General features: G+C 42.4%; 3 protein-coding genes across 3 annotated transcripts; all 3 read right to left on the bottom strand.

Annotated features, from left to right (window-relative positions):
• Window positions 1-606: 606 nt before the first annotated feature.
• Window positions 607-10,922, bottom strand: LOC145405038 (uncharacterized). Its single transcript, XM_080276537.1, has 15 exons — window positions 10,887-10,922; window positions 10,048-10,237; window positions 8,915-9,013; window positions 8,492-8,760; window positions 7,661-8,371; window positions 7,146-7,248; window positions 6,360-6,455; window positions 5,636-5,910; window positions 5,145-5,246; window positions 4,734-4,832; window positions 4,269-4,424; window positions 3,801-3,959; window positions 2,220-2,330; window positions 1,389-1,505; window positions 607-768 (listed from the first exon to the last, which is right to left on the bottom strand). The coding sequence occupies exons 1-15, from the start codon at window positions 10,920-10,922 to the stop codon at window positions 607-609; spliced, it is 2,685 nt and encodes an 894-aa protein (XP_080132663.1).
• A 28,179-nt stretch (window positions 10,923-39,101) lies between these two features.
• LOC145405037 (uncharacterized) lies at window positions 39,102-49,137 on the bottom strand. The gene is made up of 13 exons (XM_080276536.1): window positions 49,057-49,137; window positions 48,412-48,421; window positions 47,449-47,561; window positions 45,792-45,888; window positions 45,255-45,409; window positions 43,720-44,685; window positions 43,219-43,575; window positions 42,690-42,819; window positions 42,178-42,341; window positions 40,987-41,091; window positions 39,916-40,032; window positions 39,353-39,548; window positions 39,102-39,259 (listed from the first exon to the last, which is right to left on the bottom strand). Exons 1-13 carry the CDS (start codon window positions 49,135-49,137, stop codon window positions 39,102-39,104), a joined length of 2,649 nt encoding a protein of 882 aa, XP_080132662.1.
• A 10,355-nt stretch (window positions 49,138-59,492) lies between these two features.
• LOC145405035 (pantetheinase-like) lies at window positions 59,493-65,529 on the bottom strand. Its single transcript, XM_080276535.1, has 7 exons — window positions 65,415-65,529; window positions 64,782-64,939; window positions 63,307-63,462; window positions 62,540-62,745; window positions 61,442-61,547; window positions 61,030-61,141; window positions 59,493-60,289 (listed from the first exon to the last, which is right to left on the bottom strand). The coding sequence occupies exons 1-7, from the start codon at window positions 65,527-65,529 to the stop codon at window positions 59,493-59,495; spliced, it is 1,650 nt and encodes a 549-aa protein (XP_080132661.1).
• Between the last annotated feature and the right edge of the window lie 6,560 nt (window positions 65,530-72,089).

Genomic DNA, 72,089 nt, shown 5'->3' with positions numbered 1-72,089 from the left:
TATGAAGGTTGGTGAGGACTACAGATAACGTTTTAAATAATTCCTTTAATATTAACTGAGTGGAGAGAATTGTTGAATAAAATCGTCTGGTGGTAGCCAAAATAAAATGAAAAATACCTCCCTGGGATGAAATGGCTTAACTTACGATGGTCTTTCTCACCTATAATATTCCCGTACACAGCCACAGCCATCGCCATAACAATGAATCAGAATCAAAACCTTATGATCATTATTGACAAGGGTTATAAACAGAACCAGAATCAGAATCTTACGTCCCTTGCTCACAGTGGATCTTGTACTCTACCAGAAACCCAGATACAAGTCACAAAGAGAAGCAGAGATTTAAGAGTACAATATATTTACAATGGAAATTCTTGGTTCCAAAATTTACCCTCCACCACATCCACAGGTCCCACCACCACCACCACAACAACGACCCCCCCCCACCACCACCACAGTCATCCCCCCCTTCCCCACCACCACCAACATAGTCTCCCCCCCCCCCTTCACCACCACAGTCTTGTTCATCCCTCCAGCTTCCCTTCGCACCACCACCACCACCATCACCACAGACCTCCCTCCCTCTCCCCCCCAATCACCAACACATCACTTGGGCTTCACCTCCTGTGGCCCCGTCCCCCATCTGAGGGCCTTGAGTCGCTCCAGCTCCTTCGTGGCCTCCGTCAGCTCCTCAGACATCTCCTGCACCTCCCTACTCAGTGTCGCTACTTCCTGTTCCCGAAACTCTAGCTGGTTCCCGGCCACCTCCTGGATGAATTAAGGACAGTATGAATCTTTTCTCCCTACGTGTCAAGTGGGGTTGGTGGAGGATTAGTGCCCCTCCCTGTAAAACAATTAACTCTGAGCCCTTGGCCACCCCGTTTGGGATACATGGCGTCTGGCAATGAATGAATGAATCTTCTGACTGAGGTGAGTTTTTGTGGGATGAATAAAATCGTCCGTAGAGTGGGTTGGGTTAGGTTAGGTGAGAGCATGTTATGTTAGCTTAGGTTAGGTCATGTTTGGTCAGGCTGGGTTAGGTTAGGTTAGGTCAGATCAGGTCAGGTGAGGTGAAATAAATTACAAAGTGCTTTAGTCTCGTCCAAATGTTTTAAAACCCTTCAAACCCATTATACAATTTTAGTTCATTCTTTTCACTCTCAGACGATTTTATGCAACTGAGAGAGAGAGAGAGAGAGGTCAGGTTATGAAGTGGTAAATGGAGACTATATCCGAACCTGTCACTACAAATGGTCTCTTCAAAGCATACCAAAGTCATCAGGAGGCAAAAAAAAAAAAAGAAAAGCAAAAGTAAAGAAAACGGGAAATACGTCGTCAAAGTGAGAGGGGTAACTACTTCAATTTAAACACGATCCAAAAGTCCTCACCACTAGGAAGGGGAGACATAGGACTTCAGATGCTGTAGGACGCTTGGCATGGTTCCTCTCCAGCAGCGACACAACCAGGTTCTTGTACTCACGCCCGAAGTCCCCTGGCACCTTTACCTGTTGGACCAGCGCACCTTTAATTAGCGGTCTCACCTGTATATAAAAACATGCACACTTGTAGTTCAGTAATTATCTCTCTCTCTCTCTCTCTCTCTCACACACACACACACACACACACACACACAGACACACACACACACAGACACACACACACACACACACACACACACACACACACACACACACACACACACACACAAGGCTGGGAGTGAGATACCAAAATAACGAGCTGATTTACAGTACTACTGTCTGTGCTTGTTAGGCTAAGTAACGATACACATATTTTTCGTTAGTACTTCAGGTGTTACGTGAGACAGTCAGTGATGAAAATTAAGATGCCAGTATCACAAGGAACATTTTGATATTTCAGTGCTGCTCTTGGTGCTACGTGAGATATAAGGTGATAAAATGACATTAAAATCTATCTATCCATCTATCTATCTGTCTCTCTATCTATCAGTCTGTCTATCTTCCTACCTACCTACCTACCTATCTGTCTATATCTATCTATCCCTCTCTCTACATTGATATCACTAATACTTAAGTTATTATGTAAATCAGTGCTGGTCATGAGGAGTACCTGTCTATCTGTCTATCTACCTCTCTCTCTCTCTCTCTCTCTCTCTCTCTCTCTCTCTCTCTCCACTGATATCACTAGTACTTATGGTTTTATGTAAATCACTATTCGTCAAGAGGATGGCATGATCTGACCTGAGTGAAGGGGAAGCCACGTTCAAGGGCAGCCAGCTCGTAAAGACAGCATCCCAGTGACCACATGTCCGCCTTGGCATCGTAGGGCACGCCTTGAAGCACCTCGGGGCTCTAGGCAGGGTGAAAACAGCAAAGGAGGTAGAAAAGAGCTTGTTACAGATGATGATGATGATGATGATGATGATTAATGATTGGGGAGGAGCCACCAAAAGACTAAAATGGGTACCCGTTGCAGGTGATGATGATGATGATGATGATGTTGATGATGATGATGATGATTTAAACTCTGATACCCAACACCAAAAAGAAGAAAAATCAGTACCCATTAGATATGAGTAGGATTTATTTAGATACACTTATCAAGATGAAATTCAGAGGCCAACACAGATCTAAGTATGATGTATGAGTAATCGGGTAGAATAGCCAAAGGAAATCTACCGAGAGTTACAAAGCTAAGTACCAATTTGCCTTATCTAGAATCGGGCAACAACCAGCAAATGAAGAAGAAGAAAATAAGCAGCCATTACAGAGCCAAGTATGATTTATTAAAGAGTCACACATAAAGTCAAAATTCAGGCAACAATTCCCCCACAAAAATAAATAAAATAAGCGTCGATTACCGAGCTACGTTTGCTTCATGTACTGCTATCGAGGTGAGGATCGTAAACCAAGAGGTGGTTCTGTTCGTACATATAGTTTCTGAGAGGAACGACTCACTAATTAAGCTTAATCGTTACCATAACACCTGTGGACTGAAAGGTGTGCACCGCAACTCGTCAGTGTTCAAAGTTCACCACACCTATCTTATCTTTCCTTAATTCCCTGTCTTGATCTTTCTCAATTCTCTTTCTTAATTCTTCCCCCTATTCCTTTTCCTGATCCTTCATACTTCCCTTTCTTGATTCCTCTCTTAATCCTGCCCCAGTCTCCTTTTCCTGATCGTTTCTCAATTCTCTTTCTTTCTGCCGCACCCACAAGAACTGCCAAATCCAGTGCGTGTTCCTGTGTCCCTAATCCACTGAGTCACTGTACCTTTTTGAAGGATGGGGTCCAGGCCCTATGGGAGGGGGGAGTATTGGTGGTGTCTGGTGTGCGTCTTGGTTGTGGCTGGGTGTGCATCTTAGGTGTGTCATAAGAGTGTGCCCAAAGACAGAGGACATCTTTTGGGGTGTGCTGGGGTGGTGGATAAGGCTGGGGTCTGTGCCACTGTTGAAGGTGTCCCTTGTTTTGTTAACCTCATCACTACGATTTTAATGAATTTCTGAGACCCTGTAACAGCGAAGCGGTTAGAGAGATTCTCGTTTTAAAAATTTTTCAGGAGCTGTATAAAGGAGGAAGGTTATAGTAAAAAAAAAAAAAAAAGATGCAAGCTATTTCGATATTAAAAGGACCAGAATAACATAGAACTGAATGTTAAGCTGTAAAATACTCAAAACAAATCGCTATGGGAAAGATACTACGAAGCTTCCCATGCCACCCAGAATACCAGCACTAGAATATGAAGGTGAAAAGCATGCGGAATAAATCGCAAAGGCAAATGCGCTACGAAGCCTCCCATGTTACCTAGGGCACCAGACTCACCATGTAGGCCGGGGTGCCAAGGGTGGTGGCTGCCATGACACTTGTCTCGCCCAGGACCCGCACCAGGCCGAAGTCTCCCAGCTTGATGTGGCCCGCGTCGGTGAGGAATATGTTGTGAGGCTTGATGTCCCGGTGGAGCAATTTACGCCCGTGGAGGTACTGTGTGAAGGGGAAACATGGATCAGTAGCAGTTTCAGTAATATAGTGAAGCCGAGATACGGTACGTTCTCGCTTCAAGTAACTTTCTTTTTAATTCCTTCAATTCATTGATGATATAAGACACAGCAACAAGAGTTGTCTGTAGATTATTCACAGAACAATACTACTACTACTACTACTACTAACAAAAACAACATCAATAATAATAATAATAATAATAATAATAATAATAATAATAATAATAATAATAATAATAATGATAATAATAATAAACAATTCCATCATTAATAAAACTATAAGAGTGCTTACCCTAAGAGCAAGACAGAGCCTGAGGACCCAATTGTACACCTGTCTCTCTTGGAAGGCGCCTCCCCTCTCCTTCTGCTCCTTGATACGCCCCGCCAGGTCACCCCCGCTGCAGTATTCCATGTGGATGTGCAGGTAACGCCCCTGGAACCCTCCGCCCTAGACACACACAAGACGACCTTACTGGCGGGTTGGCAGGCTCACTTTTTGGCATGAATCTTATTTTCTCATGTCCCCTTTTTAGCACTAATTTTTTTCCCCATAGCTAAATAAAATCTTCTGTTATCGTTCCTGCAACAATCGATATAACTGGGCCGTGAAGATGCCTGGCCAGACAAACGTCCCTCAACGCCCTTCATATCCCCGCAAAACAAAGGAAGTGGTCTGCAGTCTACTGGGTTCGCATTTAGATGAGCCTGTGGTCGCAACTACTACTACTACTACTGAAGTTTCCTAGTTGAAATTTACCTTGTAGGCGACGATGTAGGGGTGGGCGAGGGTCTTAAGGATTTTGAACTCTCTATGGGCGTACTCCTGCTGCTTCCTCGTCAACTCCGTCAGGTTAATCTGTCGGAGGAGGTCACTTGAAACCAGTACACTAAGAAACAGGACACACACAGCACTGCTTAAGAGACGTGACATGAACCTAAAACTAACGCTTTCAATGGAAGTGTGAGAATATTAATGAGGAAAGAAGAAAACATGAGCTTCTTGCACTTACTGATCACTGAGAAAATTAAAGTATGTCCTCGTTATATGTTGCTTTTTTATTTCATTTTCACATCGTTTGGGGCACAGAGTGAGTGAGTGAGTGTGTGAGTGAGCAAGATTGTGAGTGAGCGAGTGAGTGAGTGGGTGAGTGGCTGTGCTGGGCCTCACCTTCTTAACCACTACCTGCTTGCTGCCGCTCCTCACCAGGTACACATCACCAAAACTTCCTTCACCCAGCTTCCTCTTCTCAGTCATATTTTCAAGTCGCATCTGGATCACAAAATACACTTTAATGTTGACTCCGATTCTGCCATACCAGTCTCAGTAATAACCAAGTCTCGTTGATGCCCATTTCAGTTTAAAAAATGGAGCTTCGATGTTAAAATATTCTGTGAACTTAAGCAGATATTATAAGAAGGGCAAATGGACTTGGACTTGAAATATTTATACGCCTCATGCGCTGCAGTCATACCCATATATTAAAAAATGTAAAGTATAAGGTATTTTCTTTAGTCCTCCAACTATATGACAATCATAAGTTATTTTGCACATGACTTGGCACTGAAATACCGTATGTTGTGCGCATGGGACAATTACAAACAAATACAAGTGGTAGCACCCTCCTAAAATGAAGAATTAACAACGAATCAAGACTGCACCTCGTCCTCCTTCTCCTTCAGGAAGTTAGCGATGGTCTTGTTGCCTGCCTGCCGGGCGAGGTCCCTGGGTGTGTTGCCTCTTTTATCCTTCGCCCCCAGGAAAGCGCCCTTCTCCACCAGCCACTGCACCGCCTCCATGTTGTCGTGGTCTGCCGCCAGGTGGAGAGGCGTAGCCCCATTTTCAGCCCGCGATTTAATGCTGAAGCCCTCATCCCACAGCACCTCCAGTACCCCGACGTGGCCACCCACTGCAGCCCAGTGCACCGGCGCCAGACCTGCACAGGGTCGGGTAATCCTTGACATTCAACCCAGTATCATCTCCCTTTGAGATTCAAAGACCTATTAAACTTGCAGGCCCAGTCTAGTTGGAGCGTCTTAACTAATTAGACTGTCAGGCGTCATTTGGTTATATGGTTGCTACCGGGATTAGTAAATGGTTTGTTGGAATACAGGAAACCATCTGGCTCGTCATTCAGTATGGTCACTTGAGGGTAGCACTATATCGTGAGTGGATGGTAGTTGCCTCCATCAGATAAATAAATTATGTAAAAAGTACAGCACATCAAGTTTAATGTGATGAGAATCAGTTTTTAGCTTATGAACTTACAGAACAACTAGCTCAGATAATACCAGTACAGGAACTCCCGACAGGATTGCCTACTTCGTACGTGTGTGTGTGTGTGTGTGTGTGTGTGCGTGTGTGTGTGTGTATTTATGTACTGACCGTGTGCCATGGCCTTCCTGTTGGGGTTGTGCTGCAACAGAAGCCTCACGACCTGGTCGTGGCCGCTCCAGGCAGCCAGGTGTAGCGGGCGAAGACCTGCACAACAGCAATTAACAGCGCGTCAGGAAAGGAGAGGGATGTGTCTCTTGGGCAAATATAATGACTTGTCTGTCGTCATGCTAAACTTATTGCTTGGCTTATTGTTCTCTGAAGTATATAGAACACAAATAAAGTAACGACTTTGTATGCATTCCTTGTCTTTTATATTCTCCACACTTTTATCAACACAAGGTCAGTTTTACAATGTACCTATGTACTCAATATGCACTGTTTAGAGTAAATATTATATATATATATATATATATATATATATATATATATATATATATATATATATATATATATATATATATATATATATATGTACAGTATAGTTGCTGCACTGTTTTTAAAATGACAATGCAATAAACTAATCATGAATATTCTACTGCGTTTATAAAACTGTGATCTGAAGTTCTTTCAGAAGTGTGTTTGATATTCAGCCGTAACATAATTAGTTGCGGTGATATTAGTGTTGTACGACAATTGTCCTTAGCTAACAGTCTGTAATCTCACGCTAAATCGATTCTGAAAAGCGATTGTTGTGGTCTACAGTTTTGGTTAATAATTAGTACTGTTCTGAGATAATGTGGCAAAATTCCAACGCATCTGAATTTTGATGAGTAGCTTTGCAAGATCTAATAAATGTCTGACAAAACTTTGAGAAGGCGAAAAGGAACTGAGTACCTCTCTCGCCCTCCCTGGTGCTGCGCGTCTCTGTGCTGACTCCCTCACTCAGCAGTCTGGCCACCTCTTCCATCTGTCCCGCACACACAGCCTCAATCAGCTCCTGCAAAGAGGGTGGGGAGACACCTGAACCACCCCCATGCATGATTGTTTGATGGAATAAATATCACAAGTAAAAGATTATGTCCGGAAGCACAAGCTTTTCCAACTTCATACTTTCGCCTACTGGTTAATATTCATAGACTGAGTGAGGCTCAGTACATAACTCTGTCCATGAATTATTCTTTTAATATGATGTACCAGAGAGAAAAGTGACGAACATGTCCAAAGTGGGAGGCATGCAGTGCAATGGTAGTCTAACATTTGTCCTCATCTATACTCATTGGACAATATGAAGAGGAGCCTCTCATACAATACACATCTCATTGGTCCTATGATCACCACTAATCTCCAAAATCGTCTCTCGTTAAGTACTTAAATATCGACAAGACAGAATTCTTCTCGGTGGTACGCACCTCCTCTGCTGGATCGTTGGTTGTCTGGTAATTGTCACTGCCGCCGCTGCTGCTGCTGCCCCCGCCCTCAAATCGGTCCGGAACAGCGAGCAGACGATGCAAGAGGCCAGCATCTTCATCTTCCTCCTTGTTGTCACCACCACTGTCACCACCTCCAGCTCTGCCACCGCCTCTATCATCGCCACGTCCCATAGCCATTCCTGCATCGCCTTCGACCTTCTTTGTCGTGACGTGTTTTGACTTCGCTCCGTCTGGTTCCTCTAACACTAACTTTTTAGATTTAGTTTCCCTTGGTGGTCCGCTCGGCTTTGTTTCTTTAGGTGGTCCTGGTGGAGTAATTTTATGTGCTTCTGTTGGGACTGGTGTTAGTTTTTGTTTGGGAGTTTCATGTCGAATATCCACTACGTCAGTTGGATCAGTTTCCCTATATACAGTTTGCCCAGTTGTGGGTCGCGTTGGTGATTTGTTGGCAGGTGATGGGACTCTCCTGGGAATGGGAGGCCTGTTTTCCACTTGCTCGACTTGCTTATTGGTAATCGGAGTGATATCTTTGTCTTCTGTGTGCGGTACGAGTCTCCTAGGGATGGGTGGCTTGAAATTGGGAACTGGAACTGGTCTTTTCTTTGTCTGTGGCTGGGACTGCCTGGGAAGAGGACGTGGAGGCTTTGTAGGTTCAGCTGCAGGAGCTGCTGCCTCTCTTCCTCCCCCCTCCTGCTAGATTACAAAATATATTAGTAACTGTTCCATTAAAGGTTTTAAAAGCAAATCATATCAGTCTAGCATATGTAGATGTAATTAGGACATTCTTAACCAACAGCACCTGTTTCATACCGCGTGTTGAACAAGCAGTTGCAATAGAGTCGTGTAGTTCTTCCTCCTGGCACAGTCCTCAGGCGTCAGGAGGTCATAGTTCTTGGCGGTGACGTCGGCACCCTGACCCAGCAGCCAGCGCACCGCCCCCACACAGTTGTGCTCGGCCGCCAGGTGCATTGGGGTGGCTCCATCCCTAGCCACGGCGTTCACATCACACCCGTGTCGACCCAGCACCTCCAGCACCACGACATGGTCCTGTGCTGCTGCCAAGTGAACCGCCTGAAGCCCTGCCGGTGGACTTTGACTTACACCTCCATACAGTACACAAGATAAAATATAAAATCAAGTCCTGAGCTTCAAAGGCTTTAAACATTCCTTCTGACTCTACAATGGCTGGCATTTTGAAGTCCCTGTATAGGAAACACCTGAACTCGACTGTACCTTTATTGTACGGCTCTCTGCAGTCAGCCCCTCTCTGGATCAGCTCCTCTACCACCTCAGCGTGTCCATTCTTGGCCGCCAGGTGAAGTGGCTGCATCCCTGTTGTAAATACACATCACCTCAGTGTTTGTTACTCCCTCTTTAATACTTTCAGTCCAAATACTGAAATACTCAAAGTGGTCTCCTTCAACCTTTAAATATACCTATACCCAGTGAGGCAAACAGAGCACCATATCTACGAGGATGGCTGCAAACTCCTTAATAACGTTGTTTTTTAGCTTATCGTGTGAACTAGGCTTGTTTTTCAATAACTGTCTCTTAACTTGGCCTCACAGAAAAAGGCTGATGAAGTTAAATCAAGATAATTAAGAATACGCAATCAGTTACTAAGAAAATTAACTGATTAGTGTAGTAGCTCCCTCAGGCACACTTGCTGGAATGGGACATTGCATTTCCCAGGGATGTCTGCTTAAAAGGAAATGATGGGAAGTGTCTAAGGTACAGCATCGGCATTACGTAACCTGAAGTGTGTAAGTATGGAGTTTCATCTAAATCCATTCAGTAGTAACAGAGATATTGGCATTATTCTGAAGCCTTACTCAAGGCGTCAGTTTACTACGATACTTTCTTGCTCTTTCCCCATGAAGGAGAGAAATTTACTAGTGTAACTGTGGAAACGTTTACAGTAGGCTATTAGTGATGTGGAAACGTTTACAGTAGGCTATTAGTGATGTGGAAACGTTTACAGTAGGCTATTAGTGATGTGGAAACGTTTACAGTAGGCTATTAGTGATGTGGAAACTTTTACAGTAGGCTATTAGTGACGTTGTGGGAACGTTTGTAGTAGGTTATTAGTGAAGCTGGGGAAACTTTTGCAGTAGGTAATTTGTGAGGCTGTGGAAACGTTTGAAACTAGTTATTAAAGCTGTAGAAACGTTTGCAACTTGTTATTAATGACGATGTGGACACGTTTGGGTTCGAGAAAGTGTGGAAGCATTTGCAGCAGGTAATTAGCCGTTTGGAAACCTTTGAAGCAGAATACTGGCTGGAAACGTTTGTGCCGATGAAGAGAGAGAGAGAGAGAGAGAGAGAGAGAGAGAGAGAGAGAGAGAGAGAGAGAGAGAGAGAGAGACCTTTATCCAGCAGGCTCCTGAGGGCGGTGTTGGCGTGGTGCTGACACAGAAGCCTGACCATCTCCAGGTTGCCATTGAGGGCGGCGGTGTGCAGGGGGGTTCTTAGGCCCTTGCTGGTGCCGTCCACCTTGGCCCCGGCAGCCAGAGCAGCACGTACGCCATTCACGTTGCCGATCACCAAGCAGTGGTTCTGATTAAATACGAAGCACTTATTGAGTGTACAAATAATGATACTACTACTACTACTCATGATAATAATAACAGTAGTAGTAGTAGCAGTAGTAGTAACATTCTTCAGGACACAAACTCTTGCTGTGTCACCCCTAAAACTGATAATGGCGGCGAGGTAGAGTCAGTGAAAGCAGCTTGGCACCGCTGATGTCACTGCTGCACTCATTTCTTACTACCTTGGCCCAAAATTGCCACCTCTCAATTATGAATGCCTAGTTATTGCTATCCATGAACACTAGAATATGATGCTAGTCACGAAGAAGTGCTATGGAAACGATGTAGAGCCACAGCATTGTTCTATTTTCCTGAGTTTCATGAAATTAGTTACGAAAGTACGAAAATTGGGCCAAGTTGAGGTGAAAGCACTATAGTTTAATTTGGGTAATAAGATTAAATGTAATAGTAGTAGCAGTAGTAGTAGTAGTAGTAGTAGTAGTAGAAGTAGTAGTAGTAGTATTGTTATTAGTAGTAATAGTAATAGAAGAAAAGACAAGGAAACAAATACAATTTTTTTTCAATATCTCTTGCTGTTATGGCAAAAACAACTCTGATTTTTTGATAGAGAATTATGTCTTAAATTTGACTGGTGAAGTTGGGAAGCCACTGACCAGCTTTTGGGCGGCAGAGGATTCTTGAAGTGGCATCTTGGTGCAATGGAACATCACTACACACACACACACACACACACACACACACACACACACACACACACACACACACACACACACACACACACACACACACACACACACACACACAAGCTGGTCCCCTTTGTACTCTTAAACGTCACACACACACTCACACACAAGCTGGTCTCCTTTGTACTCTTCGTCACACACACACACACGCACACGCTTGTCTCCTCTATACTGTGCAACTTCACCCCAGTACACAGACACACACACACAGACACACACGTTGGACTTCTGTGTAGCTCTGATCGTCACCACCCCTACACGCACCGCCACACACATTATACTGGTGAGGGTAACACAAACGACACACCAAGGACCCGAGAGTCTATCTTATCTCACGCCAATACTAACTCTACTTATCACGTGTCTCTCGGCTCTTTCTTCCCATTGCCTAGTTTGCAGGCGATTGACTTACTGATCGAATTATGCAGAGACTGACAGCTTCCTAATACACTGTACTGTCTTTTCTCTCAGCCTCGATTTTCGTCCTGTAGCAGCTTCTTTCCCGTAGTTGACTGACAGAAAGACAATGCCATGGCTCTGCATCCTTTCTCATAGAGCTTCCTCGTGGCATGACCTTATTCCAGTACTGATCTCTTCTTGCAGGTCAGGATTCAAGAAGGAGAGATGATTTTAGGCCAAGGTAGAGTACAAACAGTATAGTATATTCATTAACTATGACTAGCCATTTCAAAACAGTTACTAGCTAATGTAAAACAATAGCTATTTCATAAAACTCACAAGCTCTTTTTTTCACTTATCTTATTGTTTTTTACTAGAAAATTCATGAAACTTACTGTATCTGTTTATTATGTGCCTTTGGTCTTTCCTCGTATTGACTAATTTGTTTTGATGTACTAAAAACAAAACAACCCCTAAAACACGTGTCTCTGATAGTGCTGATTATCTGTATCAGTATCAGTTTGTGCTGAGTCGTCATCATCGCCGTCGTCAGCATTTCTTTTTAAAGGATAATTTTGGTATGAGCTAAAAGGCCTCCCATTATCTGTACTTCTTATATAGGCTACTCCTATAGAAGCTTCATACCTCTTAAGACCTTTATTTCTTCTTTTATTGTAATGTTAGGAAACTGTGTCCGTCATCCCTAGCCCTCCTGAACCCACACTTTGATCACAGTTATACTCTACACTTTGCATAATATTCTTCTAAATATTCTTCCATATTAATCGCCTTATTTATGTTGCTTGTTACATAATCTATGAGGGCCAAGCTTGTGGGTTCTTTACCAAACCTTCGCTTAGTTGGTTTCAAGGCTTCCTCCACTCCAAGTATCTTAGCCACTCCATTCCGATTACTTTTTATTTATTTAGGTCTTGCTACCTTCTTATTAATTTTTTCAGCTTAGGAGAGACTTTTCTGGTTGTAGAAGTTAGATAAAGCCTTCATTTACCTGTTCATTATGTCTCCTCAGATTAATAATATCATTTGGTGTTGCAATGAATAGATGAACAAAACATACCATTGCAACGAGGGGGTATTAGTCCAACTCATTTTAAACTCTCAAGGATCATTGTGTTGTAGAGGTTGACATTGTTTCTATATCCACTACAGGAGTTCCTCTTACGTCTAATAAGCCTTTTGGCAATAGGAAGAAGCAAAACACAAAAGGCGTCTCCACACTGAAGGGGCAAACAGTATCTGGTGCTCGAGAGACCCAGCTGTTGATAGGAGAGATAGCTTCAGTAGGGCCTTATCTTCAGGAAATATGTGAGGCGGATCAGGTGACTGGCCTTCCTGTTTGGGTGGGATGGTATGGCACGTTTCTCAGATCCCTGGCAATGGCGTCTTTTTATTTTAGGCTGGCTACCGTAAAAACAATGACTTTTATAAGCTTAAATACCGTCTTTTTTCATTTCTAGGCTAGCAACCGTCCAAACAGTGATTTTAATGAGCTTGAATGACGTCTTTTTTATTCTAAGCTAGCAATCTTTCAAACGATAAGTTCAATAAACTTAAATGACTTTTTTTTCTCCCTAGGCTAGCAATTGTCCAAACAATGATCTCAGTAAGCTTATATGGCAGCACTAGCACTAAAAAAGTTAAAACAATTTCTCACTAGCCACTTCTGGAGGCTAGTTTTCACTTTTAGAACAACTTCATAGAGTTTGAAGTTACTGAATACATACGAACACCAAGAAAAATCACATAATATAAACATTTTCAACTTAATTCAAGGTAAACTCAAAATGCAGACAGATTCAAATTACTAAATAAATTCAATAAATACACACAAGATCATGAGATAAAATTTTCAAGTAACAAAAGTCCAATGAAAGTAGTAAAGCAGAGGTTGCGAACTCTCCTTCAAAATGTAACACCAGCTTAGGAGACAAAATTAATAAATAAAAAATCGAACTTACAAGAAACGATACATTTAGTCGTCTGTCTATTTTCTTTTCCTTTTTTAATGGAGGATAGAAAGAATGAAAGTCTGGACACCAGTAAAACTGATCCTTGCAATAAATAAATAAATTAATATATCAGTAAATAATTAAGTAAATAAGGTAATAATAATTCTAGAGGTAATACAAAGTGATCTCTGTTATGACCTACTCGCCCCCTTCCCTCTCGTGGCAAAACAACGCACTTTCACTAAATATCATTTAATATTAATAAATTTAGCTATCTGTCCTTCAATTAATACTCAGCTTACAAGTCAACATAACAAAAAAATCCTCATAACCATCATTTATCATTTTTTTCTCACTTAAGGATGCAGTGATAGGATTTGAAAAAAACAAAAAAACAAAGATATGTATTAAAGCCTGTAATGTCCAGAGTAAGAAATGTGGTAGCCAAATACTAAAAAAAAAAAATAATAAAAAAAAATAAGAGAATGCCTGCACAGTAAAAAAAAGAGGAATCACATACCGAAAAGGAAACTAACAGCAAGACAAAAACAATGTAGCAATCTGAAAACGAGAGAGAAAAAAAAATGAAGATTAAAATCAAACTCATTAGCAAAACCAAGAATTTCTGATGAGATGATGAAATGATAAATACTTCTTGAATAAAACATTGCCTCACACACTTCACCTGTTGGAAATTGTGTTGCTAATGCTTGACGCGTCATAAAGGTGCGTTGTTTGAATGGCGTCACAACCTTCTCCATATCACCAGCCACGCAGCTCCACCAGCATCTCTACCTGAAGTCTTCTTTGTCCCCTGTACATCCGAGACAGCTTTTGTCCAACACTGGCTAGAGTAAATACAGGATGATTTCAGAAGACGGATCCTCTGAATTTCATTTGTTTCAGATAATACTTTCATTTTTGTACTGTAATGATTTCGTGAAGAATGAATAACTGAGGAGGTATATTTTGTTCAACACTAGATAGATAATGTAAGTGAAGAGTGATTTCAGAGCATGGAGGCTCTGAATTTTCATGATTATACAATATTTTCGTGAATAATTAATAACTGACGAGATAGCTTTTGTCCAACACTGGCAAGATAATGTAAATAAAGAATGATTTCAGAAGAGGGAAGTCATGAAATCCTTATCTGTTTCTGCAATATCTTCGTGAATAATGAGTGACTGATAATTGTAACTGTGAGGAACCTAATTGCCAATAATCACTTTCTGCAAGACAGTATTATAAATTCCATAATGATTGAAATACTTGCTCCAGTCAGTATTATTTAACTGTATTCCATTTTGTAACTATTTTTTGTATGTAAGCATTTCATAAAGTCAAAATTCCTCTTCTCCTTCCATGTCTCATATTAATTTGTTTCTGTGTCTGCAGTACATGAATCTTAAACAACTTGCTAGTAAGACGGTACTCCATATCATTAACTATAGCCTACTGTATATGTGCTTGGTGATGATGATGATGATGATGATGATGACGATGAAAGTGATGATTATGGCGACGAAGGTGATGATGATGATGACGATGATGATTATTTTTTAGTGCGCCATGGAGGGAAGGCCAGGGCAGATTGTAAATACTTTGCCCTTGTTATAGTTATCACACACACACACACACACACACACACACACACACACACACACACACACACACACACACACACACACACACACACACACAAGAGCTAACCACAGGTAAAGCCAGATCACTTACCAAGTATTAGGCTATCTTGGTAATAGTGGGAGTTTATATGAGAGAGAGAGAGAGAGAGAGAGAGAGAGAGAGAGAGAGAGAGAGAGAGAGAGAGAGAGAGAGAGAGAGAGAGAGAGAGAGAGAGAGAGAGAGAGAGAGAGAGAGAGAGCAGTTGTAGTCACAATATATTCCAATTACACCGTCTTGAAAGTCAAAATCGAAAATGACAGTGCTGAAGTAAACTCTGATATTGAAGGACGTTAGAAGAGAATCTTGCTTCATTAGTCTGGAACCCTAGATTTATAAATGGACTATTGATCGCAACTGTACACTCCATTATTAAAAAAAATCTCAGGCGATCGATTAGTTCACGATTATCACTCTTATCGTTGGATTTATTATTTTTTTTTTAAGATAGAGATTTTGATTTTTTTTTTGACCAGCAAGCATCAGCATGCATGATAAGCCACTGGTGGATATTTTCACGTTTCGTACACTGCTGATGACGAAAAAGTAGTGATTTACATTTTTTATTCGACTGTGTGGGTAATTTATTCAAGTAGCTGGGTGCTAAATGTAGTGAAATTGTGGAAAAATAACATACACACGTACAACATACGAGAAAACAAGGAGATGAACCTGGCTCCAGTTTAAGTCTTTTGTCTGCTTATAATTCTGCCGGAAAAACTTGTCTTATTAGCTGTATTTATGAAAGTGCAAGTAGGGAAGGGTTGTGGGTGTGTGCCTTTGTAGGAAAGGCCTGATAAGACGAACCGACTGATACGGTTATCAAGATAATGAGAACAATGAATCATTGTGGTGATTGGTTTTACACTCTCATACAGTATATGCACGAAAACAGGATAGCAGAGGAACATGCCTAGTACATGCAGAAGAGTTCAGTGAGCTTGTAACGTACTGTATTCACTGTTCGCTTGTTGTGATAAGATACAGGCGCCCACACTTGAATTATGTAATGTCTGAGTATGGTTTGCTGAAGTTGTTATATTACCTGAAAGAAAAAGAAGTATGCCATCGCAGCAGCCTGATATCAACGGACACTCTGAAATTATCTGTTTTATTATAGAATGTGTGTTTTAGCAGTTTGCATAACTGGATGTGGGCAGGTCACGTCCTTCATAGAGCAGGCAATAGATGGGCAGCCAGGTAACTGAGTGGCAACCCAGAGATGGAGTGAGAGGAAGAGAGGCAGACAGGACGAGATGACGAAGTGGAATTGAGAGATTCGTGTAGGCTGGGTGGAACAGACTAAAGGCCAGTACGTCAAATTGTTAAAAGATGGGAGAGGCCTGTCCTGCAGTGGATTATCTCTGGCTGATGATGATGATGATTCTGGAGATAACAAGAATTAATTAACAAAACACGTTACCGGAATGAAGAGACTAAGTTCTCGATAAGATAACGAACTACTGTTAATCTATGATAGTTTCTCCTGATGGTTGGTAAGGACTCACACAGTTAGCTTGTAGGAAAAGTGCACACTATAATTAGGCAAAAATGCAAGCAATAATTGAGTAAAATGCAAGCTATAAAAAAAAAAAATGCAAGGTATAAATAAGGAAAATGCAAGCTACAATTGCGGAAGATGCAAACTATAATTAGGGAATATGCAAGCTATTATCGGGGAAAATGCAAGCTATACTTTGACCAAACAAGCTTTGCGTATGATATCTTATTACTTTTGTTGGTCTCAATGCTCATCTTCAACGTGAACCAGGTACACTGCAGGCTGATGCTGTTCTCCTCCTGCAGTCCACCATCATTCCTTAGGGGGACAGGGTAACAGTTGAGCGATGTCTTTATAATCAGGCAGTTGAGCCGCCTGGTTATACTGATGCCATCACGTGAAGACGTCTCTCTCCAGCTCCAACTATGACTGTCTTGTAAGTAGCTTTAACACTTCGCCTCCAAGGACTTTTTCATTCGCATTATTCTTTCCTTCACTACACGATTCTGTTCAGCAGTGGGGAGATATCTTGGAGTGAAGAGGTTAATGAAGGCTGTATCTAACCCCTCCTGTAGGAAAAGTTATGCCTCAGAAGGTCTACAGAACGTCATTAACCCCAGCAATTACATAGGCCAGAACACTACAAAAAATGCATTCTTAGGCAATACCCCATGTTGCTAGGTATTGGGCATTTTGTTAAGAGGGACATTGCTCAAACCTGTCTATAGTTCATCCACTTCAATTTGGCTGATGTTTTCGTTTTTTGCAGATTATTTCCCGTAACTTAATGGCAGAATCAGGGAATACTACAGCTCTAAATCCTTTCCATAGCACCTCTTCCTGACTTGCATTATATTCCGGTATCAATTTTTTGTTACAGATCAGCACTAATAGAGCAGAGATTGCAACTGTACGCCTAAAGAGACTATTAGTATTAGTAGTAGTAATAACAACAGTTGTAGTAGTAGTAACAGTTGTAGTAGTAGTAACAATAGTAGTAGTGGCTGTTGTTTTTCTTGTTGTTGCCCCAGGATCATTTGAAATGTGACCTCGGTGAAGTGCAGGCTTAAGTTTCCATTCTCCTGCAGTTCACCATCCTCCTTTTGGGGGGGGGATAGGGAAGTAGTAGAGTGCAGCCACGTGAAGGCCTCCCCCTCAAGCAAAGAGAAGAGAATGTAGAATGGCTGTATCAGTACCCAAGATCGAAAGACTAACAGGGCCGAGACGCACGAACCCACTTACGACCAAATCCACCTCGTAGCTATGATTTTCCCTCCCAGTATGAACAAGGGCAGAAGAGTGCACAACCTTCCTACTAGTATATCCTTCGTTCTTCCTGCAGGTTAAAATGTAAGTTAGGTTAGAGGGATGTTTGTAAGTTTTGTTTGTGGACTCGGGACTAGACTAGGGAGTATAAGTTCACTAATCACTGGTATATATATTTTCTTCGCTACGGTGTGGCTATGTGTGTGTGTGTGTTGAAGAGGGGCACCATTACGCCGCTACCGATGTGGGTGGTGGCAATCGGTGTGAGCTTTTCAGTGTTATCGCGTGTGCTATCATGACACACTGATAGCGCCAGGCCTGAGCTTCATGTCCTATCTCAGTACCCGGCCGGTCCAGCCTGATCTCGCACCGGGTCCACCACACCAACTCCAGGGCTTCACCTTGACCACCAGGGCTTCACCTTGACCACCAGGGCCACACCTTGACCATCAGGGCTTCACCTTCACCACCAGGGCTTCACCTTCAACTTACCGGGAGGTCTTGATTCTTTAATTCACTTGTACACTACCACTGAAAGACCACAAAAAGAGTAAGCCATTTTAAAGACAGTGAATGAGTCTCTGCCATGCGCTGAAGACAGAACAACATTCAAGTGTACATTATGATCTAGCTTCACTGTGGAAGGCTGTCAAAGTTGCAGTCTTCCTGGAAATTAGTGGACAGTGCCAATTTATATGGTTATTGATGTTGTACTTTTCACATTAGCTGACAGTGACTGACGCTTGAAGTATGAATGTTTATTAAAGGTTACTATGCCTATCATCCTCCTCTGGTACATGAAGTACTCGATAACAAGTGTAAGAATACGGAAGGCATTTCATCAAGCATGCAGCTCATCCAGAAAGATACTGTAATTGATAGTTTTAGTGCATACAATGGACCCTAGCTTTCCGGGCGGAATACAGGGACAATGGCCGCTCAGCAATAAGTATCCCTGATAACCTGATAACAGTGAACCTCAGAAGGGCCTTAAAATATCTAGTTCTGTATGTGGCAACTGGCAATCAACGAGCAAACTGGCTGACTGTGAACACTAAAGAGCCTTGAATGATCTGTGCAACAAGTGGTACTCGAGTATTTGGCGACCAGGGAAGGAGGCTGGTAGGCGGTGACACACTGGCAGACAGAGGTTCCGAGTAACAAACACACACAAACTGGTATGAAGTTCTGAGTGTCCTTCAGAATGGTGGACGTTGGTGATGAGTGTTGCCCTAGTTGTGGCCGGGAATACCTGACGGCATCACGGGGCAAGACGCCCTTACCCTGTGGCCACAACGCCTGCCGCCAGTGTGCCATTAGGATCGGCCAGGGGTCAGAACATTGTCGGGAATGCCGAAAACTCCCAAGGACCTCCCCCGCGGACCACCACATCCCCCCCAACCCAGCCGTCACTACTACGGGGGCGGGGCTGCAGCAGGCACCGCGAAGCACCACCACCACCACGTCGCGCAAAGTAAGGCGTTCATTGGCCTTTCATACTCAGTCACTGCTTTGCCTGTAAATGAGGTGTATCTAGAGTTACTAACACCAATTTTTCTAATGTACTGAGTTATGAGTTTGCATATCATAACTAAGAAGAAAGATGTTTTGTAAGTTTACGTTTCTGCTATGGAATTGAGTACCATTTATCACGTATCTAGGGTTAATATTATTACCTGTATTAGTGTACTGATGGATAGGTTCGAATGATGTACAAAAACTTAATAGTATAATGTTCTGTGTGTGTGTTTTTTCCCTCAGAGTGGAGTGCCAGCTGCAACGGTGTCAGAGCAGCGGGGTGGACAGGGTGTGACACAGAGAGCAGCGTCTGGTGTAGTGACCCGACACCCTGATTCTGCAGCCCGGCGGACACTCACCAGGCCAAAGTCACACCAGGGCACACTACCCACCCCTGCAAAATATGACACCCTACCCAGCCCTACAAGATATGGCACCTCACCCACCTCAACACGATATGACGCCCTACCCAGCCCTACAAGATATGACACCCCACCCATTTCCAGGCAGCATGACACCCCTTCCACACATTACAACACCCTGCCCACCCGCACACACCACCACATACCCATACCGAGTGCTCTGGCGGGCGGTGACCACAGGCACAATGAATATCAGGTACCACGACCGCACTCAATTTCGAAACAAAATCAGAAGCTGGCTACCACACACAAGGCATACACGAAGGTAAGGCTTTTCTTCCTGTTTTGTTATTTCGGAAGACACCGTAAATTATCAGTTTAATTATATGTACGGTAATGCAGTGATTTTGCAGATAAATCTTGCAGTGACCAGACGATTTAATTTTAGCTCAGGGCAGACCCGTAGTGGAGGAGCTAATGAAGACTATCTGATCCCTTTAGTCGGAAAATAATATCCCAAGTCGAATAAAATCGTCAGTATTTTGACTCCATGTTGCTGAATCGATCTCTAATAGCCCACTTTAAGCGAAATCTCCCTTCTGGCGTAGTGGCATAAAGGAGAAAATATAAAAAGAGCATCGTATTGAAGGGGTTAAGTCCTATAAAAATATATGTACCCTTCTTTACTTTAATTTGGCCTAAAATTGCCATCAGTCTATGTTGAATTCATACTTGTAGCAACTGATTAACGCTTGAATAAGATGCTAGTCATGAAGGCGTCCTATAGAAAGAATGTGGAGTTGCCATAGTGTCTGTTTCTGCAGCTGGACTACATGAAATAAACTACAAAAAACACAAAAATCTGCATTATATAAAGATGAAACAACATCAGCAGGATGATGTGGGTGTGCAGCAGGAGGTGGCAGAGGGTCATTACAACGTAGTGGACCTGACGCGCCGCTACGAACACCTGTCTCGCCTCCCACAGCCATCCACACTCCCACACAGAAAGGTCAGTCAGAACAGAATATACTTTTATCTTTCATTCCTCTGTGTGCATTTTCCCCCCATAAATCTTATGCTTCAACGTTTTCGATCTGTAGGTAATTTCTAGGGGTAACAATGAGTAAAATATTATGCATTGCAAGTAAACAAGTTAATCGGCAAGTAACGCCTAAAATAAATAACTTGCAATGCATTATAATGATCTGTATGTTTTTACGCAGGAACTCCAGAGAAGCAGAGAAAATCTAAGCAAAATGAGGAGGATTCGCCTGTCCAAGAGCACGAGTGAAGTAGACAGTGTGGACGACGGGAAGAAACTCCCACACCTAGACGGCCACCAAAATCCATCCAACAAGAAGGCGACGCAGCTTCACTATGGCAGCTCCAAAAACCTTAACAAAATTGGCAACGCGAGAGAAATACCATCGCCCTCTACCAAACGGCCATCTCCAGGCTGGGGGACACTAGCAAGACCGGGATTCACTAAGCTCAAATCAGACAGCCCAGACCTAGCCCAGCAGACGTCACAGCGCACACAGACCCTGCCGAGAACGAGGGATAGGAGTCCAATGTCGCCTCGAGGCACGATGCAACACAGGACAGCCAATGAACCTAACAGAGAGGCTAAGAGAGTTCCAGCATCCCCATCACCTCTCCTGACGACAACACAAGCGAATCATCAGGTTAGTCAAGATGTATTTCTAATCATATGCCACGTACAACGCATGTAAGTTTTAATCACTCATCTTGGTTATCTGTATCACTTAATTATCAGTGCACAAGATCTGTTATTTGTTTCTGGGATGGCGAGCACGGACGCATCTTAACTTCGCGACTAAAGTGATGTCTTTTTCCACTGGTCTTGCTAAAACCAGATTATTTCATTCAACTAGAGACAGACTTAATGAAATGAATGGGATATAATGTGCCAGGCCTCAGCTCCCTCAGGCCCGAGAGTATTCCCATAGCTGAATGTAATTGTTTGGCTGTAAGTAGGACAGAATGGTAAGTCAGAATAAAATGATAATATTCCAGCGGACCTGATGGTATATAGGAACCGCGTACAGACAGACTAATTGAGTTCTCCGCAGACAGATGGCGGGCGGGAGCAGGAAGACAGAGGATTGCATGTGGCGCGTCCTGTGTACATCGTGGACAGCAGTGATGTCCTCCCCCACCACCTCACCAACGCCCACACCACTACTCACGTAAGAACCACACACCACAACACACGTGACAACCGGTAAGTACCACATACCACCAACCACACCAGACACGCAACAACTAACCTGGCCACGCATGAAAGAACCAGTCACCATCAACCACGAAAGTACGAAACACTTTCAAGTACATCACGCACGTAAGAACCAAACAGTACCTACCAGACCACGCACGTAAGAACCGAACATCACCAGGCACGTAGGCCCTAAACAACATCCATTCACACCAAGCACGTAAGAAACATACACTACCAACAACACTATTACGTCCTTCTTCGCTAACCACTCCATCAGACACAGACACTAGCAGGTGGATCACAGTACATGTATCAGTGTTCGGAAGCGGACAGTAATGGGTAGATCATGATGGTCATATAGAAAGAATGGAAAAATCATGTTGGTGTCATTCAAAGATATAAGTTAATTAGATGACAATGTTAATATTCAAACGCAAACAGCATAAAATAGTACTGTACTAATGTTCATATATAGAAAACAACAGGTAAAAAGATGGTGTCAATGTTGATATTCAGATAATAGTGGTTAGCTGAAAGAGTACGGATGCATGTTTAAAACGAGGGAATATAGGTCAGAATACAACTTGGTGTTCCTTGATTATCTTGATTTCTATTCATATATTTTCCGGATTACAGGGCAGGGAGATGGTACTTCCGGGCTACGAGGATGAAGTCTTTGTGCTGAAGCTGCGACACGAACTGGAGGAGCTCAAGCTGGCCAATCTCCAGCTGGAAAACGAGCTTTCGACTTGTCGGGTAAGTTCGGCGGGAAGTCAGACTCTGAAATTCAGCAGCTAATTCCTATAGTCGGTTTGTTTTCATGAGAGGGAACTTGGTCATTTGTAGAACCTGATTCTTCCCTCAACTGGTCTTTCCAGGAATGAAAAAAGTAAAATCTCGATGGTAACATGCAGATGGGAAATAGTGCTATCAAAAGCCAGACAAAAAAGGGAAGGGAGGGAGGTATAATAATGAAATTGTTAAAGTCCCTCTCGTTGATGTAATACTAAGGGCACTTAAATAGGCGACCCCAGTGTGTCTTTAAAATAAACTCATTATTTTCAGTCAGAATTGTGGCGTGAAGTGCAAACGAGGCAGAGGCAGGAGGAACGGCAGCGAGCGATGGAGGCGGAGGCGAGGGCGACGGAGCAAGAAGCCTGGCGACAGCGGGAGGAGGCAGGGAGGCTGCGGGAGGAGGTGGCACAACTCAGGGGCACACTGAGGGTGTTGGACTCGGAGGTAGGCAGACAGGTTAATTGTCTCACTTCATACACCTATAACCCTTTCAATGCAGAGGCTTTTCAATATAATTCTGTACAATAATTTTACACCCCGTCATTCAGAGGGGTTATTCTGGTACTGGCAAGGAAGAATTAGAGGTATGGTAAAGTAAGATGTTCAGTTATGGCAGAATAATTTCAAGGTTGTTGTGCTGATCTCGGAAACACAGGGTTATAACTTTATATTAATTTTAATGACGTCACCCACTGAACCTGGAACAAAGAAGCAGGAGGCACTAAGGGATCAGATTGATAAGCAGGAGGCAATGAAACGTGAGGTGCAGCAGCAGGAGGTGGAGATGCGCACACTACTGCTGCAGGAGGTGGAAATGCTGAGGGCGCGGCTGAGTTCCGAGAGGCAGCGGTGGGAGGTGGAGAGGCAGCACTTTCAGCAAGAGGCCAGCAGTGTCCGGAAGCAGCTGAGTGACGCCGCAAAGGAACTATCCCAGCTCAGGGCTCAGCAGGAAGCGGCCCCTGCTATGCCGTTCGGTAAGGTAAGCATGACAGAGCGGAATGGGACTTCATCTTTTGACTGAAAAAGCAGTAAAAACGAAACCTACCCTATTAATTTCGTGTCGGAAACCTTTGACGTTTATAAGGTTAATCCTCTGTTTATGAAGAATTTTTTTTTCCCAAAGTTTTTACTGATTTGCTTTTTAATATATTTTTTTTTAACTTACAGAGCAACCTACAGCCAACAATGTTCGGCTGTAGGTCGCCTGTGACGGAAGTTGTTTATCTTGTGAGTTTTAACCATACAAACATGTAAACCAATTACTGATGCAATAACGCAAATAAACCATCCCCGCAAAACACAAGAAATTCACAAAGCTGTGTGGCAAGGAGGAAGATATGTATTTGTAACCCTCCTAAGAATACAAGGACGGAGCTGCAGGTAACATGGTGGTGGTTGTGGTGGTGTTTCAGGCAGACTCCCGAGGCCTTCCTAACCTGGGCAACACCTGCTACATCAACTCGGTGGTCCAGTGTCTCTTCACCATCACGCCCCTCAGGGTGTACTTCAGCAATGATAAACACAAGTAAGATCATCAGACTTAAACTACTACTACTACTGCTACTACTACTACTACTGCTGCTACTACCATCCTCTTCAATATTACGCAAGAGTAGAACAGAGATTTATCGCATTCATCCAGCATCACAAACCACAACATTACAAACTCAGTGGCAATTCCAGTATTTTCTAATCCATTGGGAGCCAGAACAAGTAAAACTGGAATTGGATGTCAAGTAGGGCTCTACCTATCTATAGCCAGACGCCTCAATCCCGTAAGGGGTGACCACAAACAAATGGCCTCCATGTAGCCCTGTCCCCTGCCATTTCGCTTCCCTCTCCCCTTTTCTCTCACATATATCTCAGCTCCATCTCTCCATATCATCCTCGGTCTCCCCCTCCCTCTCCCCCCATCCACCTCACGCACATACATTCTCCTGGCTAGTCTCTTACTCTCCATCTTCTCTACATGGCCAAACCACCTCAAAATTTGTCTCCTAACGCTTTCTATCAACATCCACACCACATCAGCAGATCTACCCCTCCCTCAGAAGCGACCTCAACGTGGAGAGTGAACAGGGAGGAGAGGTGGCCATGGCGTTTGGTCGAGTGTTCAACCTGATGGAAACCGGAACCAGACCTTACGGCACAATGAAGGACTTCCAGGTGAGCAGTAAGACAGGAGCAACAGTAAATAATAATAATAATAATAATAATAATAATAATAATAATAATAATAATAATAGTAATAGTAATAATAATAATAATAATACCTCCATTCCCAGTCCAAGGTTGCGTGAGGAAGGGTCCAGGGAGCAGGGGAGAAAAAAAGAAAAGATAGTATGAGACACTAACCCAGATTTGCCCAGCTGATTTTCTGAAATGATACTTGAATAGTTGTAGGAGTGAAGGCCGCGATCTTGTTGACATAGGAGGCTTTGCAGCAACTAATCCATTGCGATTTATCCTGCCTCTTATACCTTAACATTATAATTTACTGTTTATAATGTTTGAATATTGATATGGTTTGCACCAAAAACATACCAGAGGATACTGAGACGTGCAGAACAAATTGCCATGGAAAAGTGGTTACGAAATCTCCATAGACACTTGGTACAATCCATAAGCATAAATACAGGAACCAATCTCCTCGTCTGCAGGCGGTAGTGTCCAGCCATGACTCTGTGTTCCAACCAGGCCTTCAGCAGGATGCACATGACCTCCTCGCTTCCCTCCTCCTCTGGCTCCACAACGACCTCGCCACGGTCAGTTTTCTATATTATAGCCAGTTTAGCGATTTTGCAGCTAGATATGAGACACTGGGGTGGGTGGGAAGGGACACAGCGAAACTTTAGCAATATTCTAGTAGTTCTAACATATTTCTCAGCGATTTTCTGGATATTTTTGTGCTTAGCTACTTTCTAACTCCCCCTTTTTGATAGCAAGTCTAGCGATCTCTGTGACTGTTTTTTAACGTCTCAATTTTTCAGTTAGAGGTGTCAAACATGGCGTTCATTAACTTCTTTACTACGACAGACGGTCCTCTTAAGTTGAATTTTGTAGTCCATCTTTACTTACAGTTTCTTCATTTTAACTTCACCCAGATTTTCGCTCTTTTCTAGTTTATTTCACGTAGCTCAGTGGCAGAAAAAGACATTGCTATTGCTCTGCGCCTTTATTATGGCTCTTCTTCGTGACTAGCATATTAGCAGGGTTAATCTAATATTACACCTCAGTATTCAGATGGATAGATGGGAATTTTAGGCCAACTGAAAGAAGTATGGAAGATAACGAAAAAGACGTCACATTTAAAGTAGATAATGTGATGTCCGCTCTTGTCCTCCAGACTTCACAACAGCAGGGCAACAGCAGGAGGGCGAGGGGTGAGAAGGGCGCCGTGTCCATCATCTCCAGGCTGTTCCACGGGCAGCAGGAGTCGGTCATTACCTGTCCCCGCACCGGCAGACTCCTTTCCGCCACTCGAGAGACGTTCAACAACCTCACATTGGTGGTGCCGGATGCTGAAAGGTGCTCCCTCGAGGTAAGAAGCCTTCTCTGTTTTCATCTTTAACCTTGCAATGATGCCTCTTCGACTAAAGTCTTCCTGTCACTAAAATATCTGATGCAGCTTAAGAAACGGACCTTCAAAAACCTCACGATGGTGATGCCTGATGCTGAAGTGCTCCCTCAAGGAAAGGAGCCTTTTATATTTTTAACCTCCCCTTCCTCCATTTGTTTTATGTTGTTCTAACTTTTTTCTACAACCTCTAACTCTGTAATGACACCTTCTTCGCTTCGTTCTTACTACAACTGGAATATACGATGCTGTTTAGGAGAGAGATCTGCAACAAATCCAGGATGGTGGTGTCCAACGCTGAAAAATGCTCCCTCGAGGTATTCACTCCTCTGTCTTTTAACCCCTTTCAATGTATCAAATAATTCTTAACCCCTCCATTACGAGCGGCCTTTCCTAACCTCTTCATCACGACTATCCTAACCTCTTCACCACGAGATGCCCTTCCTACCCTCTTCAACTACTCCTTAACAGCGGCTGCTTGAGAGACACTACCGACCCCAGGAGGTGGACTGGGAATGCCGTCACTGTGGCCAGCAACACAACTGCACCTACCAGCCCAGACTCCTCGCCCTCCCTGACGTCCTCCTCATCCACTTCAGCAGGTGAGCAATGTTAGTAAGATGGAAAAATAATATACTTATATCTGGAAAAGTTATTTAACGAGGAGAGGCACGATGATCTAGAGGTCTTTCAATCTGATGACGCCTTTTTCATTTCATTCTTACCATCTTCGTACGTTATTATTTCAGTCTCTGTTTACTATAAGGATATGTACTCCTCGCCACAGGTCAGAGGCAGCGGAAGGCGGGAGAAAAACTAGGGTATTCTATCCCTTGGAGGGCCTCACGCTGGAGACCCTTTTAACCCACACCACTGGATAGTAAGTTGTTGATCTTCATAGGGTCATATCCTAGTGCATGTGTGCTGTGGTATTTAAACAATGCAGCATAACATATTCTCAGTGCGTGTTTCTGTTATTTAATGCAAGGGTCTTTTCTCACTGCAGATGCTTTGCAGTGCTTTTGTGTAACACACTGAAAATGAAATCAAAATCCAAAGTACTCCACTGATTTATTGATTTGGTTGAAGATCTTTCTACAAAAATATATGATTCATTTATTGTGAGATCTCAAAACTAACAATGTCCCATATATAATTTTTAATAACTCCTTCGTTGTGTGCAGCTGGCCTGTGTATGAGCTGGTGGGTGTCGTGAACCACACTGGCACCACCAGCAGTGGCCACTACACCGCCTTCTGCAGGAGCGGCAGTGGCAAGTGGTGGCTGTGGGACGACACGGAGCTGGAGGAGGCCAGTGTGGAGCAGGTGGAGGGCCATCGCGACGCACACATACTTTTCTACCATGTCTCTCATGACTCCAGTGTGTGAGCCAGGACGCCACAAAAATTCGGTCTATCAGTCGGCCATATCTATACTTTGTACATGTATACAACATCACCAAGCACTGGTAGCCACAAAACGCATATAGCCATAGTTTCTGTGGCCCCAGGCTCATCTGGGCGTGAAGCTCGTGGACTGTAGTTAAGTTGCCTTTCAGCAGTCCACCATTGTAAGCCAGCTTATTTGAAAGAGAAAAGATTTGCCTGGCAGAACATGTAAACGGTGAATCATAATGTCAACCAAGTCTACAGTGCTATCGCGATCACTGAAACTTTTACTCCCGTGGCCCGTGGTGAGTGGAAGCCAGGGTAGAAGATATGCCAGGCGAGTGGACACAGGCCACTACATGATGAGAGGCTCACTCATCTGAACCACAGCTCAGTCTCACGGACGAAACACATGAGCACAGTTATGGAGCAGTTCGTGAATCGTTACCAGACTGCTAGACTAACCGTATCCGCACGCCTGGCTCTGTTTCAGCCCTGACTTCGACTTCCTTGAGCCGGGGCGGGGGGGAGGGGATAAAGAAATCAGTGATGGCGATAGCACATGATGGCTGCCTTGTGATAATGAATTACTTAAACAGAAATATATCATTGTAGCTCAGTACATGCAACTGAACTGTGCTATGATGTGTACTCAGTGTTAAACTAATTTCCTACTATTGTCAGTGTTTGTATTAAAAATTATAAGTAACACACAGATTTTACTTTGCCAATGCATTATTTTACTGAATTTGAAGTTCATTATTGATACACCACAGATGATTTTAATCTTTGAAACCCGCAGTTGATTCAAATATAACTTCATATTAGGACAGTATCTTGCACACGGTTGAGGAACTTTCATTTTGTCTTATGTATTATTTTAATACGGTCGCTACTGTATCATCTCATTTGTGTACTCGTCCATGTAGGTGCAACTTTACACTCGTTATTCCCCTGTTGCACGTCATCTTCACAGTGGTCTCTCTCTTGCACGTCGTCTTCACAATAGTCTCTCTGTTGCACGACACCTTCACAGTAGATCTTCTGTTTCACATCATCCTCAGTCTGGCATGTGAGGAATGGGTGAGCAAGGACCTGATCAGCGCTGGGTCTGCTGTTTTGGTCTTTCTGCAGCAGACTTTCGACCAGATGCTGTAGGTGCTGACCATACCGCTCCGGCACCACGGGCTGTACAGAGAAGAGACAGTACGAGAGGAGCTGTTGCTGTCATTATACCACTGCGAAGGGTAAGGAAGCTCCCTAGCACTTCACAGCTTAAAAAAAAAAAAAAAAGCGAAACTGAAATACTGGGAGAGAGATGGTCTTTTACAATGCTGCCCTTCACTGATATTGATAGTCGAGGACCATTTACTTATAAAATGCTCTTAAATCTTCTTTGTGAATAACCACCTCCGTATTTAAAGATATGGGAAGAACAGAAGTGAGTGAACTTACTATTTCGTCCATGCAGAGTGGCCTGAGCGTCGCCATATGGAACACACAGTAGCCCAGACCCCACATGTCAGTTCTGGTGCTGTATGGGTACGTGTCTGGCCCCTGCAGTGATGGTGCTATTATTATTATTATTATTATTATTATTATTATTATTACTACTACTACTACTACTACTACTACTACTGCTGCTGCTGCTGCTGCTGCTGCTGCTACTACCACTACTACTACTGCTGCTGCTGACCTGTTGCACACACGAATTTAGATTAACCCTTGCATTTAGAAAGCTCAACAGAGAAGGTGTGTGTGTGTGTGTGCTGATTGTTCACTGGTAATTTGATAATGACTGCAGTGATTAAAAAGCATTGAAATAAAAACTAAGTAACCCAAAACCATCACACAAACTTGTGCTTTAAAAACCTGAAATATCACATGGGAAAGGAGCTACAACATACTTGGATAACAGATGATTTGACAACTGAATTTAAAAAGTTTCATGGCAAAAAGGTGTGCTATATCAGTGTTTTTTGCCCATCTGATTCGGGTATAAACAATGGCGAAATTATTATAAGCTGGGACATACGTTAATCTTGCCAGGACTACAACAAGACACACACACGCCAAAGCCACATGCACGAGGTATCGACACGAAGATAGGAAAACACTGATATACGTAGCATGATCTTAGTGGAACTCGCCAAACTAAATACGGGAAAAAATTTAGAATATGCGAAAATACAAATTACATAATATTGTCGCAGTCCAGGGCCAGTTACTTCAATTTACCTGAAGGTGAAAAATAACCAACTTACGAGGCATATCGGGGCATAGTGACGTGAGGACGAGCTGACGGTGCGAGTATTACCGAAGTCGCCCAGCTTGATGTGGCCTGCAGCGGTGAGGAGGATGTTGCCAGGGTGGACGTCCAGGTGTAACACGTCGCGACTGTGGATGTACTGCAGCAGGAAAGGAAATCAGGATCTTTTTTTTTTTTGCTTACACACACACACACACACACACACACACACACACACACACACACACACACACACACACACACACACACACAACAGGACATCCTTGGGCTGTAAAGGTTTTTATCGGGACAGGCACTGGTCATTATGGTCTTCAGGAGAATGAGAGACGTAGATAGGTTTTTAAAAATGGGATGGTCAGGGGGTGGCCAACCGAGATTGGACCATATTAATGTCTTGTGAGGAGGTGTTTTGGCCACTTCTGCGCCGGGCCTCTTCTAGCAGGTATCTTCGAGGTTGTACAATTACCATTCTCAGCTGCATTCTTTACCATAATAAAGAGGGATTAGAATTAAAAGATACACTGTCGATTAATATAAGGGTGCCTGTTGAACCTGTTTGGTGCATCTGGAGTTTACCCCTGTGAATTATTTACGATAATAATTCTGCATCCAGGAAAGTAGAGCATATTCAGAGAAAGTTACTGCCAAACGCAATGAGTAAATACTAAGAACATGAAGAGGAAAGGATTTGGTAAGTGAGAGTAATGCGAGGTGTGGAAGATTCTGGGAGTGTTTGCTGAATCACAGAGAGAATAAAGGACACTGGAAAAGGCATATGTAAGTGAGAGTAGAGAGAAATAGGACAGACTATGAAAGTACCTACTAAATCACAGGAGAGAATAAGGGACATCACCTGTAAAGCGGAGGTTAATTGCAGTGTCCAGGTGCGGATCTGGGCGCTACTGAGGTAGGCTGAGGTGGAGGCCCTGTCTTCAAGAAGCCGTTCCAGGTCCCCGCCTTCGCAGTACTCCAGAAGCAGGTGTATTTTATTCTGGACCACCTCGTAGGCGCCCTGGAGTCGAACGCAATAATTTACCAGTGCAACATTTATTGGTATCTGGGTCTATTTAAGTGGCTTTGGTAATTCTGTAACACTCGTTCTTAGCTATTTATTCTGCCTATTACACCTTGATTCTCTCTCTCTCTCTCTCTCTCTCTCTCTCTCTCTCATTATAGTATCGACTTATGATTTGCCTCAGTACAGTGCAAAAGAATACAAAGGGTCTCATATACAAAATAAATCGCTAAGGAAGAGGTCTTGCGAAGCTTCCTGTGCCACCTAAGATACAGAGCTTAAGATACGTCCAAGATAATCAGGTCTGCTTGCAATTACCTTCATAATGTTACTTTAAAATTGAGTTTCATTTAAAAGTTAAGCGCAGGTTCCACGATAAGGAACAAGTTTTATGTGATAGGAATATGAAGCGCATAAGAGAGGAGCTGAAAAGGAGGGATACTTTGTCGTTTGGGGAGGAATGGACTTTTTTTTTTAATTTCCTTTGTTTTTCCTTCCTCCATTCATTGACTCTAAAAAAAATGAGAATGTAGGGGTTCAGTTACGACAAGAGGAATGTAAGATGGGTTCTGTGTAGCCCAAAACATTAGAGAAAATAGGGAATTCAGTCTCTAACCTTTTTTCCTTCCCACCCAACATCTCCGAGGACTGAAAAATATATGGCCGGGCACAGGGCTGGCAGAGGACCGTCGGCTAACTTTTGCTTAAGGCTGTTACAATTAACCCCCTTCTTTTTGACGACTCGGAAGCAAAATATATACAACCTCATCATTACCTTCAAAGACACAATGTTTTCGTGGTGCAGCATCTTCATCACGTCTACCTCCTGGGACGGCACTGTGCAGCTTGTGTCCACCTGTACAAATTATATCTAGTCATAAAACCGAAACGCTGGTGCTGTAAGAGAATTATTGGTTATTATTATTATTATTATTATTATTATTATTATTATCATTATTATTATTATTATTATCATTATCATTATCATTCTTCTTCTTCTTATTCTTCCTATCTTTATTCTTATTTTCATATTATTAGCAAAAGCGTTCTAATTCTGAACTCCTCGACAGGTATGGATCATCTTCACCTGAATTTAGTGTTACGGTGTTGGTCATACTAATTACACGTTTCTCCCCACCAAATTCTAACTCCAAATTATTTTATTTCACTTTTTAAAAATCTCTTGCAGTGAATGGGGTAAAATTAATTCTATATTTAACCCCTCCATGTGGAAAATTCCCTTCAAAGATAAATGACGCTGGGGAAGAGGGAAAAAAATAATATAAGTACCATAAGCCATCGAGATGAGGGAGTTAAAATGAAATATGGGAAGCTGGGGACATGACATTTTTATTACAACAATTGAATTTAATGTATTTCGTGTCTAAGTTGTTTGTGGGTAAAAATAAATTGATTAGGTTCATTATTGTAAGTCTTTTCATGCACGTTAAGTTGACAGTGCTCTCTCTCTCTATCTCTCTCTCTCTCACACAGCCTAACATCCACTTGCTCACCTCCTTCACAGCGAATTTTCTCCCATACTTTTCATACAGGTAAACCCGGAAGCCGCCACACCTGCGTTGGTTTAAGTTCCGCCTTTTCATGTGTTTTTCCGAATCCAAGATAAACTTTTTAATATCCTCTTCGTCTTCCATCTGAAAAAATAAACACGGAATTCAGAGCGTATCCTATTATATTACATCTCTCTCTCTCTCTCTCTCTCTCTCTCTCTCTCTCTCTCTCTCTCTCTCTCTCTCTCTCCAGAAAAGGGCAGTAAGATATAATAAGCAAATTAAGTCGCTTAGGAAAAGATGTTAGTAAGAATAAAGGCTTAAGACTCATCACAAAGCAACCACGAGTTAGCATTCATTTTTTAGGTGTTGCCCGGTTCCTTTAGATGAAAACAAACGGGTATTTTAATGGTCATAATATCACACTTTTATTTGTTGGTTTGTTGGTTTTTGTTCCAGTACACGCCAGTTACATGTACAATATTGATTTCGACATGACCTTGTCCTCTATATTCGCGCTACGTCCCCTAACAGCATTTCTTATTCACCACCCGGCCCAGTGTGGGTTGCATTCCAAGACACCACTGTACTCTTTTCACCTTAACTTGGTCCAAATCTTCTTCCTTTCCAGTTTATTTCACGTAGCTCAGTGGCAGAAACAGACCATGCTACGGCTCCACATTCTTTCCTCGGTAAAAGACAACGCTACGGCTCGACATTCTTTCCTTAGCACTTCTTCATGACTTGCATCGTGTTTGGGTGTTGATCAAATATAACAATTCAGCATTTCAAGATGGATAGACGGTAATTTTAGGCTGAATTTTCCTGAACTTTCATAATCTGTCCTCAGCTATCGGAGAAAGTGTGTTTGTTTTTGTATATTTGAATACTATGGAAATTTACATCCCTTCTCAGTATTGCTTTAGGTTGTTCATGTGCTTACAATGACACGAGTCAAAAGTGAGGCTCTATCTCTTGTCTATAAGGTAAGGTGTAAAAGAGTACAATGTTTACAAAATTAATATTAAACCTAAGAACTATGAACATTACAGTACATACAGAATAAATTGAAAGTACATATTGTCTCTTAAAATTTTACAGTCGCGTAGTGAATCAAATGTTCTTTTTCCTAATATCTAGGTAACAAAGCGCAGGATAATGATCTGTCAAAATATAGGAAAACGAAGAAGAAAGACAGAAAAAAAAAAAACATAGTAAGAGACATGACACTTGCCTGTTGCATCTCTAAGTAAGATGACAATGCTTCATAATATTAGCCCACAATCCTCCATTTATCCATCAGACGAAATAATGTATATCGTTTTCCTTTCACCTTTTTTTTTTATATCATACAGAACAGACAAGCACACGAATTCATCTTTGTGTGTTGGGTTTCTTTCACTTCCCTTATTAGTGTGTAAAATAAGCAGACGAATTTACAGTCCTGTGTCATCTCTTTTACACTTCTTTCATCACGCAGAATCGAAAGTAGATGAATTTACCTGTATGCAGAAATTCCTTCACTTATCACACTGAGTAAGCACAAAAGTTGAGCGTATGTGGCTATCCTGTGCTTCTTTTATCACACTGAGTAGAATAAGCAGACGAATTTACATCTTTACCTTGTCTTTCCTGCCAATATTTTCATCTCATATAACAGTACGTTGATGAACTTTACATTAGTGTCTCACAGATCTCTTTCACGTCTCTTAGCACACAGAAGGTTATTTTCCTTTTTCTTCTGAATTTGTGTGAGAGCGAGGGCAGTGTGGAGTTTTCATGTGTATTTCATCTTTCACTTCTTTACAACACACACAAGGTTTCTCGGTTCCGTATTTGCCTGAGAGAGCGAGGACAGTGTGAGTGTTGCACATACGGTACGAGCAACAGTGAGTACCGTTGGTGATATTGACCCGCACTTCAATCGGCCGTGAGGGTTGCATGACGCCGGTACCTGCAACTTGTAACTCGCAGTCATTGCTAACAAAAGGCTTGCAACACAGCCCCTTGAACACCACACCACGCCACCACCCTACCATACCACACCACACACCACCACACCGCAGTACACCTCACCATACCACAGTACACCACACACCACCACATCACACCACACCACAGCATACACTACAGCCATTCATACCATATCACACCACACGCAACAACCAATCGTACGACAGCCCACCACACTCCACCACAGTAGTGATTTACAGCACATAACTAACACCACCACACCACACCACACCACACCACACCACACCACACCACTATCTAACAGCACTCACAGTCACAACACATAATAAGAAGCAAAAGAAAAATGAAGAGACATAGGAAAACTTACATAACCAGAGTGGTAGAGACATGATATGGGATAAGTAATTTAACCCACATCCAACACACACACACACACACACACACACACACACACACACACACACACACACACATGGGGTAAGTTTCAGGATATGTTAACTCTTTTCCACCTCTCAGGAAGGAGAGGCGAATGCAACTAAAATAGCTTGAAAGAGAAAGTTGACCTGGAAATAATGAGGGAGAGAGAGAGAGAGAGAGAGAGAGAGAGAGAGAGAGAGAGAGAGAGAGAGAGAGTCATTAAAAAAAAAAAAAAACAGCCTCTAACCCACCAACATCTACTCAGGGAAGACGAGTTATCAGTACAATCCACTAGCGATCAGTCATACCCATTATATCAGAGAAGTAGATGATAACAAGTGTCAGCTGCTCAAGTGACGGATACCCTCTCAAAACAGAAATGGCGATACACAGCTCACCACATTACCGCCAGCTGATGGACTGATTAAAATTTTCTGAAGGTTCAAGAGCCGAAGTGACAATGCTGCTGGGGAGAAACGGCCAAGAAACAAAACTCAGGCCTTAAGAAAATACTCCAAAGAACAAAGAAAAGTGAAAATAAAGGATCGACGAAAATGAAACAAGCTCAAACAATATAAAACATAAAATCCCACATAGGAAGCAGGCCCCCTCGACAAAGGAGAGGCTCCCCCACCTGCAGAAGTGGCAGACTTCGGTAGATACATATTCACCAGATAATCTCACGCTGTCGCCAAGAGTCCGAAGAAAAACAGAAAGCAGTCACCGATAAAAAAGTTACATCCCCCAAATTCTCCCTCTCTTTCTTTCTGTTTCTCTCCCCCTTCCCATCCTCTATCAGTGAAGGATCGTGTTCTGGCAAACGTACATGACTTACTAACATACCAAAATCTCTATCTATCCCCATGGAGACATACGTAAACCCACAGTAGAGTATTCTCCACAGTAATAATAAAACCACAGGACAGTTCAAACACAAAACCACAATACAGCCTTCTATACAAACCTCACAACTACAAAGCCACAATACAGGGCAAAGATCCCCACAAAAATAGTCACGAAACTGTCTCTTATCTCTCATCTGGGGACGTGTGCCAAACAAAAAGGTTCAATACAATCTCCACAAACATCAACAAATAATCTCTATCTTTCACCACGGAGCCGCGAATGAGGGCACATGCACACTACACCACCGCAAAATATCTATACTCTGTTCACTTCAAATGGACTTAAATGCTAACTCTTCACCCGGACTGCCGCACTGTCACGAGAGAAAGATACTAGAATATGGTGCTAGTCACGAAGAAGTGCTGTGGAAAGGATGCACGGTCGTAGTAATGTCCTAGTCTGACATTAAGCTTCGAGTAAAAGGCTGCAAAATGACGAATATCTCTTCCAGGTTAAAGTGAATTGCCTGACATATAGTTTTTATCAAGGGAAATGTGTATTCCAACAAACATACAAAGTCTTTACAAATTTCTTCAAAAAAATCACACACACACACACACACACACACACACACACACACACACACACACACTCTCTCTCTCTCTCTCTCTCTCTCTGGAAATAAAAAGCAAATTCGTCCTTCAGGCAAACATCCAACACACCCGAATCGCCAGGTGTGCATACTTCCGGTGGGGGACAGGTGAATGTGAAGGTAGCAGGTTTATTGTGGTAACTGGTTGCATCATGAGTACGTTGAACCTTAGAGTTCGGGTGAGGAGCTATTTTTATATACCTGTTACTTTCTAATTGGCTTTCTATCCCTAAAGCGGCCTTGTGAAATATGAGATTCTTTTTATTTTATACTTGCTTCTTTGGTATAAGCGATCTATCTCTGGTGGGGTACGGTGGGTCCCAGGTAACAGGCAAATCATATATTATCAGCCAGCTCACTATGATTGATAGTTCTATGTATTATAAGGTTTTCTTTTGGTGGTACACAGGTCATAACATTAACTTTAAATATGCCGGGAATCGAACCCGGGACTGTGTAAAAAAAATACAGGTTCTCTCTTCATTAACTTTAAAGCTATCAGTGGACCTCCTTATTTCTTGAGCAATGATAAAGTAAGACTTGTATACAGTGATCAGTAAAGAAGAGATATTTACATGATATTTACGTGATATTAACTAGATGCAGTGAGGATGCAGTGGGCGTTAAAGTCAAGGCGACCACATACAAAGTTGCGTGAGAGCATTTTATGCATCTCCCCATTCAGCAAAAGGCCTCTCAACTTTAAGCCACGGAACTTATGCCTTCTACCACGCAACTCATGCCGTTCAGAGTCCACAACCGGGGCATTAAATCCTCATGTGGAGTCCTTATTGCTAAACACTTATAAACACTTTACCTGCAACCCTCAATCGCCTGTAGCTATACGCTTCTACAACACCGATTTCAGCCACACTCACTTTCACTCACCTCCGTTTTCTTACCCCGTGTGAGAAGAAATCGTTAGAGAAGAAATGTTGCTGGATTTTAGGAGATACTCTTCTGTATCTCTTCCTTTACCTGCTTGTGCTTTGGAGGCTATTATAATCCTCTTTTCCAATTCTTTAATCTATCTTCAAATAACTAGCCTCACTTACCATGCACTTGGCTCACATCTTATTTTATATCATAGGCTATCCAGTAGTTTTCCTTACATTCCTTCAGTTGAGCGTATCTGCAATTCCTACTTTCATGTTCTCAGTTCTCTATAACACTTGTTCTGTCTTTCTGGTAATTTCTAAATAATACTGTACTCTTGTTCCGGTATTATCTAAGGCGATTTTTCCTCCTAAAGCTAGATTGGTGGGGTTGTTATCAAGTCATAAGTGAAGTATATAAACAAACAAAACCCACCTCACCACCCACGGCCAAATACTGTTGTTCTTGCACCACTGTGCATGACTACTGTAGTATCCCCACCACCGTCACTGCACCTAGCACCACCTCTGAATCAATCACTAGCGTAGTCACCACCACCACCACCCTCACCAGCACCACTAATGTCGAAGCGGCGTTCCCGAAGATGCGAGACGACGCCCCAGCAGGGTTACGACCACAAATATGGCGACCACTAATACGCTGACACCTTTATGGAGAGCTTCCTCAGGTTAACCCTCACGCCCACAGTCCCTTCACTTGAACCTGGGACCAGGCGAAGAGACGGAAGGAGGAGAAAGAACAGAAGAGGAAATACGAAAAGTGACTACAAAGGAACGCCGGAGACTATTAAGGCAAGCGTATCATAGAATACGTTACAGTCAGTGTGTGGAGGACAGGAAGAGGGCGATGGAGGCGTGGGAAACTGCAGGTAAAATCTCAGAAACGTCAGAAGCTACAAGCCCCTAAGGAAGATGAAGGAGCGATGGCAATGAAGCGAATAGTGACAAAAAACGAGCGATAAGGTAAGCAAGGCGTCACCAAACCACTGGGACTATTGCGTTATTTTTGTCACTAATCCTTGGTAAGTAATCCTTGTTGGAATAATGAATATCTTGTGTTGGTACCTTCATTAATAGGCTGTTTGTTTGTCAGGAGGTTCAGTAGCCCTTATACAACAACTATTTTTATAACAACATTTTTTTTATTATAACATCTCCCTGTTTGAGAAAGTAAATAAATGAATTGGGAAAATAGGTGGTGCTATATAAAGGCATCCAGGAGGGTGGTACAACAGACAGGCAGACAAATGCCCGTAATCTTATAGTATTGACAACTGGAGAAATACAGTGAAAACCCTATCACTGCTAGTGCGTGTTTCACATGGTTCGACTTTTCCTCTATGTATTCGTCAAACTTTAGGCGTGCTTGTGAGGGCATGATACCAGGCAGTACACACCTAAATGATCAAAATCCCTCATTAAATATGCAGTTAATTTACATTCTACAGCTAAATGCACGAACTACCCTTAAAATTACGAACCCCCCTTAAAATTTTACACCTCTTAAAGTAACAAGTAAGTAGCCTAAGTTTTATCATTTTTCTACCATTAAAGAGAAAATACTGACAATACGCTTATGGGTTACATCATATTCCTGCTGATCATTGTGCCATTACCAGACCTACTTTACGCATATACAGTATTTAATATATATATAATAAACACCACGATTATGGGTCACAGAAAATTAATTTCTACTGGTCATTGTACAGATACCAGACCTAAATTGAGACAGTATTAAGTGTGTAGTACCTTGTCACATTTGATCTGTGAACCTAACTTCTATATTACTGTTAATTCGACACAGGTAAAAAGTGCGATGTTCACCTAAAAAAAAAAAAACTCTAGTCAGTCATCATGACGTATATACAAACTGGTATAAAACAAATTAGCATCGCCGCCAGGGAGAACGTGAGGAGTTTAATGAAGAGCTTGTTGGTTCTCTCAGCCTTGGATGGAACCGTGACGAGACCAGGGGAACCTCTGGCCTTGAAAATGGGTGCTGGGTCATGGGAGTCTTTGCCCTTGAAGTTAAGTGCAAGATTAGTCAGGTCTTTGCACTTGGAACGGGGTGCAACTTCAAATCGGGAGGCGCTGACGGTGGGCGGGTGGCGAAGGCGAATGGTCTCTATATATACCAAGGACATGATAACAGCGAAGACCTCGAAGATAAGCGCCACGAACCAGACGTCGATCAGCTTGAGGTAGGAGGTCTTAGGGATGGTCTGGCTGGTCTGGGTGAAGAAGGTCGCCAGCACGAGCAGGGAGGTCAGCGACACCATGATTCGGTCCTAACACAATATTGCGCGTTAATATTTACACATATTTCCTTCAGCAGTTATTTACACACGAACAAGATTTATTTCAGCAATACACAGCAACATTTACATATTTACAAGATTATTTCAGCAAAATGTATTAATATTTACACTCATTTACAAGATTATCTTCTGAAAAACACATTAACATTCACACATACCTTCAGCATTCACGATTTACTGTACCCCTATGCTGCATCCGTACTACTTAAACGCGCGCGCGCGCGCGCGCGCGCACACACACACACACACACACACACACACACACACACACACACACACACACACACACACACACACACACACACACACACACACACACACACACACACACACCAACCTGAAAGTCCGAAAGGTCGAAGTGGAGGGTGGTGAGGGAGATAAGCACCTGCAAGAGGCTGGGCGTGAAGGTGTTGCCAATGTAATAGCTGTACTGGTTCTTAAATACCAACTCCACCTGCGGGGATTAGGAAAATTGATTGGTATAAAAAAGAGGAAGAGTATATGAAAGAAGATGAGGTTTTACGGGTGGGAGGGAAGCCCAAGACAGAGCGTCTCCCCTTCAGTCCGATTCTTTGTTAATTCGTTACATGATTCTTTGCCTTACCAGGAAGTTAGGGGCCCAGGGCTAGGCTGCGTAGTGCCGATATTTTAAGACAAGGGAGACCAGCCTCGTTCGTCCCCGAGTGTCCTTCAGGGAACAATAAACCACAACCACACCTTCAACATAAATGCTTACGGGCTTACTGAAGCACCTTAACCCACTAGATCACCAGGCGTCATTTTCAGCCAGAGAGAGAGAGAGAGAGAGAGAGAGAGAGTTACAAAGTCATAATCACTCCACATTTGGCGTGTGAGAAGAATAGGGCATTGGCACGAACACTCTCTTAGCAACCTCGACACACACCTGCGAACGTTCATAACTCAAGCTTACGTAACTCTTCTTTTATCAGTCAGAATCCAGCTTATTTATTTTAGTGTTCGCGTGCATGCGTAAAAGGTAGGGTGTTAATGGTTAGGGTGGTGGCGGTGATGTGTTGTATTTAGAAGAGGTAGGGTGCTACTGGCTGAGGTGGTAGTGGTGGTGGTAGTAACGGTATTCATGTGTATGAGGTAGCATGATTGTAGTGATGTGCGTGTTTATGGTGTGGGATGCTGGTGGTGTTTATAATGGTGATAGTGGTGTTATGCATGTGTGTTAAGTAGGGTGTCAGTGATGGTGGTAAAAATGGAGTTCATGTGGATCGTGTAGGGTGTTAATAATGTTGAAATAAGTGACGTGTGCATGCGTAGGAAGGGTATTTATAGTGGTGGTAGTGGTGATGACGGTGGTAGTGCTGGTGGTAGTGAAGTGCATGTATAGGAAGGGCAATAGTAGTGGTGGTGGTGGAGGTAGTGTGATGTCACTGACCTTGACGTTGCTGATATCCTCACTGGTATAATTGGTCAGCACTTCAGAGACCAAGGTGTACTCCAGTAAGTAGCGAGACCCCACGAGCATCACGCCCGGACCCTCCTGAAAGTACCATCCCCTGACTCAAATTTTACACCTTATATCTCGATGGCGTGTACTGTTGTGTATTCCCGCTACCTCCAGACGATTTTATTCAGCTTTCGAAATATCTCTTTGTGCTGAAGGGGTTGATGAAGGCTGTATCCACCCACGCCAACTCGAAGCATTTACATAATTAGTCCTCACATTCGGATGACTCAATTTTCATTTTATTTTTGATACTCCCAGAAGATTTTATTAAATTTTAGGAAGGATCTCGTGTACTGGAGGGGTCAATTAAGGCTGTATCTAACCCCATCAATTCGAAAAATCTCTCCTAAGCTAAATATAATCGCAGAAAGAATAATATATATAAACTATGTCACCAGACTGAAGAGGCACAGAGTTCTTTGTCGTAAAACATTCAGTGGAAGTCTAAACTGAAAGGTAAATGCACTTAGCAATATGGAAGTGGGTGCTCTTTAATACTGTGACCTAATGCTGGGTACTTAGCAACATTGGGTTCGGTGGGTTCTGGTCAATAATTGTGTTGGTTTAGTTTCATAAGTGGTTTAGGTCACTGAGTACTGAGAAGCCTCCTCCGGTTAGGGCATTAAGATTGGTTGACTTCTATTTAGCTTAATCTTGGGTTGAAAGGCTTTGTAAATGCATCAGTGCTTCATCCTTGTTCGCGTGATGTCAACTTTCTATACTGTGTGAGTTGTGGCGGCATTTCTAATTTAATTCCTTAACCATGAGATTATATTGTAGAAACCTATCTTACATCTACTAAAGACAACCTCTCCGTGTTTTACTCGTCACATTCACATCTCATTGATCTTTTCACCTAATTTTCATCATTCATTCTCCCTGCATGTCCAAACTAATTCAGTGTCCCATATGTGAGCAAAATTTTCCTGACAGAAGAATTATACTCCTGCCGTCATCTTCCCCAGGATAATTAGATGTACATATATCTTGCGGCTCTACCCTCCATATTCACACCTCGTAGATATTTTCACTCAGTTTATCTTCGTTTTTCTCAATATGTCCGGACCATCCCAGTGTTCCAGTTATTCTTCCGATAGAGGAATTATACTGTAACTTCACCTGCACCAAGATGCCCAGCTCCTTGGTGACGTCCTGCAGCTCAAAGATGATGAAGCACACCTGGCGGTCGAAGGGATACATCTGCAGTTCAAAGTGGCACTTGAACGACAGGGTTTGCTCCTTTTGTAGAATCAGAGAGTTGCCTGCCCCGCTGTACACTATGTCTGAGGGAAGAAGAAGCATAGATGACAAAGGTAGCGCAAGAAACATTCCCTCAAACAACTACACGCAACCGTCACTTTACAAATGCAGGTCCTTCTTTCAGCTCTGGGTGCGAAAAGAGACCTTGTCCAGACTTCGTGGTCAGCCCTGAAGATCTGGATTACTGTCGACTTCACAAAGTTTATTATTGAGGACAGAGTTCTTACTAAGTCCTAATCAGCTAAAAATTATATGTTTATCTAAATGACAGGGTTTTAATGCAGTCAAGAAGTCCTAACGCGACCTGGGTGAACAGGAATCAAGGGAACGAGGTGTTTAGTCAGCGCCTTGAGTCAGATAAAGAAACCGACCTTCACGAATGGTGGTGTCCTCGTCAGGCAATGGAGCGGTGGACCTCAACACGTAGGCCGCCAGGGAGTGTGTCGTCACCTCCACCGCACTCTTGGTCCCATCCACTGCCTCCAGGTTGGGACTCCACACCTGTACGGTTGAATAAGGAGGCCTAAGATTAACGCCTATCCACTGCTCAAGGGGTCATTAAGGCAGAGAGTTAATTTTTGATAAGGTTCACTTTCCCCTAGAATATGACACGCAACAATCAGATTTTCATCCATCTCCCCAGCTGTACTGCGGAGTGATGAGGGTGGATTGTTTCTTAAAGATATGGATTGTTTAAGTAGGGAGAGGCACATAACAAGAGATTGGCACCCATTTGTAACTTGACAGCCGACAGAATGACTCTGGCAGGTAATGTTAAGCATATCTGTTCAAGAAAAGAAAATATATATGCTTTTAGATAATAATCTATGTCAAGTACAGCCAGGATTCCAGGGGTTTAAATGGCGAATGAATGAACGTCTGGCCTATTTTTGTTCTTACCTCTTGCCAGTTGCCCAGTTTATTAGCTCGGTAATAGGGTAGAAGATTAGCGAACTTGAGCCTCCTGTCCCGCCACTGCATCTTGAGGAACACGTCTATGACTATCCTGAAGGACGCGAGGTTAAACTCCCTGACTGAGGTGATGTTGAGGGCGAAGGAGATGGGTAAGGCTGAGGACACAGTTGGAGGTGGCAGTTTCTCAGAGTATCCGGGCGGCTTGAGAACCACGTTGCAGTTCATCTCATCACTCTGGTCACTGCAGTCTACCTTCGAGTCGCACCGAGAGCTCTTACTAATGCAGGATCCGTCATCGCAAGTGTACTCCTCTTTCTGGCATGTAGTCAGTAGCAGCTCCACCTGGTAAGCAGAGGTTAAGGTAAAATGATGTGCACAAGGAGCAGAAAGTGGCTGTTCATGATACAACTTTGTTTTAAGCTCATAAATTTGTTATGTTAGGGAAATGTACATTCCATAGGAAAATGTTATAAACTGATGTATTACCCTCTTCTGTCTGCATTTGTCCCCACTGACTGTCCAGTTGTGAACGCCGACTGGAAACTGGCCTTCCCACTGAGAGTGCATTTTTGCTCTTAGGTTGGGATACAGGCGACTTCTCATCAGCCATGTACCATTCTCCTCTTCCATAACAACGTGTGCCAGACCATCAAACAGCAGTCTCATGTATGGATTGTCCCGGAAGGAGAACACGCGATCAAGTGTTGAATCACTACACAGCCCACGCAGTCGCATTTCCGGGTAGTAGGTGAAGTTGCACACGACGCAGGACTCAATATCGCAGGGACACGCAGCCCACTTGTAAGGATCATGTGAGACAGTAGCGATACACTGGAACTCCGGGGTCACTGTCTGGTACTCTCTCAAGAACTGGTACCAAGTTATGGGGGTCCCGTCTGTTACCTTCATCCACTGGCGGGTCGTGAGGTTTCCTTTAGAGCCGATCCAGTACATGTGAGTCCAGATGTCGAAACAGTTATCTTTGAAGCGGACGAACTTGTCAAAAAAGAAGGCATTCGTGTCCGCATCCTCGGGAAGGATAAGATCACCCTTCAGTTTCTTGCACCATGAATCTGCTTCTTTAAAACTCATCTTGTGATTAAAATACAAGTAGAATTCATTTTCCTTCTCTCCACAGATCTCCCACAAAGATACATTTAGGGTGACGGTGGGGCCGAGGACCTGAAAGTCACCGCTTGTTAAATCTAGAATAGGATTGTTTAGCTCGGGTAAGTCTTGACATTTGAGTAATTTTTGCATTTGACTTTGGTCCAGAGCAGTATCATACAACTTCCAGTCAGCAAGTTCCCCATCCAAAGTTTCCAGGACAATGAAGTCGCCGTCCATGGAGTGCAACTTCTGCCCGACCACTAATCGACCACCTGGACGCACTTCTAACTTCTCCCCCTGCTGCAGTTGCCCTGGTGGGATCTCAATGTCGACAAGGTACTTCTGTTGGCCGTGGCAAAAAAAGGGAGGGGGGAGATTAATATTATCTTCAATATGAGAAGCTAGAATAACAATACTCCGTAAAACTTTATTGTATTATTTAAAGAAATTACTATTCAATAACACTAATGGCTGCAATATTCAGTAATTTACCCTAGTTTTATATTTAGTTATGAATCCAGTGAATAAAACGTGAAAGGTGGCATAACTTTCATGTGATTGTTTTTACTGTGAATTCTGCCCGTCCATCTGCCGTAAAACTTTCTCTAATTATCAGCTAGACGGATTTTAGCTGCAGTTACCAGTGATTATGGCATGTTCGTGCAAGAGTAAGACAAGAACTAGATTTGCTTTCCACCCTCTATCCGAATTTTAGATGGTTTAGTCAATTTTTCGTACAAGTTTCTGTTCATGTACAAGTGATTTAGAAATATTTTGAGGGTAAGCAAGTCACAGGAGCATAAGAAAATTAAACACAACATTATTATAACCACATCCGTTTCTTAGAGAGTCTTTGCTTGTGGGACTTATCATATACACACTTTTCTCCAACCAGTAAATGCTAGTCTCACCAGGTTATCATAAATAACCCTCAGTTCGCGGGTGTCAAGGTTGATGGAGACGCCGATGTGTTGCCAAGTAAACATGCTTAGATTGAACATGATCGCCTCTGACACCAGGCCCCCGCAGCATTGCACGTGCATGTCCCTCTTCTTGGGCACCAGCTCTATAAAGTTGCAAGAATTGTTATAAAGGGTGGAAGATTGCAAGAATCGTTATGAAGGGTGGTAGGTCGGAAGATATTATTGTCATTTATTTTAGGGTCATCATCATCATAATCATAACCATCATCATCATCATCATCAAAGTAGCACAACGAAACTTGGTACAGTACCTCAAATATTGTCTTACCATTAATTATACAGACAAAGATTCAAGGATCTTCCCCAAAATGAACGAGTACATAGAGGAAAAATCGAACCATCTGAAACACGCACTAATATAGATGGGTGTTTCATTGCATTTCGCCAGTTGTAAATTTTCTTTGGACAGACCTGGGAGGATGGTTGTTTCTTTGCCTGGAAGCAGAACCAGAGCCACACACTTACCGATAAACAGCTCCTCGTTCGAACCCGGGACGGCGTAACTGAGGAGCGGGATGTGCGATGTGACGCGACGAAGCCTCATGTGAACCAACATTGTCACCTGTCCAATTAAAACTCTACTTCATTCATCTTACCTACATGGAGAGTGTCGTCTTTTTGCATTTTATTTTTTATAGGTCAATAGCAAAGACAATACCATGGCTTAACATCCTTTCCATAGAACATCTTCGTGACTAGCACCATTTTGTAGTGTTAATCTATTGTTACAGCTCTGCATTCAAGATGGAGGATTTCAATTTTAAGCCAAGTTGAAGTGGACAGAGTGTAGGGTGAGCCAGTGGCAGGTTTTTCTCTCCCATGGTTCTACTTGAGATAGTGTCTTTGGTGCCATAGGAAGCATCGTAGCCCATCTTCCTAAGCGATTTATTCTGCATATTGAAGCTTAACATACCCTTCCATGTTAATTATACCTTTTTTACATCAATACAATACTAGGGAGCAATACCTTTATCGGAGAGACACAGGCTAGAGAAAATATATGGATGATAAATAAGTAAATAAAATATAAAAATAATAAAGAATTCAGGCTCTAACCTGTCTCTCTCCCACCCAACATCCCTCCAAGACGGAAAATATATTGCCAAGGAATAGAACCTAAAAAAACAATTATAACAACGACAATATGACCAAGAAGGACAGAATAAGGAAGTTCAGCACCAGATGGAACTCCTGGACTGAGATTTTTTTTTTTTCAGACTTTCAGCCTTTGGTTCTTTCTTCTTTTGCAAAAAACGAAGACACTAACTGGCCACTTTCTGGTCGAGTTGATCAATGCTCCTTAATGTGCGTCGTGTACTGTATAATAATTTTTGTTTTCTCATATCAGCATACGCAACATTCTGGGTGCGTGCAAAAAGACTTCAACAATAAATATTAGTTAATGGGTCCAAGTGGGTGAAAAAAATTGTTTGAAGCCACCTTAAGTATCAACAGTATCTGGGGAGCCAAGGCCGATAAATTTTAGGGCCATAACATTCCCGTACAGCCATTTACATTTTTGTGTTTTCCCGCCAAGGATCTCGTTGATTTATTGAAGTTAGCTCCCTGTGGCATACCTTTACTATAAAAAAAGGAAAGGGAGCATAAGAGATTACCTAACTTTCATTTTATGTCTGCAGAAATTAAGAAAAAATATTTAACAGTCACAAGGAAGTGGCATATAAAAAAAAAAAATGAGCAAAACACTGCATAGTGGATAGTGGATGATGTGCCGCTGGAAGACACGATGCCCACTGCGATTTACGAGCCGTGCTAATACGAGTGAAAATTATATAGTAGAGGAAAACGAAACTAGTCGAGATTAGTGGTACTGTACATATATCACACAACCGGGATGTGAGGTTGTAGTAGTAGTAGTAGTAGTAGTAGTAGTAGTAATAGGAGTGGTAATAGTAGTTATGGTTGCTGTTGTTGCCCCCAGACTCCTTTGGAAGTGAACCAAGTGGATAGCAGACTGAAATTGCTCTTCTTCTGCTGTTCAAGGATGTTTACGAGTATATAACCAGGCAGTAGGGCCGCTTCGTTGTATAGGTGTCGCCGCGTGAAGGTGTCCCTCTGCAGCACCAGGGCGGGGATGTGAGGGGCAGGTGTAGGGTCTTACCTGTCGCAGGGCAGGGATGGAACTGTTCGCGAGACCAGTGTCAAGGAAGCTCTCGGTGGTGGCTACGTCGCTTATCTGAAACCTCACCGAAGGCGCACGCCGCCTCTCTCCACCTGGCCACACGACATGGAAAATGGCTTTTGTAATTTATTGTTTTGACTCCATAAACAGATAAAAAACTTAACCCACTTTCTAAGCATCACTTCAATATGAATGAGACTATCTGCAGTTTTACTCGAAGATAATTAGCATTTTTTTGTTCCGTGTATTGTAATTATCTAATATATAAAAAGTCACCAGTTTCTCCTTTACATACTACTTTACCAACTCAGTATAAATTCTATTTAAAATATTCGTTTTTGTTTACATTGGCAATGGAGTCCCAGTCGGAGGTCACAACTAAGTGCCTTAATTTTTGGCTACATTACCACACTTTTGTACATAGATAAGGATAGCATCAAGGGTGACTGGCCTCTGGTATGGGCATTAGGACAGAACAGAAAGTTGGCCAGTTCAGATTTGATTAGACTAGATTAGGTTACATTAACTTCAATCATGTTATGTTATGTTACGTAATGTTCGGTAAGGTTAATACTGAGAGTCAAATGCGACTGAAAATGTCAGAATCGAGTGAAACACGCTATAAACTACCAGGAAGACCTAAGTTTGATCTAAGAATCGCTGCGTGTGTGAAACTACAATTTAACCAGCAAAGGTCAGTCACATATTCCCAGTGACTTACAAACTATCTTAATGCATCTTTGGCATTGTCATACACAGGTCGTTTATTCTGACTTACCCCTGACGATGTTACGGGTATTCAGCAAAGGGGATTTCCTACCAATTAAAAATGCTAAGCTCAGATTGGGAAGGGGAGAAGCAGCATTATGGAAAGGTGAGAGGGTGGAGGCAGTGAAAGGTTTGGGTGAAAATACTGTAGTTAGGCAAGTATGGTGTCAATACCTGCCTGGCGCTAAAAAATATACGATCAGGGATAAAAATGGGCTCTTATGTGGTTATAGGAAAGTGGCGTGGGTAGAAAGTGGTACCATTATGGGAGGGTAGAAGGTAGAGGCACTAAGAGGTCTGGGTAACAGTAAAGTGGTTCTGCATGTAAGGTGACAATATGTACATGATTATAAAGGGAGCCCTTAAACTGTTACGGGTGGGAAAAGGCTGATGATTGGCAGGTATGGGGTTGAAGTTATGAGTTTGGTCGAAATATTGTGGATGGGCAGTTTGGCGTATATAAGGTATCAACATCTACCTAGCTCTGGTTTGCCAGGGATCAATGTACCCTCACAGTGTTATGGGAAGGTAAGAGGGTAGAGGAAGTTGAGAAGTGGGTGATTTTACTGTGGGTAGGCAGTATGTTGTATATAAGGTGCCAATATCTACTTTACGCAATAATATACGGCCAGGCGCATAATGGACCCTTGTAGCGTTATGGGAGAGTGTGCTCTTTTCGCTAACATCTATATAACCGATTTCGCTTACGATATATAAGGTGATGTGTATATAACGCTCCATTTTAGCTATGCCAGGCTATTTACCTTGTGTTGCGGGGACGGGTTGATCTATTTCCTACCCCTACTGCCACACACGTACCCACACCAGCAGTCTGAGCTGTCCTCGCAACACATCGATACCCCCAGCTGAGTTTCTAGATCGGCCCTCTTTACAGGTCATCTTTTGCACCATTAACTGAGTTCGATTCACGGTCTACCCATGAAACCTTTAGGCGGGGTCTTCTTTACCTCAGCCTCTCGTACCTAGAACTGAAATAGGGAGCTGGACTGTAAACTGGACGGTTGAATGTCTCGTCTGGGAGAAGAGTAAGAGTGGCAGAAGTAAATATCTGCCTTATTGCCTTTGTGTATTCAGTGAGCATTATTATTATTATTATTATTATTATTATTATTATCCGAAATAAAATGCAAATTATGTAGGTAATCCACAGCTAAAAGTTAATCAAAATCATGTGCTATACTCCAGTCCCAATCCTGCGCCTGAAAGCACCACCAGTTCTCAACACGGAAATGACGTGAAAGGAAAGAATAGCCCCGTCTTACGTTATCCGAAGTACAATTGAAAGTACGTACCACAGCTTAAAAGGTAAACCATATTGTTGTGCTACACTGCCAGTCCTACTCCCGCCGATGAAAGCGCCATCAATTCTCAGCACGAAAATGCTGTGAAAATGGTGTGTAAAAACCCATATGTAGAGTTACGCAAAACGGATTGTGAGAGGACGTTAACCTTGCATTTGAAAGGTGTTAGAAATTAGGTAAGCATAAGAGTATGTAGGATACTAAAAAAAAAATGAAAATAAATAAATTTGGAAATGACCCCCCCCCCAAAAAAAAAAAAAAAACTACAAATTGGAATTAAATGGCTATAGATTATTATGTGTGTGTGTGTGTGTGTGTGTGTGTGTGTGTGTGTGTGTGTGTGTGTGTGTAATAGTAACAAGTGTTGACACAATAACTGTCTAGTGATGGAGTGGTGGCCATGCCTTCAGCACAGCAATTCGAAACTCCCACTGATGACAAGAAGTTTATCATCTTACCGGGGGGCAAGTTGGTATCCTACCTTTGAATCATCTGGACTAAGATAACCTAGCTTAGGTCTCCCTACGTAATATAAGACTCACAGTTAGACAGATAGACAGTCAGATAGATGGATGGACAAACAGATACAGAGGCAACCAGACTTACCGGCGCCTTGACTCGAAAGCAGAATGAAGACGAGTGCTGCCTCCACCACTCCCGCCACCACCACCGCCACACCCATCCTTGCTGGCTAAGAAATATACAAAGTCATTATATTATGCTGTAGTTACTGCGGTAATACACAAAGAAACGAATTACAATTTACCACATGTCTATATTACTGTAATTAATGCCTTGGCCTAGAATTTCTCTTAGGCTGGAAGGTAGCTTGGCTGGTCGTGTTTTATTACAATCAGTTCCCTTTTGAGAAGAATTACCAACAACATTTAACAGGCCAGAGTTTCTCTTTTGGGTCCCCTTATTTATTCGTACTAAACAGCAGAGAAGGATATACAGAGCTTAACGTGATTGATAAAAGAAAAGGGAACAGCAGAGGAGGATATATACAGCTTAACGTGATGGAACAAAAAGGAACAAGTACTGTTATGGCTGAGAACGTAAGGAGTGTGGCAAGGACCAGAGTGAAGTTTGGTACACATGTTAAAAGCATCTTGGCAGCAGGCACGGTGCATCTCGACCACAGGGAAAATCTCATTCATCATCATCATCATTCCGACCTTTATTCCACCTAAGGATGGGATGAAGGAGGGTGCAGAGAGCAAGGAAAGAGAAAAATAAACACCATAGAGGGAGAATAGATAAGTCCAATTTTTACAAGTATAAAGACACACCATCCTAACACACCCACAGAACAAGCTAATAGAGAGAGAGAGTGAGAGAGGAGGGGCAGTAAACTCATGAAATATTATGGAAACAAAAATACCAAAAACAGAAAAAAAGTGCAAGGTTTAAACGAGATATATAAGCACTGAAACTGAAGACAACACGAGGCAACGCGTGCACTCTTCCATCAAGGCGAGGATGTGAGGTGGAGGGCCGGGGAAGACACTGCCACTCAATCCCAGTTCATACATAGAGCAGAAGACTGATGTGTGTGTGTTGTCCATAGCCTTCACAGCGCGTGGAAAACAGTACCTGAGATAGAGTTTTTACCCTCCCCTGGTACACTGCATCTTTTCACTACCATGGCATTCATTAAGTCTCTCTCTTTCTCTCTCTCTCTCTCTCTCTCTCTCTCTCTCTCTCTCTCTCTCTCTCTTGATAGCACTGGAGTCTTCGTTTCACCGTTTCCTGAGCGCATTATATTCTGTACCACATCAAAACATTTTCTTGTATTCTATTGTGTATCTTTTTAATATCGACATACAAGTTTATATTAACAAGAGGATATTTAAGGCTTAATGTGCTGAATAAATTGCTTAGGAAGAAGTGCTATGATTATCCAAAGCCACTTAATACATGGTCCCACGAACAAAGCGTATTTAAATATTACGGTCCAGAAGTTTAATCCCTTAGCTCTAGGGCAAAATTTGCATATTAAAAAATTGTCATTCGATTTTATGCAGCCTAGAGGAAGCCATTATAAATCAGAGAGTTTGACGTAACCATCATTAACTCCTTCGCTATCACAGTGCTTTCCTTATTGTTTTTTTGTTTTATTTTATTTTAATGCAGAGAAGAAAGAACCAAAGACTGGACTCCCCAAATGTTGCATCCTCTAAGAAGAAATAAACAACAGAGAGGCAAAGTCAAGATACGTTCGAAAAAACTGTACACACTGAGTTTAAAAGACTGGAGGTTGCAGGCAGAGGGAAATACAGACTGAGGAAGACGGCACCAAGAATAAATATTACGTTCTCCGGCTGTGGAGGTTAAAATACTTCTCAAAACAACGGACTTATTTTAGGATTTTGTTTTTAGAGCCTGAGTGTGTGCAAATTCATGTTTTTTTACTTTTTTTCTTTTTTTTGTTTTTTAAGAGCTTCCAGGGACGTAGGTTCGCCTCCTGTTCCTTAAAATGATCTGGATTATGGAAGCCTCATCTCTGGTCCTCCTACACCCTAGTTCTTCCGGTCCTGTCAGTGGGGTATGAACGGATTTGCTGTGACTAGACGTGTAAATGAGTAGCCACGCAAGAGGTAACAATGCACGCTTGTTTGATTGATTGATTGTGTGTGTGTGTGTGTGTGTGTGTGTGTGTGTGTGTGTGTGTGTGTGTGTGTGTGTGCCATGAAATTACTTCTTGCATATCAGATCCCAACATTCCTCTTCTCAACTTAACTTATGCAGCTAAGACATCATTTTATTCTTTTTTATGCCGTCAGACGATTTTCATTCAGCTTAAGTAGGACCTCAAGCACTGAAGAGGTTATAGGATGCTATATCTCATTCCTCTTCTCAAAAATGCCTCACTTCAGCTTTATGAAATCGTCTGAGAGAATACAGTCATCATAAACCCTCCCACGCTCGGGATAACTCTGTCTATTTGAGCTTGTGCCAAATGACTCAATTCAGACAAGAGTGAGTTACGACAGCATGAGTGAACCATTAAACCTCTCATCTTGGCACAGCTCTATAATTATCTATTCCAGGTAATGCCATGTGATTTTATTCAGCAGAGAGTGAGTTATAGGAGCCGGAGAGAATGCCATCAATGAGAATTATAGTGATCCATACGCTAACTCTTATGCTGTTCACCCTATATAGCACACTGTTCAGCTTTCATTCTCTCGCCAAACTAATTCAGCGACCTGCCCATTATACAAGTGACATACAACTGTGATCAATAACCCTTCAACACGTCCGGGGCTCTGACCTGATAGAGAGAAATTACATAATGAAGTGAGACTGTTGCACTCCAAATCCGCTGGAGTATTACTGTTTACTTCAGCAAGGCCTTAGCACTGCTTGATGAAATTTCGAAAGACTGGGCTGGTTACATTAGCAAGGCCTCGTAAGGATGAAGCTTCAAAACACTGGGCTGGTTACCATAGCAACACCTCGTGAGGGTTTGATGAAGCTTCGAAGAGGCGAAGCATCAGGCGAACTGTTGTCCCATTCTGTACAGCGGCATGATATTTGAACATTGCAAACTCTCAATTTCGGTTAATTTGTAAGTCAGTTTGGTTTTAAATGACATATCTTGGTAACTGAGTCGTAGTTGCATAAAATTCAGTGAGCCTTAGTAACGAAGCATTGATGACTCTCCTTCGTTACCAGCCAAATCGACCATCTAATATGACTACACTTTACTGAACTGAAAGGGGATAGCGTTCTTTGTTATAGCAGAACAAACGTGTCACAAATACCCAGAATAATCGTCTGTCATAGCCTAATACCAAAACTAATACCATATCAACAGGCAACACCCAACTTATTGATCTGGTAATTGTCTTTTTTATGTGCACTGATCTATACCAAATTACATATGTCTATTCTCCAGGTAATCAGTGTAAGAAAAGACATATCGACGGGTATTGTGTACATTTTTTTTCTTTTATACCCAACAAATCTATATCTAATTATTTACATTTACACTCCAGTCAATCAGTGTGTTCAAGGCAGCACAGTTAAAAGAAACATCAATACGTGTTATACTGTATATCGTTGTGTAACCCTTTTATATTTGCTCTGATTTACATTGATTTATATCCTATTTAATGAAAGAATACTGGAGTTTACAAGTGAGTTCCAAGAAGCGGAAAGAGAAGGACACATCGATAAGTATTGTGTATTGTTCCGCACCAAGTCTTTTATATGTCCACTGATTTATGCCCGGTTAATTATACTTATTTTCCAGCTAATGAGTGAGTTGAAGCAGGATTAAGATGCATCGATAAACACTGTATGCTGTTCTGTGCCCCCGTAACATCTATTTTTACCGATTAATTTTATGTTTAAATGAAGGTATTGTTCTGGGTTCTCGTGATTTGTGCCGATACTGGTTAATTCTTTGCTTAGATACATTTATACTCGACGTAATCACTGCGTTCTATCCTGCGTAGACAAAAGACACATGGATGAGGAATGTGAATCGTTACATGTCCACATTGTCCAATAATTTTCAGGCTAGTTATGTCATTTGCTCACCTATTATCATTTCTCTCTCTCTCTCTCTCTCTCTCTCTCTCTCTCTCTCTCTCTCTCTCTCTCACCAACCTCAAAAAGGAGACTAACACTAGAATATAATGCAAGTCACGAACGAGTGCTATGAAGAGAATTAAGAATCATAACATAGTCTTATTCTACCACTGAGCTACGTGAAATAAGCTTCAAAAGGACAAGTATCTGGGACAAGTAGAATTGAAGTGAGTATAGGTGGTCAGTAATACGGTTGAAAATCGTTTATTATACAAAGGAAGAGGAGTAATTTTTCTTCCTTGGGTGTAACTGGGTCCACGAGATTGTAAGATGCTTTCTTCTTGGCTCTGGAGGTATCGTAAGACCTTTTTCTATGCGACTTGTTCTACACATTACACCTTAACCCTCTAATGGTCGGGGCAACTCTAATATTCAATTCTTGTTAATGCCAGACAATTTTATTCAGATGAAAGGGTCATAGGAGCCTGAGTGCTAATATGAAATGCTCTTCGATTTCACACACACACACACACACACACACACACACACACACATGGCCACATAACCCCCTCCCACGCACACATCATGCCATCTCGTCATCCCTCACACCTCCCGCAATACCATTACTGTATCACCATATTCCTCCACACACACAGAGAGACCCATAATCCTTCATAACATATATTATAACCTTACACACACACACACACACACACACACACACACACACACACACACACACACACACACACACACACACAGTCATTATCCTATATGATTGTCGGGGAAGAGACCCAAGTTAGCCTCGTAAAATATGTAATCCATGAAGTACAGAAGATGTGGCATAAGAAGGACGATCCTCCACAGACACTGATAATGGAGATATGAAAGAGGGTCGTCTTCTGAATGGCTGTGGCGGCTCCGTAACACCTGTTCTTTAGCGATTTACTCCTCACGTTACACCTGAGTAATTTTGAAACATGCCTTACAGTACTAAACTTGAGCTTCTTTTAATTTAGCACGCCTGCAGAAAAGAAAAAAATATATATAGGCGTGATTGCAGGAAAGAAAAAAGTTTATAAGTGTGACAGTTGGAAAGGAAAATGTTAATAGGTTCAACAACAGAAAAAAAAAAAATGATCATAACTGTAAGTGCAGAAAAGGATTTTGTTTTTATAGTTGTGATTAGAAAAGAAAAATGTTTACAGGTGTGATTGCCGGTAAGAAAAATGTTTACAGGAACAGCATCTACCTGAGCTGCCGTCATGCTCATCCCCCAATACACTGGTTCCTTTAAGTCCTTCGTCTCTCTCTGTCTCTCCCTTCTCGCACACGGAGAGGATTCCTGTAAACATTAATATTTATAGAATTAAAGGCTTCTTGGTATTAGCAGTAGTGGTAGTTGTATTCCCGGGTTCAGCTGAAGCGTCAACCCGGTGCATTACAGATAGTCCATCGCCCTTCTTTTGCGGTAGGGAGTGAGTTCACGGAAGTTGTATAAATGGGCAGAAGGGCCGCTCGGTTATATCAGTGCCACTTCGTGAAGGCGTCCTTCTCCAGCACCCCTACGACATTATAGCAATCATTTAATACTGGATTAATTCATCATGTTACAGGTCATTAATTTTTTATGGAAATGGAAATTATTTTAAACTATAAAATCCTCCGCAAAATGGTATGGCTATTTTGTTCGAGTGTTACTTTCCAGATATAGATAAATTGGCCAAAGGATGATGCAACTAACTCTAATAAAATCCATGCTCTCTTTATTTACCCACATTTCTTGGCAAATATTAACAGTGCAACCTCCTGTTACATAAGTATTCTGAGTTACGTCGATTTTCACCGTTTCTTCGTATTCATAACTTTCTGAGCTTGAGTTACGTCGTCCCCCGCTGTTTCTTCACATTCGCAAACGATTCTGTCTCTTGTAGATGGTCCATTGCGACAAGTGGAGATGTTGGGTGAAAGAGAGACACAGAGTAAGGCTTGAAATCATTATTTTCCCTACCGTTTCCTGCTACACAGAACCGTCTCTCTGAAGATGGATTCTGTGTAGCCGAAAACATTAAAATAAATAAAGAACCCAAGCTCCAACTTATGCCTCTCTGCCGCCCAACATTTGCTGTCTCTCCTTCAAAGGTCGATGCAAGGGTATACTGTATATCTGAATTATGTAATGTCTCCTTCAGATGTTCGGAACTCCTAAACTGCGGGAGACGTACTATCACGCCTCATAAAGACGCTGAAGTTGCCATGCTCTAGTGTTATTCTTTTTCTCTCTTTTTATGCTGCTCTCTTTCTCTCTTCTTATGCCATTCTCTTTACCAGCATTGTTTGAGTGACTGAGGGAGGCGTGCGTGATCCAAGGTGACTCATTTTCCGTCCTGTCACGCGTCACGGTATATGGGTGATACATTACGTGGCCCATATTCGATACCTACTCATTCACTCTGCCTGTATGGAGAATTACCTGTCAATCGCGCTCACATATACCCTCGATTTCTCTTCCCTTCCCCCTCACGATGTCCACACCTGCACTTCTGTGTGTGTGTGTGTGTGCTCTCAGTACTATGTTTGTTGGTCAAATGTCTTCCTTTATTTGTTCTTGTTGTTGTTTAACCCCTTCAGGCCGAGGTTGTGTTTTTGTAGCTTGTTTTTTCCCCTCTCCAGACGATTTGATCCAGTTTGAGAGATACTTTAACAGGTATTTTATAGCTAATGCCCTCAATAACCTCTTCACTACTGGGGGACTTTCCTTAGTTGAATAAAAGCGTCTGGCTATAGTAAGAATATATCAAATAGTTATCGTTGCAGCCTCAGGTTAATCTGGCTGCAAACTCGGTGGCCTGCAGGCTGAAGTTGCCCCTCTCCTGCAGCCCACATATATATATATGCAAGGAAGAAAGAACTAAAGGCCAGGAGTCCGCAAACTGTTCCTTCCAAGAAAAAAAAACAAAATCAATACAAAAGAGAGAGTCGTCCCTCTCGTTCCAGATTACACTAAACAAGACGTTATTATATTGAATGGCGAGAAACACGGCTTCCATCAGAACTTTATATGAGGGTACTGATAGGAAGCCTTAAGTTAAGCGAAGCACATTCTTGTAATGAGAGATAATGCTTGTAAATTATAAGAACCACATTACTAAAACGAAGTGCCCCGGGTTGTTAGCAAGACCCTAATTGTTGGCAATCATTTCAGAAACACCTGTCATCATCAGATTGTGGAATGTACTCAGCAATGATACGGGAAGATGAGACATTTTATCATTATCACATACTGCAGAAATTACCGCCAAATGTGGGATATGGTCTATTCCTTGGCTCTCTGTTTTACTGAAAAGGTCTAGATGAAATTGGTGACATGAGGGCATTTTGATAACACAGGGAGGTGTCAAAAGTGAGAGGTGTCATATGAAGAGGGTGTCAGATGATGATAGGGAGTGGGAGGAGGGTGAGGATGAGATGGATGAGAAGGGTGAGAGTTAAAATGTAAAAGAATGACAGATGAAGAACAGGGATAGAGAGGTGTCAGATAAAGGTGGTGTTAGGTGAAATAAGTGGTCTCAGATGTCAGGTGAGAGGGATGTCAGGTAAGGTACTGTAAGTGTCAGGTTTCAGTTGAAGAAAGTGTCACGTGAGGGAGTAGGAAGGTGTCAGGTGAAGTACTATATTTTTCGAGTTAGGTGAGGGAGGTGTCAGGTAAGAGAAGTGTCGGGTGCCAGGTGATGAAGGTGTCAGGTATCAGGTGAGGAAGGTATCAGGTGAGAGAGGTGTCAAGTGTCAGGTGAGGAAGGTATCAGGTGAAGATGTCAGGTGAAGGAGGTGTCAGGTGAAGGAGGGGTCTGATGAGGGGATGTCAGGTGGGAAAGGTATCAGGTGAGTGGGGGGGTGTTACCTGGTTGCTTGAGGTGCGGCGTGGGTGTGAATCGGGGCAGAGACCGACACTGAATGACCGACTGACGTAACGATTAACCCCTCATGCTCTAACCAGTGTCACGTTACGTCACAGCCCCCCCCCCCACCCTCAATCATTGTCACCTTTATTCATTCTCACCTTCTCTCCCTTCGCACCACCCTCACTCTCAGTTTCACCTTATTTCACTCTAACTCTCACCTTCATTCTGTACCCCCATCCTTACTCTCATTTTCACCGTCCTCCCTGACTCTTATTTTTCACTCACTCACCCTCATTCTTTCCCCCACTTTCACCCTAACCTTTACTGTCATGCTTCATACTCCACAAATATTCACCCTTACCCTCATTCTCACTCTGACGTTCAACCTCATTTTCACAACCTCACCCACATACCCCAGTCCCCTTATCCTTCCTCTCATCCATTTCACACCCTCCTACCCCCCCCTCTTTCACCCTCACCCTCCTTGCTCTCACCCTTACCCATATCTCCCTAACTTTCACCCTCATCACAAATACATCAAGCGTCAGGAACTTGTCACAGTGCTCTGGTAATTCCGTTAATGCCAAGTAGTACCCAAACATGCACAGTAGCGTGTGTGTTCCAAAATTAACATGTACAGAACGTGTTATATAACTTTTTCAGCGGTTTCTAGTTATCATTTAATAGTGTAGTAGCTGACTCGCCCTGAACACCCCCTAGTCTCTCTAATTCATGTTAAGAATTTACTTGTTAAGGCAGTAAAATCCTTCATTGTGTCTCCCCTTATTTGTAACAGTCTCTCCGTCGTCTCTCGCTCTTTCAATACTGGTTCTTCGTTGTCTCTGCCCCTTTTAAGACTCTCTCCGTTCTCTCTCTCCCTTTACATGAAATAATTGACTGTGATGCCACTCCTTGAAGGCTTCCCTCTCCTTAGCCGTGCACCAAAGATCTCATTTCAGCCCGATTAGTCCTGTGATGTTTATTTAGATTATATTCATGCTTTATTATGACAACTGTATTTCTCTTGGGATAAATTTTTCAAGCTGGAGAGGTAAAATATCACTTTCATAAACCCCTTCACATCAGCGGAACCTTAAAGATATACACAACAGTACTGACAATGAAGTAATAATGTGTGTGTGTGTGTGTGTGTGTGTGTGTGTGTGTGTGTGTGTGTGTGTGTGTGTGTGTGTGTGTGTGTGTGTGTGTGTGTGTGTGTGTGTGTGTGTGTGTGTGTGTGTAATATCTTTTTCGTTTGTGTAGGGTAGTTGAACGAACTGTTAAGTGAACCAACTTTATTTTATATGCACTTCTTCACACAGTGCTGAGAAAATAATCTAAGTTAATCCGTATCACATCTTTGAACGAGGGGATCAAGACAGAGAAATAATTTGTAATGACAGTGACACTAGTTTTCTAAGTAGTAAAGAAAGGCATTACAGGCAATTATATTTTTTTGCCTTATCAGTTACCTTTAAATTTACTAACCTTATGGATCACGCTCATACCAACGCGCATAGAAGCCAGCCGTCAAGAGGTTCGCTGTCGGTTCCTGAGTTGACATAATTACCACGTTGCCGTCGCCTGAGACAAAGTAATGATCATTGTCCGCAATTGTGAGGTTGCGGGAAAACAGCGCCGGATATGCAAAGTTGGCGGTGAGGCTGGCCGAGAGTGTGAAAGGTCCGAATTCGTCAGGCAGAGGGAGTCCACCATCGACGTGAGCACAGGTGTTGACGTCCTCAGTTTGGCACCACAGGACACTACACACCTGGGCGTAGAAGCTGTAGTCGTGGAAGCCTTGAGTGATGAGGCCGCTGTAAGCCACCAGACTGTAGGTAAGGCTGCTGGTGGCGGTGTAGGTGAGGGAGCAACACAACCCGTCCTCGTGACACGCCTGCGCTTCGAAAGTTTCACCAGATGCACCTGAAGTCAGCACTGTTTGTGTGTAGTTGCTGAGGTCGTCGTAGTAAATTAGGTGATCTCTGCGGGGGCTGGGAGGAGAGGCCTTTCGAGGGACGGTCAGATTTTTAATACCCCCTTTTATGACTCGAGGTTTCTGTATTCCGTGAGATGGCCGCCTCACTCCTGCCACAGAGGCCACCGACTCCACCTCCGCCACGATCATTCTGTTGCCTGACTCTGAATCGAAGGAGACGTCGTGCTGAAGATCCGTGTACCCGCGATAGATTCCAGATCCCAGCTTGGCCCTCTCAGGCCAGTGGTACCCGGACACCAGGAGGTTGACGCCCAGATCATGTGACCATCCGTTCTGCACAGATGGCGCTGTCGGTATGTAACAAAAGAGTAATTTATTGATTTTTCTCTACTTATTTATTGTTTTGCTATGTATTTGTTCTCCTCTTACTTTCAAGAAATCATATTTTCTTGCCTCACAGGATTCGTTAGTCAAACTGCACCCCTTTACTTTACCTGGGCACGCTTCATCCGGCTACTGCTCTCTTTGCTCAGTCACAGGGTTTAATCACTATAGCAGATGTCACACTAACCTTTGCTCTTCATCTACTAACATCAAATTTCTTGAAAGTCCGTCCAATCTCCGTCTGTGTGAGTGTAACCACTTGAATTCATTACTACGATTAACTCATGAAGTGCCTCAAGAACAAAAGTTATGACGTCTTAGCATATTAATAACGGTGTAAGGAATCAGTATGAATTTCGTATACTGGTTGTTCAAGGGAATGCAATGTATTTAGCAATGATGCGTGATGATGACGTGAGAGACAGAAAATAGAAGCATCGATGTGAGAGAGAGAAATCAGAAGTAAGAAGTTTAGTCACCTGTGAAGAAGAGTGGAAAACATTGACGCAAGAGACAGTAGATTGATGCATTGATGAGAGATACAGAAAAATATATGTATTGATGTGTGAGACAAAATTTGACTTATTTCAGAGACAGAAAATAGGCGCTTTGATATAAGACAGAAAATCGAACCATTGATGTGTGACAGAAAATCGATGTACTGGTGTGACAGACAGAAAATCGGTGTAGGCAATTCGCTTACCTATGAGGAAGGGCAGACTATCCACCCAAGCAGTACTCATTATCACGTCCTTTACCCCGCGACTCACCACGTTGTTCAGGCCAGGGTGAGGGAAGGCGATGTCGAAGCAAATCTGACGTGATATTGAATTCGGCTTGGTATTGTATTCAGCTATTGTATTCATCCTGGTATTGTATTCAGCTATTGTATTCAGCCTCGTATTGTATTCAGCTTAGGTGGCTTCCTTAACAGCTTTTCCTTAGCAGTTTATTTGGGGGGTCTTTTCTAACAATTCTTTAGCAGTTTATTTTGCATATCATACACTGTTGCAGTCTTGTGTGTTGTTATGTCATCCTTGTATTGATTCTCTTTCTCTTTCTCCCTCTCTCTCTCTCTCTCTCTCTCTCTCTCTCTCTCTCTCTCTCTCAATTACCTGAAGTGTGAAAGTGACCCCAAAATCCGTAGTGAAGAGGGCCGTATCGTCACTTTCGGCTCCCGGATGAAACTCAGGCTCCAAAAATAGATTCTTTTTGCGATACCTGCAGAGAGAGAGAGAGAGAGAGGGTGAGCACTACAACGGTCCATATGCCTCCTGTCCCACAAGATGTCACCCATTCTTTGGTCAGTCAACTGCATATTCTTTACATTTATACATATATCTTATTTATATATCTATCTGCATCTATCAACTATCTATTTATCTGTTTGTCTCTGTCTGCCTGCCTATCTATCTGTATATGGTGTTTTTATATAGTCTCAGTCTCTTCTCTCCCTCAAAAGTTTCGTTTCATGCTGCAGCCTTCCATGTTTTGTGTCTTTGGCGACAGAATTAATTTATTCCTAGAGCTGCTTCTATTTGGAAATCGTCTCCCCAGATTAATTCCCCCCAAACTTCATCCTACACCAGTTCAGGTCCAACTATTACAGATTTTTTTGCGAACAGAGGACACCTGTGATCTAGTACTTGGATTTTTTTCCCCCCCCACTCCTCATCTATTTAAAAAAAATGGCAGAAGGAGAGGTTGCAACACATTAACATGGCGACGATGTGCCTTTCCTATCCTAGACAACTTGTTTGTTTGTTATCAAGTCAAGGGAGTAGCAATAAACCATGAATATGTTGCTCCTTACGTTGCACACACCCTGACGTCCACATTGACAGGTAGGCTTCAGGTTTGGAGCAGTGTGGCAGCGTTTGGTTTGTTTCTATTACTGTGGCTGGCTCTCTCGCAACCATATTTGGGAATTCAGATACCTAGCATGTTCGTAGACAAAGTTTCCAGAATAAAGATACCACTCGAAGCTTAAACGTGGAACAGGAGGGTACAGTACTAAATAACTAAAGTCTAGTGCAGCTCACAATCGTAGTTAAACCCTGAAGAATAGGAGGTTAGAACACTACTGTTACTACTACTACTACTTCTACTACTACTACTACTACCCTCTGTTTCATTCCTCGAACCTCCGATACCTCCTAATCAAACGACGACTTTGAGCTGCGCAGGACTTTTGTTGCTGAGTGTGCATTTACCTAGCGATCAGAGTGCCGTTCCTATCAAAGACGATCTGGGTGTTGTAGAAGATGTAGCCGCTGGGGGGGCACTCATAAACGGTATCGATGGCGTCTGGGAAGGGGCTCTTGGTGGCGGTCTCTGCGTTGCAGGGGCTGGCTTCTGCGAGATCCACCACCAGGTATATCTGATTCAACAAGGCAGTGCAACTCAACGCCCTCACCGCCTGCAGAAGAGAAAGGGAGGGGGGAGGACAGGTGAAATTACGTGCGTTCATAACCATCAACATCAAAGTAATTAAAAATTGTAATAATAGTAATGATAGTGATCAGTTTTACAAACTGCTTTAGAAATCAACTCTCTTTGCTTGGAGTGATCTTGAAGGTTGTCTACAACCTGCCTTGCAGATTAACTCTCTGTTTGACACTGATCTCAAAGTTTAGGCCTTAGAAGTCAACTTTCTTTGCTTGAAACTGACCTGAATGCTGACTGTCTAACAAATCAACCTTCTCTATCTACACCTAATTGAAGCTGAAAGGAACTGATTCTTGGATAAATGGAAAAGTTCTGAAACCAACCTAAACTGATCTGAAACTAACTGGAACCGACTTGACTGAATGGAACTAGCTCGAAACTGACTGGAACTGACTTCATACTGATTGGAGCTGCTTCAAACTAGCTGAAATTGACTTAAAACTGATTGGAAGGGATTTGATTTGGAACTAAGTGAAACAAACTGGAACTGCCTCAGACCATCTGAAACTGACTCGAACTAACTGGAACTGACCACAAAGTTTTCTGGCTCGCTGTTCATTCCACAAGGTATGATTCGAATTTCCGGATCGGGCACGTACTGCGTCACGGAAAAGAAGTCTTGCGGGTTAGCGGAATGCATCTCCAGGCTCTGAAGACCATACTCGGGAGCCACAAGAATATCCGCGCCCTGGAAATTCAATGTAGTTCTGTAATCTTGAAGTACTGGGAGAATGGTAAACTTTTAAATTAGGCTCATCTGTTCACTGAAAATCCAAAATAGTTAGTTAGTAAAAATCCATTAACATCTTTATAGCTGAAAACGTGTAAGTTATGCCATTTCTCTCTCTCTCTCACACTCTCTCTCTCTCTCACTCTCTCTCTCTCTCTCTCTCTCTCTCTCTATTTTTGGCTTTTCACTATACCTAGATCAGTATCATTACTTTTTAATATGGATATAACTTAATAGTCTAAAGTAGCATCTGTATTTTAAAACGCTGGTACTTTGTTGATATGTCTAAGTTGGCACTGTTATATAAAATGTTTTCTTTCGTAGTATGGACAATCAATTCTTTATCAGAAATGATTGTTTACCCTTGTTTAACATACATAAACATTCATGTACATTTTACTCTCAAAAAATAGTGAATGATTTGCATGTTACTGGTGAAAATTTGTCTCGTAATGTACTGTACATGAGTTAAGTTATTATAGAAACAATATTTGCTTGAATGAATAGTTGTACTGTCAATTTCTGTTTTTCTCTGCTGTGCTGTAGAGGAAAAATTCGTATAATGACATTCCTGAATTTGTTGACGTGCTTGTTTATTCCTATTTTTTCACACCTGGAAAAAGTGGGGGATGTAGGTGATTATTAAAGAAGGACTGCAGGGGTACGCAGTTGATAGAGTACTGGAACCCTCTGGTGTAAGGTAATGGTGGGGCGATTAAAACGAAAAAGGAAAAGAAAATAGGGGGGGATATAAGAAAACGAAAGAAGAAAGTTATAGCCTAGCGACGTTCACTCTTTAGCTATGAGGAAAAAAAAAGTTAGCAGCTGTTTGTGGCGTATTCATTCCCAACCTTGTATTTCGTGTTTACAGTTTTATCATAGTCTTCACGGGGAGGGTGATTGTGGTAGCCAGATAAGATAGTTGTGAGAGTCAAAACGTGTAAAAACCCCTTTCCTTTTATCTTTTTTGTTCTCTGTTTGTCAGTCAGTCAGTCTGTCTGTCTGTCTGTCTGTATCTGTCTCTGTCTCTGTCTCTGTCTCTGTCTCTTTGTCTCTGTCTCTGTCTCTCTCTCCTAAGATTTTCTGTTTAGTACGGCGAGGCACTTTAATCATATCTATTTTGGATCTTGTTTTATAGGCATTTGCATTAAAATTTACGACGGCAAATATCTCTTTTGGAAAATTTACACTGATTTTTTTTTTGTATGTCTTAAATTACATATATTTTAATGTAGTTGGCAGACAGACGGCTGGATAGATAGGTGGTTCAGTCCTACCTGCTCCTTAGCCAGGGCCGCGTATTCTGAGATGATCCTTGCGTTCTCGCTCAAGAGGGCCTCCCCTCCTTCCGTCCACTCCTTGTACGCCTCATACTCCAGCACCGCGCCTACGTACGTCACGCTTTCCCCCGCACGCACGACGCCGTCCACTGTCGCTGTTTGGGCGTGCACGGGCGGTAAGAACAGCACGGAGTTTATAATTCACACCTTTAGCCCCGTACAGTGTATGCTCAACAAACTACAGTTGTTTTAAAAGACAAGCAGACACCTGACTAAACATAAAACTCAATTAGGGACTGAAAAACGCAAATGGGAGAGGAATTGCAAGTCCACAGTTCTTGACATTCTCACTTTCCTGTCGCTAGCATGACAGAAAAAGAACGAGACAAGAAGACATATATAAAAGGTAAAGTATTTTATACCTTTCAGCTGACTAGAGGCCAAGAGGACCAGCAATGCAAGAGGACCACCAGTACAGAGGAAACATACGAGTATAAGAGGACAGCCAGTAAAAGAGGGCGCCAGTACAAGGGGACACTTACATTAGATATCTTCCAACTGCCTAAGAACTAAGAGGACCAGCAATACAGAAAAGACACATATGAAAGTTACACTAGCGAATATTCTCACCTGCCCTGCCGCTAGCTAGACAGAGCAACAGGCCCGGCAGTACAAGATGTTTCATGGTGGTCATCGGGTGTAGTGGTGTGTGGACGCTGTTAGTGCCCCGCCGCACCAGCAACATCTGTGACCTTCCTACCCTCCCACACATATATATATAAACCAGTTCTCGTATTCATAAATTTTTTTGATAAGCCATGGTTGGAATCATAGACTTTTTTTATTTTTGCTCCTTAAACCAGACTGTGTATTTCATTGGCTGCTTCGTACTGTGGTGCTGAAGAGGAACACTTTCACGTGGTGGCACAGATATGACCGGGTGGCACCGCTGCCTGGTCGTACAAACGACCCTCAGTTACCTCACTATCGCCCCAAAACGAGGATGGTGGACTGCAGGACAGGAGTAACTTCTGTCTGCAGCTCACTGGGTTCACATTTAGATGACCTTGGGATTGCAACAGCCACTACTCCTCTAATCTGGGAAAGGTCATCGACCCCTTTCAGCTTGGTTAAAGGCCACATGTTGTCAGACTGGAAGGTTGATTTGGCTAGCAACAAGGCAGACTCATTCCTACCTCATAAGGCTCACCAAATTTTACTTAGCCAATAAAACGCCTTTGTCGGCGAGGTACGAGAGAGGTCATTTAAATCCGAAAGCATTGAAATGTCGCCTTACACCCCGAGAAGGTCTAGAGTATATTGATGGTTATCTGCCTACTAAGTTTCATGCCTTTATGGCAAACTGTCTGGCCTGTGGCCCTCTTTTGAAGATTTTCGACATGCTGCACTTGTCCTGCGTCACGTGCCGTGCATCGCCGGGGTGTGATGAAACTTGTTAAAAACAAATCTTAAAGAATAGGGCTATCATATGGTGCATACCGCGCTGTGATCGGCCCTGTGGTTGCTGAGATGTAAGCTTCTCAAAAGCGTTATGGTCGGGCTGGGTAGGGCTGGGCCGTTTCGGGCCGGGCCGGGTTGAGCCGCTCATATGTGAGAAAATACCACAACTTGACGAGACTCGCGAGGGCTTCGCACTTTCTCGTAACCAGAACTTCATATTCGAGCTTTGCAGTGGCTCAGTTACGTCAGATGAAAACAAGGCGGGTATAGTTACGCAGGAATAAATAAAAAAAAAGTCATGGGATTGAAGGGGTTGAGGTTCTTGATAAATAGTATCCCAGAGGTGATATTCTGAAAGGTATTTATGATGCATCCCCTCTTTTTACGATGCATTCCCTTTTCTTACGATACAATCCCTCTTTTTACGATACACTCCCTCTTTTTACGATGCATTTCCTCTTTTTAAGATGCACTCCCTCTTTTTATGATGCTCTCCATCTATTTACGATGCATTCTTTCTTGCAGCTCAGGTTAGTGTTCGCAGGATGACTGGCTAGAGTATATTAATTCACTGTCTTTCATTCTTTCATAAAAAACAGTTCCTGGTTACAAAAAGAAAACTGCCGTTGCTGTTAATTGTTTTGTAAAGAAGGATGAAGAAGAGGGTAGACACTTTTTTTTTTCTTTTTTTTGCATAGAAGGAACAAGAAGAAAGAATAGAAGTATTTCAGGGTGAAGAACAAAATGAGCAGAAGCTTTTATTTGTTATGCATGGGAAGACTGAGGATAGAGACTTTTATTTGCTTTGCACAGGAGAGTGAAAGAAAAGAGCAAAAACTTTTATCTGCTTTGCATTGAAAGATAAGGAAAGAAAAGAGGAGATATTTTTCATGTCTTCAGTACGTCCGCGAAAAACGAATCAACGTTACGAAATCGATCATAAATATGTTCGTAAATTCCACCCCAGATATCACGAGCTGCGTGAGAGAACCCCATCTGGAGGTGACACTGGCCAAGGACCATGGGTAACTTTGTGGCACCATTTCTTGTACACTCTACTTCGTTTCATAATATACTTTATCTCGAGGAACTGTTACCCACCTCCGCATGATTATGTTCCGTTTATTTTATTCTCTCTACCCACAGGCGATTTCATTCCGACTGAGAGGGAAGTTTTTGAAGTTTTTGTGCTGGAGATGAACGTAGATCAGACGATTTTATTCAGAATGGAAGAGAATTTAGGGGGTTGTGAGGTTGAGTAAAGCCTTCATTTACCCCTTCAGTGCAAAAGGTCTTCCCTAAGCTGAAGAGAATCGCATAAAGGTAACTAATACAAGGACAAGAGTGTCAGTAGTACCAGGGGAGTGCAAGATGGTCTCCACATAACCACAATACACCGACATGCTTCAGTGCAAATTGCTTTGATAATTAATGCACCTACTAAAGCATGAAGGTGTCTCTCGTTACTCTTGCTGACGTATACTGTACATTACTAAACGCGGGACGACGTGTTTTATACTGTACTGCACTGTATTCCTTCTTCAGTAACAATATATTGACTTCTGTTCTGCCAGCCAAGGTTTAATAATGTGGCAACAGCTTTGATTTATAGTTATTTAGCATTGAGATACATAATGAACCATGAAAGCACAGCACACACACACACACACACACACACACACACACACACACACACACACACACACACACACACACACAATCATCAAACCCGCGTGCAAGAACACATTAATGACTGTAATGTACACAAGCTGCCCGTATCTCAGCTGAAATATACTGTCAACGGATTCACAACAGCGACTCTGTAAACAGCGTGGACTTTGCTGTGTGGATGATAAATTAGGCTGTGGTTATTGTCAGAGCAAGTTTTCCTTTTTGGGCCCAGCACTTGTTGGTAAATATAATCGGGCGGAGTTTCGTTAGCCTATGAGTCCGTATCATCATCACCATCTTATTCTTCATCATCGTCATCATCATCATCATCATCATCATCATCATCATCACCATCATCATCATCATCATCATCAAATTTATTATGATGACTTATTTTATTCATGCTTTTCCATTTTTTTTTTTTCAGCTGGATAGACTCTTCGAATGGGAGAAGATAGATATAAATTTCTTCAACCTTTTTTACAATAGGTATCTCCAAAGCTGAATAAAGTCGTTAGAGATAGCTGGAGTAAAGCAATAAAACCCGTCATTGGTCTGAAAGGATTAAGAGGGAGAGAGAGAGAGAGAGAGAGAGAGAGAGAGAGAGAGAGAGAGAGAGGAGAAAACACAATGCAAATACCTTAAATGGAGAGAAGCCTGGTATACAGAGGCAATTCCATTAGTTCTCTTAGAGCCAGTATCTTAATAAAAAAAAAAAGGAAAGTAAGAGAGAAAGGCCATCAAATATGTGTATGGAGAAGCACACTACATACAGGTCCATAGGTCTATTCAAACCACTATCTCTGAGTAAACAAAAGTACATACCGTAAACACACTGTACTAAAAGCCTATTGTTCAGCTGATGTCAATGGTCCTTGTGCTCGTCGGCGTGGGAGGCCTCGTAGCAAATTCTCCCTTAGCGATTTATTGTTCATGTTACACGTTTTAAAAGATTTTCTATGATTTTTACATCTGTTTAGCTCAATTTTACCCACGTTGACCCGATCCCACCCATGTTGACCCCAGTCCCACCAATTTTGACCAGATCCTACCCATGTTGACTCGATCCCACCCATGTTGACCCGATCCCACCCATGTTGACCCGATTCTACCCATGTTGACCCGATCCCACCCATATTGACCCGGTCCCACCCATGTTGACCCAATCCCACTCGCGTTGACCCGATCCCATCCATGTTGACCCGATCCCACCCATGTTGACCCGATCCCACCCATGTTGACCCGATGCCACCCATGTTGACCTGATCTCACCCATGTTGACCCGATTCCACCCATGTTGACCAGATCCCACCCATGTTGACCTGATTCCACCTATGTTGACCCGATCCCACCCATGCTGACCCAATCCCACCCATGTTGACCCAATCTCACCCATGGGAACCCGATCCCACCCATACTGACCTTATTCTACCCATGTTGATATTGATATTAGTGCGACAACAATTCACAGAAAGAAATTAAGATGATATAAGCCAATTAATCTCTGAAACAAAAGTGTTTAATATTTTCAAAGGCAACGAAAGGAGGCCTAGTAACTCATTTACAAAGCTTAGTCAAGTAATTTTATTTTAGTAATTTTCTTGTTACAAGGTCGTGGCAAGTTTTTCAGCAGAGAGAAATAATGTGAAATCGAAATGTTAAGAGAACTATTATCCCTTCACTGTGACGGTAACTTCAGGATATTGAATTGGCCATTTGCTAGTTTTGAGCACAATGAAGTTGAAAATATTGACAGTTTTCGTATTGTCAGCATAAATCTTGCCTAAAAAAGGAACTAATGAGTGAAAACAGGTTTGGTGTAATATCAAGTACTTGCTGATGCTGTGCTTCGACTTAACCGCAAATAAGGAATGTACAGTATCGAAGGCCGTCGATCTTTTCAGTGTTTGGCAAACTACTTATCATTATTCCTCACTTGCTGCTAAATCGAGGCACAACATTATTCAGCAAATATTTTACATCATGGCAAAACTTCTTTCACACGATATTTATCTGTTTTAAGCGTGATTTATGCTGATCCTACGAAAATTATCAATGTCTATATTTTCAGATTCCTTGTACTCCGAAACTCGCGAGTAGCTAATTCTTGTCAAAGCCTGACAGAGTTATTCAACAAAGCAGAACACTGTGCTATGACACTTGGCTCACGCTACTTATTGTAGTGGGAAAAGGTAAGTTCTTAAGGCTCCTTCACACGATCAGTGGACACCTGTGGTCACTGACTATGGTGGCAGAAAGTCCTTGGAAAATGATTGTGTAAATGCGATGAACATAAGCACCATCTCTGATTTCTGCTTCATTTTTCATGGAATGTTTCATTTCCATGTTCCGAAACTGATGAGTAGCATGCTCAGACAAGTGCCCATTGATCGTGTGGACTGGCCTTTGGAGGGTGGCATAGACTGGTAGATCAAGTAGAATAAACATTTCATCCTCTGCTGTGGTACTAGGGCAGTAAACTAGGACAATTAACTAGGTATTAACTAGGGCAATAAACTAAGAAAATTAGCTATACCGGTAATCCTTTCACTTTAACTTGAAGCAGATTTTTGACCTTTGGAACTTTTCATGTAGCTTCATGGAAGAAAATGGCAATATTATGACACTGTCATCTCCTTAGCATTTTTCCGTGCCTTAACATCATAAGCTAGAGTTAATGTCATGTTACAGCTCGGTATTAAAGATGGACATATAACAATTTTAGGCCAAGCTGGAGTAAAATGGGTAGGGCAATAATTCATGTCTCTACGGAGCAACATAGACCTGCACATCAAGCAGAATCAACATGTGGTCTTCTGGCGTGGTTCTCTGAATGCTGACATAGCGGCCCTTCACCCCCTCCGCTCGGTGGCACGAGAGGAAGCGGTAGGAGGCGCGGTAGGGTCCAGGGTAGAGGGAGAACAAGCTGTAGGAGGCGAAGTTGCCGGAATCCACTCGCTTTGAGCCAACACGCACCTTTGAGAGCGAAAAGTTATGTGCTGGTTAAAATGGTGCAGTTACTCTTACTATCATCGTTTTCTTCCACGTATTAGACCATGAAAAGCTGTGTTATTTTAAAAGGTGCAATAACCCAAGGAAGCTGAGAGAGAGAAAGAGAGAGAGAGAGAGAGAGAGAGAGAGAGAGAGAGAGAACTTTTTTTTTTTCCTGTTTCCTTACCTCAATGTCGTGGAAGCGGAAGTCATACGAGTTCTGCCTGGAGAGGATCTTAATGAGGTGGATGGTGCGGATGGAGCCGAGATCCACCACCCACCACGGATACTGCAGACCGCCCTTCGAGTGGTATTCACTGACCAGGTCCTCGTCCACTGCCCGGCTTGGCTCAGTCGAATATAATAAGCTTTGGAGAGACGATTTGCAGTGGTGAGGTCAGCATTAAACATTACACCTCCTGCTGGCTCTTCGATAAGCTTAGAAAGAGATAGAAATAATCTCTGTTGCTACATTAATTGGCTCCATTTAACCCCGTCACAAGTCTTTGCTAAGCTTTGAAGGGACAGTTTGTAGTGAGACGAATAGAAACAGCTAGTAAATCTGCTAAGCGTTGGAGAGACAGTCTGATAGCAATAGGATTAGAAAAAGTCTCTGCTCATTCCTTCACAACCTGATGTCTCTCTCTCTAAGCTATATACAGTCGTTTTGGAGGTGTCAAATAAAATACAAAAGACATAATTAGACTGAAAGGGGTTGATGAACTTGAAAAAAGCTTAAATTAACTCCAGCTTCTTTGACTGAACATGCACTAGAGCTCTTCTTTTTCGTCGGCTGTGTGTGTGTTTTTTTTTTTTTTTTTTAAATTTTTCGTGCCATTTAATATCTGTATATGGGGTGTTAGCGTTGTTGTCCATGATACTGAAGCAAACTGTGTTAATATTAATACGGTAAATTTAACACAAAGATTTTCCCGGAATAAACTGTTAAGGCCATAGGGGCAAGGAAAGAATAAGAGCACACGTACAACAAAATTTTGCTAGGTAATGTATTTGAAATCTGTGTGCGTTCTGATGTATAAATAGTGATTTTCAGACTATCTTATTAAATCAGCTCTTTGTTCTTATTTCTAAATTTATTCCTTGTTTTCTACATCAACACCTACAGATGAAATATACAGTATTTATGGGATTTACTGACGAGATCTGCACCTGCTGATGGGA

This window comes from Coenobita brevimanus, chromosome 65 (assembly GCF_032717465.1).
Source record: "Coenobita brevimanus isolate Jiangsu-jjx chromosome 65, ASM3271746v2, whole genome shotgun sequence".
Lineage (NCBI taxonomy): Eukaryota > Metazoa > Arthropoda > Malacostraca > Decapoda > Coenobitidae > Coenobita > Coenobita brevimanus.
This window is presented reverse-complemented; position numbering and strand designations above follow the sequence as displayed.

Excerpts from the sequence above, each read along its gene's own strand:
- LOC145405037 (XM_080276536.1), bottom strand. The coding sequence starts at position 49,137 with ATGACCTGTAAAGAGGGCCGATCTAGAAACTCAGCTGGGGGTATCGAT. Across the intron at positions 43,576-43,719 it reads ACAAATGCAGACAGAAGAGG|GTGGAGCTGCTACTGACTAC; the intron begins GTAATACATCAG and ends TCTGCTTACCAG. Across the intron at positions 42,820-43,218 it reads AACTGGGCAACTGGCAAGAG|GTGTGGAGTCCCAACCTGGA; the intron begins GTAAGAACAAAA and ends TCAACCGTACAG.
- LOC145405038 (XM_080276537.1), bottom strand. The coding sequence starts at position 10,922 with ATGCCACTTCAAGAATCCTCTGCCGCCCAAAAGCTG. Across the intron at positions 9,014-10,047 it reads CAGGAGCCTGCTGGATAAAG|GGATGCAGCCACTTCACCTG; the intron begins GTCTCTCTCTCT and ends TATTTACAACAG. Across the intron at positions 6,456-7,145 it reads CACCAGGGAGGGCGAGAGAG|GTCTTCGCCCGCTACACCTG; the intron begins GTACTCAGTTCC and ends GCTGTTGTGCAG.
- LOC145405035 (XM_080276535.1), bottom strand. The coding sequence starts at position 65,529 with ATGTTGCTGGTGCGGCGGGGCACTAACAGCGTCCACACACCACTACAC. Across the intron at positions 63,463-64,781 it reads CGGCCCTGGCTAAGGAGCAG|GGCGCGGATATTCTTGTGGC; the intron begins GTAGGACTGAAC and ends TTGAATTTCCAG. Across the intron at positions 61,142-61,441 it reads GGGTCACTTTCACACTTCAG|ATTTGCTTCGACATCGCCTT; the intron begins GTAATTGAGAGA and ends ATATCACGTCAG.